Source organism: Aegilops tauschii, chromosome 7 (assembly GCF_002575655.3).
Source record: "Aegilops tauschii subsp. strangulata cultivar AL8/78 chromosome 7, Aet v6.0, whole genome shotgun sequence".
NCBI lineage: Eukaryota > Viridiplantae > Streptophyta > Magnoliopsida > Poales > Poaceae > Aegilops > Aegilops tauschii.
In genome coordinates, this window is record NC_053041.3 from 66,095,408 (window position 1) to 66,167,496 (window position 72,089).

General features: G+C 45.7%; 1 protein-coding gene and 1 long non-coding RNA gene across 5 annotated transcripts; both read left to right on the forward strand.

The window, feature by feature from the left end:
* The first annotated feature begins 3,168 nt into the window (after positions 1-3,168).
* LOC109745873 (uncharacterized) lies at positions 3,169-7,619 on the forward strand. 4 transcript variants are annotated; one of them, XR_012189422.1, is made up of 11 exons: positions 3,169-3,908; positions 4,031-4,134; positions 4,221-4,410; positions 4,507-4,578; positions 4,795-4,967; positions 5,550-5,673; positions 5,755-5,859; positions 5,995-6,179; positions 6,913-7,001; positions 7,105-7,181; positions 7,317-7,619. It is a non-coding gene; the product is annotated as an uncharacterized lncRNA (long non-coding RNA). The 4 variants fall into 4 exon arrangements; XR_012189421.1 differs by having other exon boundaries at positions 6,913-7,181; XR_012189424.1 differs by lacking the exon at positions 5,995-6,179.
* Positions 7,620-8,598: 979 nt separating this feature from the next.
* On the forward strand, positions 8,599-14,731 carry LOC123494841 (uncharacterized). The gene is made up of 8 exons (XM_045231295.2): positions 8,599-11,215; positions 11,302-11,457; positions 11,536-11,571; positions 11,695-11,784; positions 11,866-11,930; positions 12,004-12,424; positions 12,765-13,041; positions 13,131-14,731. The coding sequence occupies exons 1-8, from the start codon at positions 10,313-10,315 to the stop codon at positions 13,772-13,774; spliced, it is 2,592 nt and encodes an 863-aa protein (XP_045087230.2). The 5' UTR covers positions 8,599-10,312; the 3' UTR covers positions 13,775-14,731.
* Positions 14,732-72,089: the final 57,358 nt, after the last annotated feature.

Below are 72,089 nucleotides of genomic sequence, written 5' to 3' on the forward strand. Positions count from 1 at the left end.
CTCGTCAAGTCAACCTAAGTGTATTGCGTGTGTTCCGAGGCCATGTCTGTACATGCTAGGCTCGTCAACACCCGTTGTATGCGAATGTTAGAATCTATCACACCCGATCATCACGTGGTGCTTCGAAACAACGAACCTTCGCAACGGTGCACAGTTAGGGGGAACACTTTCTTGAAATTATTATAAGGGATCATCTTACTTACTACCGTCGTTCTAAGAAAATAAGATGCAAAACATGATAAACATCACATGTAATCAAATAGTGACATGATATGGCCAATATCATTTTGCTCCTTTGATCTCCATCTTCGGGGCGCCATGATCATCTTCGTCACCGGCATGACACCATGATCTCCATCATCATGATCTCCATCATCGTGTCTTCATGAAGTTGTCACGCCAACGATTATTTCTACTTCTATGGCTAACGCGTTTAGCAATAAAGTAAAGTAATTTACATGGCGTTATTCAATGACACGCAGGTCATACAAAAAATAAAGACAACTCCTATGGCTCCTGCCGGTTGTCACACTCATCGACATGCAAGTCGTGATTCCTATTACAAGAATATGATCAATCTCATACATCACATATATCATTCATCACATCTTCTGGCCATATCACATCACAAGGCACATGCTGCAAAAACAAGTTAGACGTCCTCTAATTGTTGTTGCAAGTTTTTACGTGGCTTCTATAGGTTTCTAGCAAGAACGTTTCTTACCTACGTAAAACCACAACGTGATATGCCAATTTCTATTTACCCTTCATAAGGACCCTTTTCATCGAATCCGTTCTGACTAAAGTGGGAGAGACAGACACCCGCTAGCCACCTTATGCAACTAGTGCATGTCAGTCGGTGGAACCTGTCTCACGTAAGCGTACGTGTAAGGTCGGTCCGGGCCGCTTCATCCCACAATACCGCCGAAACAAGATAAGACTAGTAGTGGCAAGAAAAATTGACAACATCTACGCCCACAACTGCTTTGTGTTCTACTCGTGCATACTAACTACGCACAGGCCTGGCTCATGATGCCACTGTTGGGGATCGTAGCAGAATTTTAAAATTTCCTACGCATCACCAAGATTCATCTATGGAGTATACTAGTAACGAGGGGAAAGGAGTGCATCTACATACCCTTGTAGATCGCGAGCGGAAGCGTTCAAGTGAACGGGGTTGATGGAGTCGTATTCACCGATGACCGAGTGCCGAACGGACGGCACCTCCGCGTTCAACACACGTACGGAGCAGCGAAGTCTCCTCCTTCTTGATCCAGCAAGGGGGAAGGAGAGGTTGATGGAGATCCAGCAGCACGACGGCGTGGTGGTGGAAGTAGCGGGGATCCCCGCAGGGCTTCGCCAAGCGCAAGCGGGAGAGAGAAGTGTCACGGGAGGGAGAGGGAGGCGCCAGGGGCTAGGGTACAGCAGCCCTCCCTCCCCCCCTTTATATAGGCCCCCTTGGGGGGGCGCCGGCCCTGGGATCCCATCTATGGGGGGGGGGGGCGCAGGCCAAGGGGGGGAAACTTCCCCCCAAGCCAGGTGGGGTGCCCCCCACCCCCAGGGTTTCCAACCCTAGGCGCAGGGGAGGCCCATGGGGGGCGCCCCAGCCCACTAGGGGCTGGTTCCCCTCCCACTTCAGCCCATGGGGCCCTCCGGGACAGGTGGCCCCACCCGGTGGACCCCCGGGACCCTTCCGGTGGTCCCGGTACAATACCGATAACCCCCGAAACTTTCCCGGTGGCTGAAACTGGACTTCCTATATATAATTCTTCACCTCCGGACCATTCTGGAACTCCTCGTGACGTCCGGGATCTCATCCGGGACTCCGAACAACTTTCGGGTTTCCGCATACTAATATCTCTACAACCCTAGCGTCACCGAACCTTAAGTGTGTAGACCCTACGGGTTCGGGAGACATGCAGACATGACCGAGACGCCTCTCCGGTCAATAACCAACAGCGGGATCTGGATACCCATGTTGGCTCCCACATGTTCCACGATGATCTCATCGGATGAACCACGATGTCGAGGATTCAATCAATCCCGTATACAATTCCCTTTGTCAATCGGTACGTTACTTGCCCGAGATTCGATCGTCGGTATCCCAATACCTTGTTCAATCTCGTTACCGGCAAGTCACTTTACTCGTACCGTAATGCATGATCCCGTGACTAACTCCTTAGTCACATTGAGCTCATTATGATGATGCATTATCGAGTGGGCCCAGAGATACCTCTCCGTCATACGGAGTGACAAATCCCAGTCTCGATCCGTGCCAACCCAACAGGCACTTTCCGAGATACCTGTAGTGCACCTTTATAGTCACCCAGTTACGTTGTGACGTTTGGCACACCCAAAGCACTCCTACGGCATCCGGGAGTTGCACGATCTCATGGTCTAAGGAAATGATACTTGACATTGGAAAAGCTATAGCAAACGAACTACACGATCTTTGTGCTATGCTTAGGATTGGGTCTTGTCCATCACATCATTCTCCTAATGATGTGATTCCGTTATCAATGACATCCAATGTCCATAGTCAGGAAACCATGACTATCTGTTGATCAACGAGCTAGTCAACTAGAGGCTTACTAGGGACACGTTGTGGTCTATATATTCACACATGTATTACGATTTCCGGATAACACTATTATAGCATGAACAATAGACAATTATCATGAACAAAGAAATATAATAATAACCATTTATTATTGCCTCTAGGGCATATTTCCAACAATAATGCATTCATGTAACTTGAGTATGTTTTTCACGTGTATCATAAATTTCGAATTAGGTATAACATAATAATGACGTCGCAATAGAAGTCTAAAACCAAAGGCTCTATGGTTCATTACCCGGAGAAGAATATCATGAACCGGACAAAACACTTTTAATTAGGTCATTTGTACATATAAAAAATATATTAGAAAGAAGTAGGAGTTCTGTATCTAAATTGAACCCTTTACTAGTCGCGCAAAGGGCGCTCGCTCGCGACGTCCACGTCATCACATGGGCACTGTTCGTGGTAGCCAATGGCGAGAAAGATTCGTGCTGGCCAATTGAATGAGAGGGTCCTGAACGCGGTGGCCAACTGGAGGAACCTGAACGCTATAGAAAGGAAACCCGCACAGGCGACCTCTCTCTCGTTCCATCTTCTCCAGCCCCACGCCCCATCCCCTCCCTGCATCTCCGCCGCCGCCGCCGCCCCCCATATCCACCGCATGAGGGCTCGCCCGTCCGCGCCAGCGACGCGCCTCCACCATCCGGTCATCCCATCCTGGCTCCTCCGGCGTCGGACATCAGCCGCGTCTACTCCTCCACCGCTCCCTGCCCGCGGCCCGCCCCGCAAGAAGCCCCGCAGCTCTGCGTCCGCCGCCGCGGGCGGCAAGCCTCCCGTGATCGTCTACTACTGCCGTCGCTGCAAGAAGTCGCGGCTCGAGGAGCCACGGCCGTCCTCGCTGGCATCGCGGCAGCTGGTGGAGGAGGCGCTGGGCAGGGGCTCGTGGCGGAAGCGCCCGCTCACGAGCTGCTCAGCCTGGGGTCTGCCCCGCCTGCATTGGGCGCAGATAGAGACGGGGAGGAGCTGCTGGGGCGACGACAGCCGAGGCGCAGAGGGGGAGTGCAGAAGGAGAGCGCCGCTTCGATCCATCCTTCCCTGCCCTGAAGATCCAGTCTCAGCTAATGGCTGCGCTGCTCCCGCCCCACGACGAAGTCTGCGTCAAAATTGAAGAAGACGGCTTGGGGGCCATAGTCCCTGTGGACTTGTTCATCAATTCGTTCCCATTGGTGGAAGTTGACGGGTTCGAGGTGGCGCCCTGGTCAACAGGAAACGCGCACAACGCCGCCATAGCCGAGTTGTATGGAACGCCTCAAGTCTCTGCTCCACCAACGTCGCCTATTTGAGCTCTGTAGGTGCCAACACCCCTCCAGTCCCTCCTGAATAGCATCCTACCTCTCTCTTCCACTCCTATTTTTTTATTTAAGGGATGCCATGATTTAATGCCCAGAACCATCATCTTTGTTTGTGCAGATTCGTTTTTATATTTGCCTACAAGATGTTCCATGAAAATCACAAAAGCACCGGCTGCACCGCACCGGGTTTAGGCTCGTCAAGAAGGTGGCTGGAAGATAGTGGTAATCGACTTTATATACTACCCCTCCTGCAAGTTTACCCATGTCTTTTATTTTTGTTTATGTGATTAATTATTCATTCCTCTTAGTTGTTCATATATTCTGATGACGACTCATGTCGATATGTGCTTGCTTCGCAATGAAACTCTGCTCACGGCTTTAGCAACAAGGAACAGCCAACTAGAATACTTGTTCTCCGTGTAATTTTGACGCTGGCTTTGTCGCCAGTTGGAAATTCAGGGTGCCGATCCGTAGGCGTTTGTCGGTTTAGTGTGCAAGGTAAGTTCTTGACGACGTCTGTTCTGAGCATGTGTTTGTTTCATCACTATATGGAATGCAGCAAAACTGGGGCCTAAATTTTGATGGTGAATGCAGGTTTTCTGGCCCAAAGATGATGATTGGTACAAGGGTTCCATCACGGCCTACACGGAACTAACCAAGAATTCTGTATGCTTTCTATATACCTGGTTCTTATTTTTCTTATTCATGAAAAATTGTTGTGGCTGAGAGGATTGTCCTCAGTTAGATTTTAATTTTTTTTTCTGCATTTTCCTTACTAAAAGGCCTGTTATCTACCACTCTGTTTTCCATGTAATGTCTGCACTATGAAGAGTGCCATGTAAAATGTCGTGTAGTTGATATCTAAAGCTAAACGAACTGCAGGTGAAGTATGAAGACCTTACCCTAGCTAATGCAATGATAAATTTTTCATTTCATCTGAGGAAATGAAGTGCCTGAACCTGAAATTTGGATCATCTAACCTGGATATAAGAAGGGATACGATGAGCTACTTGCACTTGCTGTCAGATTTCATGACTACCAAGGTCTTGATCCAGGTAATATAGTGTGGGCTAAAATAACAGGTACAACTATGTCTTTTCCTTATGAGTGCCGATGCTTCTAGTTGTTAACTGCGATTAGATGCCAATGGTCCTTTCCATTTATTCTTTCTGCCATCACAAGTTTTATTGCATTGTTTATAGTCATTGTCCAGATTACTTTGAACTTTTACCGTGTGATACTTTATTTATTCTAGTGTTTATGGTAGTTTTGCATCAACTTACAACTTTATTAGATTTCTCGTGCACATCACATGTGTTAGATGGTTAACTGTCTCTTTTTACAGAAAATGCTTTCTAATGTTAAGCCCAGTATTGATTTATTATTTGACATTTTCGTATTCATCTCCTCAATTACCCGACATTAACTTGTTATTTGATCATTTAGTCCTATTTTCTCCACATTCCTACATTCCTAAAGTAAACAAGTGACATGGATTTCCCTTTTTGTTAAATTGTTTCATTCAGTTATGTGGTTGATTTGCCATCTTTCAGTGCACCCTTTTACCTGTAGGATTCTCGCTTTTCTCAGTGACTTGGAATTTGTTCTCGTGTAAAGAGCCTTGTGTGCCTCAACAGGTCATGCAATGTGGCCAGTTGTCATAGTGGACGAGTCAAATGCTCATGCTAGCCGGGCCCTGAAGTCAATTCGGTTTGATCAATCAATACTTGTTCAATTCTTTGGCACCCATGATTTTGCAAGGTTTGGTTTTGTGAAAAGATAATAGCATATATTTTTCTTTTTCTTTCGAAGCAGTACACTAAAGTTGTGTTTATACCTCAGGATTAAGTAGAAGCAGCCGGTGCCCTTTCTGAATGGCCTTCTTTCTTCCTTGCATCTCAAATGCAAGCAAACACGCTTCTCCGGAGGCTTAGAAAAAGCCAAGGAGTATGAGTCCAGAACCTCTTATATATTTTTAAGCAATAATTGTTTTTTTCCTGAATACACATCAGACTTGAGAGATTTTCTGTTATCTTGCATGATGCCCTATTGGTATGATACTAAAAAATATCGATTGTATAGGTTTCTCCTCGCACAAAAGCTTCCAGAAAATATGTTGCAACTTCGGAAATCCATTGAAAATGATGGTTCTGATGATAATGGCCAAGATGACACGATAGGCTCTTGTAATAATTTATCAGAAGAAAATGGAGAGGATGCTGAAATGACTCAGATAGAACTAGGAAATCTTCGTGTGAGCAACCTAGGTATGTTTGAGCAAATAGCACAGTAGCTCCCCCCCTCTAAATAGAGTAACCAGCGTTTAAAGATGAAAAAAATGATCTGGAAGCATGTCCATCCTACCCATTTCAAGGATGCCCTGTTTCTCACTTGAATCTTGGACTGCCCTTTTGAGCTACGATGCTGCCGCTTTATGCAAGTTTTCCTTGGTGGGAGACACAAGCAGACTTGGCACTTCTGGATAGTGGAATTATATCTGTTCCAGAGATATGGACATATGTTATACGTTCAATGATGATGCAGTTCATATTGCACTAGTGCCAATAATCCAAAACACTGATCTGTTTTAGTTTGTTCTTCCTACCCATAACCCTTTACAAGAAATAATTGATTTCCATTTACTCCCTCCATTCCAATTTATGTTGTGTCTTCATATTTTGTCATTTAACTTTATGTGCCATAAAATTATACCATTGAAACTCCATTTTGATTGTGTTTAATGTAGGCATAGAAGGTTTCCATCAGAGAAATCATTCTGAACATTACTTAAGATGACAGTCTATGCCTTAGAGCATATATGGAGCTCTTATTTGGCACATACATCTTCTGTTCATGTTGTTGTATATCTTCTGCTCACCCCTTTTCTTGGTGCTGGCTGAACTTTGCATGTTTATGTTTATATATGCATCTGCATTTCCTCCTTTGTTCGTTCTTCTTAGTGTATAACAAACCTGATTGTGCGAGTTTCTTTCCTGGCAGGATAGTATCTGATTCAGACCATTTCCATAACAAAATGCACATATGGCCTGAAGGGTATACTGCTTTCAGGAAGTTCGCATCGGTAAAAGGTATTTATTCAGCTCCAAACTGTCATCAAGCCTGCATGAAATTTGGTGTTCCATTTTGGAACAGTTTACTCTCATGAGTGGGTTTGTGCTGCTGTTACTGCAGTCCCTTGTCCCGATGGAAGACTTGGCTTCTTCAGTGAGCATGCTCCAATACTACACTACCATTCAACCTAGTGTGAGGTAATCTCGTTCTTCCTTGACGTGGGTGCATCTATGTAAGATATTCTTTTTGGTGCTTCCATGTTAGCTGATCTTCTGCCTGTGTAGTTGTTTTTGCCTTATGTCTTTATGTGTTGTGATTGTCCACATTGGCAGAGAGTTATGTCATTTGTGATTTGGATTGTGAGAGGTTAAAGTTGCATTGTTTTACAAGCTGAAGCTGGGGAATTTCGGGCTTTGTTTGATGGCGTTGCTCCTCTTCCGAGGAAGATACATTTAGAGACTCGGGAAGACATGAAAGCTGCGGCCAAATTGCAATGGTAATTGATTAACATTAAATGTCCAAAGCGCAATATCATCAGTAGTCAATAAGAGTAATTTGCTATCAGCATTAATTCATCCATGACTATGAGATATATTAACTCTTGAAAATGTTGAACTGGGTAGCATTTTTTGTGACTTATCAGTTTTGAAGGACAGCTAGAGACTATTGATTTTAAATCGTCGACACATGATTTGCTTTATAGAAACGATGTTTGGGTGCATTTCGCTTGGAGAGTTGTTGCCAGTTTTTGAATATGAATATTCTCACTAGCTAGCACATATTATAACACATCAAGTTGATTCCTATCAGTCAAATATAATCTTGTAGAGAAGTATGATAATATTCTAGAGCAATCTGGGTGCATGAACTAATACATGTTCTTGCGAAATGTTTACTTGTTTCTGTCTGGGAAAGAAAAAATTAATACATTATATATTCAGATGATTTTAGAAGAAGTACCACCTTGGTGAAATATCATATAACATTCTCTAGAAACATTTTCCTAATCCTACAATCAAAGCATGCTAATGGTTTATATTTTGTGTTGCTGCATGCTTAGTATCCTTTACTTTTGACCACATATTGCTCAATGATGGTACCCGAACAAAATCACATGTTATGAAAATGGTCGAGGGATACGAAACTGTACCGTTCAAGTCAAAATTTAATGAGTGGCCACCAACTCCTGATTTGAAATTGTCGTCTGAGGATGGAAGAGGCAAAGTTGCAGGTTGCTATCTACAAATTATAATGCTTAGTACTATGGATTGCTAGAAGGTTCATATCACACTAGTAGAAAAAGGGCCTATTGTCCCGGTTGGTAAGGGCCTTTTGTCCCGGTTTTTGAACCGGGACTAAAGGGTCGTTACTAATGCCCTAACCCTTTAGTCCTGGTTCTTACACGAACCGGGACAGATGGGCCTCCACGTGGCCGGTGCGGCGAGCCCAGGCAGGAGGGCCTTTGGTCCCGGTTGGTGGCACTAACCGGGACCAATAGGCATCCACGCGTCAGCATTTCAGGGGCTGGCGTTTTTGTTTTTTTTTTGAAGGGGGGGGGGGGTTGGGGGTTTTGGGGGGTTAATTTAGGTGTTTCATATATTGTGTTAGCTAGCTAATTAATAGAGAGAAGTGTCCTTTCTTGTCTCCGTGCTTGGTCGACGCTACGTATTATATACGTATGGAGAGGACTAGACACGCTAGCTAGTAAGCAAATGAAGGAAACTGTCGTGGAATTGTCACGGCAGATGTCCTCGAGCTAGGACTTAGTCATGGAGTCATCGCTACTAGGAAGCTTGAAGGGGTTAAGCGGGACAAGGAACACGAGGGTTTATACTGGTTCGGCCCCTTACGGTGAAGGTAAAAGCCTACGTCCAGTTTGCGGTGGTATTGATTAGGGTTTCGATGACCAGGGAGCTTAACTCCTATGCCTCGCTCTCGATGAGATTGTTCTTGTCCCTAAACCGCTGCCGGGTCCTCCCTTTATATAGGGAGGCTGACGACCAGCAGCTCTTAGAGTCCCGGCCGGCTCATAAGAGTGTCCGACTCGGACTCTCAACTATTCTTGCCTTACACTACAAGTTCTACCATAATAATGATTGTAACTACGGGCTTTTAAACCATATCCGGGTCTTAAGCCCATCTTCGGCCCACTGTCTTTAAGCCTGGCGTCGGGCTTCTGTCAATGACCATTAGAGTAACCCGGCCCCTCCTGGCAGGTGACTCCAAGGTCTATATCCTCAACATTAGGCCCCAGATTGATTTGAGCCGGCTCATATCAATCTTCAATTCCTTCGACAGAAAATCGCCGGCTTACAATTGTGTGAAGACCGTAACCCGGCGTGACGTCATCCTCTGGACTCCGGATAATCCGCCGTGACGTCATCTTCCATTAAGCCCGTTCTTTACTCCGCCAGATCCGCAACGGATCTTTACATTTACTGTCATCCCGAAAATCGAGGCGTTTCGTGAGGAGATAACCACGCCGTGGACTCCTTGATCCTCGCGCCCACTTATGAGCTCGCCCTTATAAATAGGCCGGCCCGACGGGCTTCTCTGCCACCCTTCTTCCTCCTCGCGCCACTGCTCCTCTACCCGAGCTCGAACTCTGCCGCCGTCGCCTCGCCCCCCGTCTTCGTCAACCTCGGCCGCTGCATCACCCTGACTTGGTCCAGACAAACGGCGGCAACCTCCGCTCCTCTTCAACATCAGTGAGTCCTTGCTACTCCATGGGGCAGATCCGCACTAGGGTTTCATCGTTATCCCTCTGTTCTTCGTAGTTCTTCGCGGGCCTCAGTAGATTTGATTTTTACTGCCTCCTTTTGATCTTAGATCTGCATAGAACTATTGCGGTGACTGTTTAGCACCCATTTTACATGCAAGCAGCTCTCTTTTTACTGCATAAGAACTTTGTTCGAGCCCAAGAACTCCCTCGCTTCTGTTTCTAGGTCTATAAACTTTTCTTTTGCCCGACCATTTTGATCCGAAATAGTTACTGCAATATGCGAAACCTATTTTACCACACTTAGTAAAAAAACGGCAACCATTGAATCACGGCGGTTTACATTTCCGGTTTAAAGAAACCACACGCCATAGAACTTTCCGGGTTAAAGAAAATCATGCTTCGTAGAATCCTCCGGCTTAGCTGTGATAAGGCCGTAGATAATCAATTTATTCTGAATGCCCCTGCGGCTTAAATAACCCGCTGTACTTAGGTATATACCATTAGTCTCCTTCATAAGCCGCCACCTTGACTTTGAGCTGTAGATTTCCTCCGGCTTATAATTAATCCGGACGTTTTCCTTTTTGTCATAGACTGCCGACTTTCACCATGCCTCCCAAAGCTCCCAAAGCCTCCATCACTTGCAACTGGATGAGGTCCAATGTCACCAGTGAGACACTAGCAGATTTTGTTAAGTCCGGATACCTGCCCAAGAAGGACGTCATGTCCTACCGTGCCCCCGAACCGTCAGAAGAGAGACCACAGCCAAAGGACGGGGAGGTAGTGATTTTTGCGGATCATATGAGCCGGGGCTTCGCACCGCCTGACTCAAAGTTTTTTAGAGACGTTCTAAACTTCTTCGACTTGCGGCCTCAGGACATAGGACCCAACTCAGTGTCCAACATCTGCAACTTCCAAGTATTCTGCGAAGTTTACCTTGGAGAAGAACCTAGTCTGCTGCTCTTCAGAGAGCTTTTTTACTTGAACCGTCAGAATGAGTGCGCCAATGGGCCAAGTCTGGAGTTAGGTGGCATCTCCATCGAGCGGCGTAGGGACTGCCTTTTCCCTTACGCAGAGCCGCCCAGCCACCCCAAGGACTGGAATCTGACGTGGTTTTACTGCCAAGACACGTCGCCGGCTAACGAGAGTCCGTTGCCCGGCTTTCGCCCCTCGCGTCTGGAGCCGACTCACCCACTATCAGACAAGCTGACTCAAGTGGAGCGCCAACCTCTGCTCCCCACCATCAACAAGATCAAGGCTCTCCTGGGCAATGGTCTGAATGGAATTAATCTGGTCCGGGTCTGGATATCGTGGCGGGTGATCCCATTGAGCCGCCGCCCCGGCTTAATGTGCGAGTACACAAGACGAAAGGATGACCCCCAGAGACACAGCCGCAATGATCTTCCAGAAGACGTTGCAGAAGATATGACCAAGGCTCTTCTGAACGAGAGCCTGGCAGACTGCGGGAGGACCGGGTTAGCCCCCTTCTGCAAGACCAACCCAGCCCCAGCGGTAAGCCACTGACTTTAACATTTTATCTTCTTCTCCATATAACCTTCATCTGAACCGTTTTAAGGATTCATCATTGTATTTTTCAGGCTGATGACAAGTTCTGGCGGGTCAAGTATGACCATGACGCCGCCAAAAAGGCCAGAAAGGCAAAGGAAGCCGCCAAGAAAGCCGCTCCCCGTAAGAAGGGAAGTAGGCCCACTGCTTCGGAGCTGTTGCAGCTGAGTGACAGCTACGAGTCTGAGGTAATTCCTAAACCTGTAAGCTCTTGTTATACTTGTTGCTTTAGTTCTGTCCGCCTTATCAATGTTGTTTATCAACAGGAGGACACCGGAGCCAGTAACCCGGTGGTTGAAGAGGTAACAATACTTTCCTCCGACTCGGAGCCCTTGCCACGGCTGAAAACCCGAAGAGTAACCCGGAAAGTAAGCTTTTCCCATCCTTTAGCTTACCAAGATCCTCAATTTATTTTGAAGCGACAGGTTCATGAAAGCCGGCGGCATACCCGGACCAACAAGGACGCTGACCTCTCCTCCGGGTTACCTGATGCATCAAGGAAACGTCGGACCGAGGTGACCACAAAATTGTACCCTTTTCATCCTTTTGCGGGTGTTATACGCCAACCGCTTAATTCCTCTGATTCAAATTATCAGGAGACTTCCCCTTCTTCCGGCGACTCTATGCAGTCGAATTTGCCAACTTTCAAGACCGTGCCCGGGTAATGATAACCCTCTTATATTTGTTCTGGTCTTTGCTCATACTTTTTATACTAACCTTTGTTGTTCTTTCAGTGCCCAGGCAAAGCTCACCAAGAGGGCGAAGAAAACCAAGTCGGCCGGAGAGCCCGATTTGCTTGAGCCAGAGGTGACGGTACAAGAACCGCCAGCTGCCTCCGCCCCCGAAGCCACCACTCCAATGGACACGGCACCTGTAGAAGCTTCTGCTGACCCGGAGGCCTCCGGCTCGGCTCAACCAACAAATGACCCGGACGTGGAAATCACCCGGACCGAATTTGTTGAGCCGGGGAGGCCTACGGCACTGGCCAAGTGCTCTGCCAAGGGGGAAGTACTGCAGCCCCACCGGGTCAGTCTGGATCTAACTGACTACGCCAATCTGAGCATCGGAGAGCTCGTCTCCGGCTACGTCAACCAAGTGCACAAGAGCCGGGACGCAGAGGTTGCCATGGTGACCCAGATCCAGCAGAAATCTGAGGTATTATCCTTCTGTCCTCTTAGTTACTTTTTCCATGCTAGCCCTCAAGCCAACGACTTAGGATTGAATATGCTGTAGACTGAAGTTCCAGCTTAGCCAATTAAACCGGTAATTTGTAGATAAGAACCTTCTATACACATTAGCCCCCAAGTGCCAAGTGTCTTTGCTTGGAAAATACTTGGGACTTATCTTCCGGCTTACTCGCATGAACCGGAAAGTTGTAAATAGAAACATTGAACATGCATTAGCCCCCAAGTGCCAAGAGTCTTTGCTTGGAAAACACTTGGGACTTGAAATTTGTATAGCAATTGTTCATGCTATAACCCAGACATTTATACAGGCTGTTGGCAAGAAGCTTGAGGCTGACCTTGCCGATCTTAAGAACCGGCTGAAGATGCAAGAGATGGAGACCCGGAAGGCAAATGCCAAGTTCGTGCCCAGCATCGCCTCACAAGAGAAGCTGAAGACAGAGTTTGACGCTGAACGAAAAGCGTGGGCCGAAGGAAAGGCCGCATTGGTGAACCGGGCTGATCAGGCGGAGAGGGCCCTGTCAGAGAAGACGGCCAAACTCTCTGGCTTAAAGCGCCAAGTGTCTCAAATGGTTGCTGCAATCTTCGGTAAGTCACCCGCCGGCTTTCATCCAGTTTAAAATTTTAACGCCTCATATCTCACCCTGGTCGGCGGCTTGTCCTGCTCTATGAATCAGGTTCCAGAAGTGCCAACCTCAACCAAAGCGTGGTAACCAAGCTAAAGGCCGTGTACACCCTGGTGGAGCAACTCTACACCGGGTCACAACGTGCCTTAGCTGTGGTAGCCTTATCCAACGAGGTGCCGACTCACTTGGCGGAGGTTCTTCGTCGACTCGCCGTCCTGCCGCAACGTATCCAAGAGCTGCGACGGGCCTCTGCGAGATCCGGAGCGATCGCCGCTCTGAGCCGGGCCAAGGCTTTCCTACCGGAGCTAGACCCGGCAGACATCGCCCTCGGCTATCCAAGTCTGAAGGAAGATGGCACGGCTTTCGACCAAAAGGACTTCGCCTCCTGCGTGAAGATCGTGCGCCCGGTGGCGACTCTTATTGGCAACGATACGGATCTGACCAAGTACCAGCCGGGTTATAACGCAGAAAATCAGTGGATTCCAACCCCTCGCTATGAAGCTCTGAGTTTAATTCCGCCGGCTCGTCAGCACACCTTTGCCCCAGAGATTGACCTGGCCGGGTTAATTGACGAGGAAGCCCAATTCGGGGCGCTGAGCGGCATCAACTGGAAGTCGTCGACTTTCCAGACCTTGGGGACAGCCGGAGGAGAAGAAAGGAATGAGCCGGAGACTTCCACCCAGCAAGTGTCTTAGCTTCTGCAGCCGGCTTACCAAACAATGTTCCACCCTTTTGGACTCAATGAGTCTTTGTAATAGAGTAGGACCAATACTTTTATCCTTGCCGTGCCATCGTGCACGCCTTGAATGTTAAAGTCTGATGAAGTTGTCTCCTTTATGTTTCTCCGGGTCATAATCAATCCTTTGTTTTCCTTAATCTCAAAGTAGCTGTCTTTAATTATCCTGCATAGAAGGGCAAATCACAAGTTTCGAGGCGGCTTACCGCCCTGAGAATCATAAGTCTTAGATATATAACCCGGAATATGAATCAAAAAGGACTGAGCTCCAATTATATCCTTAATGCAGCCGTAATATCATACTTAGCGGCCTGCAAGCATACTTCTGGTTTCGATAACCCGAGTAATAAGGTTGGCACCTCAATTCCGGTTTACCTGTCTTAATAACACCCATTGTGTCCAACTATCGCTGGAAATCAAAGTTTAAACCGGCCAAGTAAGACCCGGCCATACACACCTTGAAATGATCAGAAGAACCCTATAATGAAACAAAAGAACTTAGGAGCTTCCGGTTCGAATACGACCAGAGACCCGGCCCAAAGGGGTTATGCTAAGATTCGAATACGATCATACAGCCCCCAGTGGGTGTGGCGATGCCAATCAAGAGGGTATCGACAACTATGTTCTCTTTGGTTCGAATACGACCCATGTTTGAACAGGAAGCCCCCAAGTGATTTTAAGAATTGTTTAACGACGCTGATTCGAATACGATCCACGTCGGTTCCCAAAGGGGTGAAACCATGATTCAAATATGATCAAGGAAAACTCCCCAATGAGCTCGGCACTTTGCCAATCAAATGGGTATCGACAGCTATGTTCTCTTTGGTTCGAATACGACCCATGTTTGAACAGGAAGCCCCCAAGTGACCTTATTGCTTACGGCTAGATTCGAATACGATCATAAGCCGGATCCTCCTTTAAGTCAGCATGTAACCTTGCAATGAAAACAACACGTGCATATTTGGAGGAAAAAAAGGGACAGATGTCCTGCTTTATCGCTTATCATAATATATACATGGCTGAGAGAAATATGTGCATCACGAGAGCTGGTGGCTCAAGTGTAGTAAGGCCGAAGCTGAGCTATGTTCCACGGACGACGGGTCTCTTCCTCCGACTTACGTGAATCCTTATGCTCCCGGATGTCAATGAGGTAATATGACCCGTTGTGCAAGTTCTTGCTGACCACAAAGGGTCCTTCCCAAGGCGGGGAGAGCTTGTGCGCCTCTGTTTGATCCTGGATGAGCCGGAGCACGAGATCGCCTTCCTGGAAGACCCGAGTTTTAACCCGGCGACTATGATAACGGCGCAGGTCTTGTTGGTAAATCGCGGAGCGAGCTGCGGCCACATCACGCTGTTCGTCCAACAAGTCAAGAGCATCTTGGCGCGCCTGTTCATTGTCCGCCTCGACATAAGCCACCACTCGAGGTGAGTCATGACGGATGTCACTGGGGAGGACGGCCTCTGCCCCATAAACCATGAAGAAAGGCGTGAAGCCTGTAGACCTGTTAGGAGTAGTGTTGATGCTCCATAACACGGAGGGCAGCTCCTCCACCCAACAACCCGGCGTCCGTTGCAAAGGGACCAAAAGCCGGGGCTTGATGCCCTTCAGAATCTCCTGATTAGCTCTCTCAGCTTGGCCATTGTATTGAGGATGAGCAACTGAGGAAACATCAAGCCGGATATGCTCTCGTTGACAAAACTCTTCCATGACGCCCTTGGATAGATTGGTGCCATTGTCAGTTATAATGCTGTGCGGAAAGCCAAAGCGAAAAATCACCTTTTTCATAAATTGAACCGCCGTGGCTGCATCGCACTTGCTAACTGGCTCAGCTTCCACCCACTTTGTGAATTTGTCAACTGCCACCAAGAGGTGGGTCTTCTTATCCTTGGACCTTTTAAAAGGCCCAACCATATCAAGCCCCCAGACCGCAAAGGGCCAAGTGATTGGGATCATCCTCAGCTCCTGAGCCGGCACATGAGCCCGTCGTGAGAACCTCTGGCAACCATCACATTTATTGACCAAGTCCTCCGCATCAGCATGAGCCGTCAGCCAATAAAAACCATGGCGAAAAGCCTTGGCCACAAGAGAATTTGAGCCGGCGTGATGGCCACAATCCCCTTCATGGATCTCACGCAAGATTTCTTGACCTTCCTCAGGGGAGACACAACGCTGAAACGCCCCTGTAACACTGCGATGATGCAACTCGCCATCGATAACGATCATTGACTTAGCCCGCCGGGTTATTTGCCTAGCCAAAGTTTCATCCTCCGGCAACTCGCCCCGGGTCATGTAAGCCAGATACGGCATTGTCCAGTCTGGTATGATATGGAGAGCCGCCACCAGTCGTGCCTCCGGGTCAGGGACAGCCAAATCTTCCTCTGTAGGCAACTTAACAGAAGGGCTATACAGGACGTCCAGGAAAGTGTTAGGCGGCACCGGTTTTCGCTGAGAGCCCAGCCGGCTTAAAGCATCCGCCGCCTCGTTCTTCCTGCGATCGATGTGTTCCACTTGGTAACCCTGAAAGTGCCCAGCAATGGCATCAACCTCGCGGCGATAAGCCGCCATGAGAGGGTCCTTGGAATCCCACGTTCCTGATACCTGTTGAGCCACCAAGTTTGAGTCACCGAAGCACCTTACCCGGCTTAAGCTCATCTCTTTAGCCATCCGAAGACCATGGAGCAAGGCCTCGTACTCAGCCGCGTTGTTAGTGCAAGGAAAAAGCAACTGTAGCACATAATGGAACTTGTCACCTTTAGGGGAAGCCAACACGACTCCAGCCCCCGAGCCCTCCAACTGCCTGGACCCATCAAAGTAAATAGTCCAATATGTGTTATCCGGCTTCTGCTCGGGCACCTGTGACTCTGTCCAATCATTGATGAAATCCACCAAGGCCTGAGATTTAACAGCAGTGCGTGGCACGTATTTGAGACCATGAGGTCCAAGTTCTATAGCCCACTTAGCAATTCTCCCTGTGGCCTCTCTATTCTGAATGATATCACCAAGAGGGGCAGAACTGACGACAGTGATGGGATGACCCTGAAAATAATGCTTAAGTTTCCGGCTCGCCATGAACACACCATACACAAGCTTCTGCCAATGCGGGTATCGCTGCTTGGACTCAATGAGCACCTCGCTGACATAATAATCGGCCGCTGAACCGGATACTCCTTACCCTCCTCCTTGCGCTCCACCACAATAGCCACACTGACGGCTCGTGTGTTCGCCACTACATATAATAATAAGGGCTCCTTATCAACCCGAGCAGCAAGGACTGGAGGCTCTGCCAGCTGCTTCTTCAAATCCTCGAAGGCAGTATTAGCTGCATCATTCCAGACAAAGTTATCAGTCTTTTTCATCAACTGATATAATGGCATGGCCTTCTCACCCAGACGGCTTATAAACCGGCTTAATGTAGCGATGCGACCCGCCAAGCGCTGAACGTCATTTATACACGTCGGCTTAGCCAGGGAGGTGATGGCCTTGATCTTCTCTGGGTTAGCTTCAATGCCTCTGTCAGAAACCAAAAAACCCAAGAGTTTGCCTGCAGGAACACCAAAGACACACTTGGCCGGGTTAAGCATCATCTTGTAGACCCGGAGATTATCGAAGGTTTCTCTCAAATCATCTATCAGGGTTTCCTCCTTTATGGACTTAACCACAATATCATCCACATAAGCATGAACATTGCGCCCAATCTGTTTATGAAGACAGTTCTGCACACAACGCTGATAAGTCGCCTGTGCACACTTGAGTCCAAAAGGCATGGACACATAGTAGAAGGCTCCAAAGGGAGTGATGAACGCCGTCTTCTCCTGGTCCTTAACCGCCATTTTAATCTGATGATATCCGGAGTAAGCGTCCAGGAAACTTAAACGCGCACAACCGGCCGTAGCATCAATAATTTGATCAATACGGGGAAGGGCGAAAGGATCAGCCGGACACGCTTTGTTCAAGTCCGTGTAGTCCACACACATCCGCCAAGTGCCGTTCTTCTTGAGTACGAGCACCAGGTTAGCTAACCACTCTGGGTGAAAGACTTCAACAATAAACCCGGCCGCCAAGAGCCGGGCCACCTCTTCACCAATAGCTTTCCGCCTCTCTTCATTAAACCACCGAAGGAACTGCCTGACCGGCTTAAATTTCGGATCAACATTGAGAGTGTGCTCAGCGAGTTCTCTAGGTACACCTGGCATGTCAGAAGGTTTCCATGCGAAGATGTCCCTATTCGCACGGATGAACTCGATGAGCGCGCTTTCATATTTCGGATCCAGATTGGCACTGATACTAAACTGTTGAGATGAATCTCCTGGAACAAAATCGACAAGCTTAGTTTCATCAGCCGACTTAAATTTCATCGCCGGCTCATTCTCCGTAGTTGGCTTTTTCAGAGAGGTCATATCTGTTGGGTCAACATTGTCTTTGTAAAACTTCAACTCCTCTGTTGCACCAACAGATTCTGCATAAGCCGCATCGCCTTCCTCACACTCCAGAGCCACTTTCCGGCTGCCGTGAACCGTAATGGTCCCATTGTGACCCGGCATCTTGAGCTGTAAGTACACATAACACGGCCGTGCCATGAACTTGGCGTAAGCCGGCCGTCCAAATATAGCATGGTATGGGCTTCTTATCTTGACCACCTCAAAGGTTAATTTCTCCACCCTGTAGTTGTTCTCATCTCCAAAGGCCACTTCCAATTCAATCTTGCCGACTAGATAAGCCGACTTACCAGGTACCACCCCGTGGAAAATAGTGTTGGACTGGCTGAGGTTTTTATCAATCAATCCCATACGACGAAAAGTCTCATAATAGAGGATGTTGATGCTACTGCCTCCGTCCATGAGCACCTTAGTGAACTTATATCCTCCCACCTGAGGGGCCACCACTAGGGCCAAGTGACCCGGATTATCCACCCGTGGAGGGTGATCCTCCCTACTCCACACTATAGGCTGCTCAAACCACCGCAAGTAGCGTGGAACCGCCGGCTCAACAGCATTCACAGCCCTCTTATGAAGCTTCTGATCTCGCTTACACAAACTGGTGGTAAACACATGATATTGTCCACCGCTAAGCTGCTTTGGATTGGTCTGATAACCCCCCTGCCGCTGTTGATGGCCCTGACCAGACTGTTGACTAAAGCCCCCTTGACCGTTCGGAGGACCACAATTTGAGCCGCCGCCCGGACCATGAAAGCCGCCGGCGCCTGAGCCGCCGCCCGGGCCGTTGTAATTCTTAAAGGCCTTCATTATTGCACAATCCTTCCATAGATGAGTCACTGGCTTCTCTCTAGAGCCATGCCTTGGACAAGGCTCATTCAACAGTTGCTCCAGCGTCGGTCCTGACCCGCCGCCTCGGGGAGGGGGCCTCCCCTTGCGTCGCTGGTTATTACCTTGTGAGCTGGCGTTGGCTACAAACTCGAGGCTGCCATCGGCCTTGCGCTTGCCTCCTCCTTGGTTCCCCGGGTTATGCTGAGGACCCTTGCCATTGCCGTTCTTCTTTCCCTTCCCTGCCCTTTCATCATCTGAAGGGGGATCCTTGGTACCATCAGAATCGGCGTACTTGACAAGAGCCGCCATTAGTGTACCCATGTCACTGCAGTCACGCTTAAGCCGCCCGAGTTTCATCTTCAGGGGCACAAAACGACAATTCTGCTCCAGCATTAAAACTACTGAGCCGGCATCCATCTTGTCTGACGAGTGTATGATCTCTTTAACCCGGCGAACCCAATGTGTCGTAGACTCACCCTCCTGCTGCTTACAGTTAGTCAAATCCACAATTGACATGGACTGCCTACAGGTATCTTTGAAATTTTGGATGAACCGGGCTTTCAGCTCAGCCCAAGACCCGATGGAGTTCGGTGGTAGCCCTTTCAACCAAGTGCGGGCAGTCCCATCCAACATCATGGTGAAGTACTTGGCCATTGCCGCCTCACTGACCTCCAGTAGTTCCATGGCCATCTCGTAACTCTCGATCCAGGCTGCGGGTTGTAAGTCAGCCGTGTAGTTGGGCACCTTCCTAGGGCCTTTGAAGTCCTTGGGTAAACGCTCATTGCGGATAGCTGGTACTAAGCAAGGGACACCCCCAGTCCTGGTAGGGATGCCCACATCGACGGGCGTCGTCGGATAAGCCGGAGGAGTCTGGTAGGCCGTCAACTGTGGCACCTGCTCCGCCTCTTGCCGCGCTCTGTCTTGGTCTGCTGCGTGAAAGACTCCGTTATGAGCCGGGCCATGGCCAGGGGGCGGGTCATGGCGTCGGACGTTACTTGAGCCGGTCGCTGAGACCATGTGCCGGCTGTAACTCGGGCTCCGGCCTGGACGAGGGGTCGAGTGAATCCTGTCCCGGCTGTAGGAGTACGCCTCTTGCTGTGCCAGTGCTGTCTGAAGGAGTTCCCTGACCCGGCGGGTTTCAATAGCCGTCGGAGAGTCGCCGTCGACCGGAAGAGCCGCCAGCCGTGCTGCCGCAGCGACCATGTTCTCCAGCGGGTTGTTATAATGACCCGGTGGTATTGGTACGTACTGAGGCGGGGCAGGGGGCATCTGGGGAGGCCCCATTACTTGTGGCTGAATAGGGGTCCCCGACCTGGGCACTATGACCCCAGGCGGGTTACTAGACCCTGCACCTGGCGTGTTGAAGAGGTTGCGTGGATCGTAAACCGGAGGGAGTCGAGATTGGGCCTTTTGATGCATCCTTCTCAGGACCTCATTGGACGCGTTTTGATCCATCGTGAGCCGGAAGGATTGCGCTTGAATCAACTAGGTTTGGGCATCGAGAGCCGCCCTCTCCGCAGCCATCCTGATCCTTTCCGCTGCGAGGTCCTCCTTAGCTTTCAATAGATCCAATTTTAACCGTGCCACCTCTGCATCATGCTGAGCTTGATCCGCCGGGTCAACCGTGGCGGTTAACAGGGCCGTTATCTTGTCCGTGAGATCCATTAGCACCTGAGCCGGCGAGGGCACCGGGTTCCCCGCTCCAGCAGCAAGGTCCTGAACAGGCTGTGCACCGGTCATAAAGACCCCAACCTGACTTGGCGGCTCAAACGGGTCCGGCACACTGTCACCATCGGAATAACCCATGAGCCGGCCATCTTGAAGTTGATACAACGAGTTTGACTCATCGGTGGACGACTTGCCGTCAGAGCCGGCGGCCGTCTCATCACCAGACACAGATCGATCAGAGATCCCTCCATGGATGCATCCCACAAAAGCATGCCTTACGGCAGGCCGGGCCCGGGCGGGTTGTGCACGTTGAGCCGTCTCGATGAGATCGGCGCAGAGATCCGGCTCAGGGCCCGGCTCACCAATCTTGCCGATGAACACGTGAATTCCGCCGAAGGGGACCCGGTACCCGTACTCAATTGAGCCGGCGTCGGTGCCCCAGTTTGTATCGTTGATGTAGAGCGTGCCACGATGACTCTTGGTCATCCGGCCCACAGCTTATCCCTTGAGCCCTTCGAAGCTGCCCTTCAAGAACTCAAATCCACCGTGCGCTGGACCCACGGTGGGCGCCAACTGTCGTGGAATTGTCACGGCAGATGTCCTCGAGCTAGGACTTAGTCGTGGAGCCATCGCTACTAGGAAGCTTGAATGGGTTAAGCGGGACAAGGAACACGAGGGTTTATACTGGTTCGGCCCCTTACGGTGAAGGTAAAAGCCTACGTCCAGTTTGCGGTGGTATTGATTAGGGTTTCGATGACCAGGGAGCTTAACTCCTATGCCTGGCTCTCGATGAGATTGTTCTTGTCCCTAAACCGCTGCCGGGTCCTCCCTTTATATAGGGAGGCTGACGCCCAGCAGCTCTCAGAGTCCCGGCCGGCTCATAAGAGTGTCCGGCTCGGACTCTCAACTATTCTTGCCTTACACTACAAGTTCTACCATAATAATGATTGTAACTACGGGCTTTTAAACCATATCCGGGTCTTAAGCCCATCTTCGGCCCACTCTCTTTAAGCCTGGCATCCGGCTTCTGGCAATGACCATTAGAGTAACCCGGCCCCTCCTGGCGGGTGACTCCAAGGTCTATATCCTCAACAAAAACAGAAGATCGATATGAACATATGCATACAGAGAGAAGTGATATTGACCACCTCTCCTTCTCCGAGAGATTGGTCGAACAACAAGTTCTCGTATATCTATCCGACACTACCGGCGACATATATACAATAATTATCTCTTACAATATAATCTCCGTTTTCAGCGATCACGTGGTCAAGGAAGAATGCCGCCAATTCCTCTTGAATTGCTCGCATACGATCTGGTGCTAGGAGTTCATCCCGCATCCGAAAGATCTAATTTGAAGAAGGGGGTCAATACATATATATATATATATATATATATATATATGAATAAATGAAACTCAACACAAATGATGGTAATAAAATAAAATTGTGAATATTATTGCTTACGCACTTCATATTGTTCGTCACAGTAGCCCCGCTCACAGGTCGTGTAGCGGATGGACTCGCAAACGTAGTATCCACAGTACTTATTCCCGGGTTCCTGCCACAACCACTTTACAAGAAATAGAGGTCAATCAAACTGATAAGCAAGCATGCTAAATGGTATTGATGAAACTAGCGCTTGAATCACTAGGAGATGCGCGGAACATGCTACTATAGTACTTACTTTCGGGTGTCTAAATTGCAGCTTCTTCGGCAGTCCCGGAGCTTTTTTGGTGAATTTTCTCCAAACCCTGCCAGACAAAGAAAACAATTACTTGATATCAGGAAATGAACAAAGTTGCTGATATGGTGGATAATGATCGATTTAACTTACTTCTCGAGCATTTGAGTCATGTCCGCATAGTCCTGGGGTTCTTTTCGTCTCGAGTCTAAGACGGTTACTACTCCATGCTCAAGCTTAATCTCTAGGAGAATATAGTGGAAGTTGCGCACGCATGCATAAGTCATCAATTACATTACTATAACCTGGACTAATAAGGGAAACCGAATATGCACAAGACAGTAACACTCACTTGAAGTTAGGAAAGAGTATTATATCTTTGTTTTCATTTATTACCAACGATCGTAGCAAGTTGGCCTCGGTATTTTCGGCATGATATTTAACCTCAGTTGCATCTATGAGATTTGTGTTAATGAACCCAATATCACCGATTTGTCTTTTCTTCAATTCCGCAATCTTCAATCTGCATAATATAGTGAGGATAATTATAAATACATGCAATGAAAGAGCTGACCTATATAGAGAGACTTAATGACACAAGTAGTACTACTTACAGACAGTAGCAAGTGATCGTTGATTTATCGAGGGCTTTTAATTGAAAAACTAGAAGAACTCCTCAAATGGAACATTCAACGGTTCAATTCCAACGAGGTCATGCTCCTGTTTAACTCTCAGCGTCAAAGTATTCCTCCCCCCAGACTCTCTGCAGGTTTTCATGTACCAATCATGTAATCTTCGCATCATCGTTGTTAGAGATCTTTCATCTTTGACGAGAGGCTTCCCGTAATGGTATTTGTGTTCGTCCACCTCCAAGAAATCATAATGTACATCGTCGGGCAGGTAATCTCCAAGATTGTTATAACCGGGCACCATCCTCGGATCATTAGCGACGATGTCGCTAGACACCTTGAGCGGGGGGCACGATTGGTTCGCTTGTTCGCCGAGCTGGGCAATTTTTTTCCCAGCTCGTCATTCTTTTAAACTTTGATCACTGACAGTACTTCCCGACCGCTTCGCGTCGGCAAATGTCTTTACAATAATGCGCTCATAGTTGCCTCTCGGCGGAGACTTTCGTGGTTTTGTCAGGGCAGCCAGAGTGCGCTTCACTTTCACCGGATCTACCTTCTCCTCCAGAGGTGGATGTTTCTTTGCTTTCACCCTTTCAAAGAAGTTCGTCACTTCTGCTTGCACGATCTACGTGGTTTCCTCCTCGGTCCTCTCGTATGGTAACTTCTCTGGAGTCTTCAAAGAAGAACCGAATTTGTATTGCCTCCCGCCTCTGGCTGTACTACTAGACGCCGGCAGAGAAGACGGAGCGGCTGTGGCTGTCTTCTTTCCTTGCTTACGAGGCGGAGGAGAAGGACTACGACGCGTCGGAGCAGCCGGAGCGGCGGCGGGTCTCTTCAGCCCTTGCTGACGAGGTGGAGAAGGAGGAGGCTAGCTGCTCTGGCATGCCGGCGCAGGCGGAGAAGGAGGCGGAGTGCCGCCACGCGCCGGAGAAGGAGGCTGAGTGCCCTGATCACTCGCCGGAGGAGGAGGCGGAGTGCCGCCACGCGCCGGAGAAGGGGGCTGAGTGCCCTGATCACTCGCCGGAGGAGGAGGCGGAGTGCCCTTACTCGCCGGAGGCATCCAGTTCGGAAGGTTGATGAGCTCCTTCCGCCATAGGCATGGAGTCTTCAGAGCAGAACCCAGCCGAGTCTCCCCTTCACCGGTCGGGTGGTCAAGCTCGAGGTCCTCAAATCCGTCCGTTATTTCATCCACCATCACCCTAGCATATCCTTCTGGAATCCGCCGGCAGTGGTAGGTTGCGCCAGGTTCAGTAGGTAAAACAAAGCCAACAGCCGCCTTGACTTTGAATTTCATCCATTGGGTCATAAGGTGGCAATGTTGAGACTCCGTGATAGCATCCACAGGGTAGCTAGCAGGAGCCGTCAAGACATGCTCCGGCTGAAGCAGCTCGATGGAAGCCACGCTGCTTCTCCGCTGAGATGGCGGGGTAGCTTCGGGCGTAGTTTCGGCATGTCGATTGCCGTCTCGTTCCTCTCGCGCTTGAACCCTTTCGTGCAGCTTCTGAATTTGGGTCTGCTCCACTTTTTTCCTCCTCTCCTGGCTTTTGTAACCGCATGCGTCCGGAAAACCAGCCTTCCACGGAACGGAGCCTGGCGTGCCTCGTGTCCGTCCAGGGTGATCAGGATTCCCGAGGGCCATTGTGAGCTCGTCGTTCTCTTTGTCTGGAACGAACGTCCATTCCCGCGCTGCATCGATATAGTGCTGAAGCCTCTTGACTGGTATTCTCAAAAGCTCGTCCGTCCAAACGCACCTCCCTAATAGATGGTCCAATTTTCCGTTAGCCCCGAAGAACCAAGTCCGGCAACGGTCTGGCCAGTTCATTGTCTGTGGTTCGATCCCTTTATCAAGCAGATCATTCTCAGCCTTGGCCCACTTAGGTCGGGCTTTGAGGAAGCCACCTGACCCCGTGCGATGGTGAAGCTTCTTCTTCGCAGCATTCTTCTTGTTTGTTGCTGACATCTTCTTACTCTTTTCTGATGTCTTGTGGGCACAAATGCGGGCCAGTGATCTCTGATCTTCTCATACCGGCCGATGAATTCTGGTGTCTCTTCTTTGTCGACAAACATTTTTAGCTCATTCTTCCACCTCGTGAATAGGTCTGCCATCTTCTTAAGAGCATGAGACTTGATTAATTGCTCTTTAACTGGCTTCTCCGGATCCTCCTCTGGCGGTAGGGTGAAATTTGCCTTCAACTCAGTCCAAAGATCATCTTTCTGCATATCATTGACATAAGACACCTCAGGGTCTTCCTTCTTAGGCTTATACCATTGGTGGATGCTGATCGGGATCTTGTCCCTAACAAGAACCCCGCACCGAGCAACAAATGCTTCCTTTGTCCGGATGGGTTCAATCGGTTGGCCGTCGCGCGCGATTGCTGTGATCTCAAACCTTTCATCCGAGCGCAACTTTCTCTTTGGGCCTCGTCTCTTTACCGAAGTTGTGCTCGATCTGGAGGGCTAGAAAAAAGAAGAAAGACGAGAGTTAATTAATATGTGTACATGCCAAAACAATGAATGCATCAATTAGCTAGTCAGCACAGGCTTAACTAATATATTTACCTGGCCGGACTCTGTTCGGTCACCGGAGCCGTCACCACGGGCTCCTTCTTGCACCAGCATTGGGTCACCGGAGCCATCATAATCATGTCTTTCCTCCTCCACTCTTCGATCACCGTAGCCTGCTTCTTCACCCTGTTCTTCCAGATCATCATTGTCGTTAAGATACGACAAGACATCACCTCCGGCTAAGATTATGTCCCCCAACACCTCTTCTGCTACCTCGTCTCGTCCGTGCTCCATTGTTTCTGCAAATATTACAACATGGCAATTATTACACAAACATGACAGCAGGTGGATATATTAGTGCAAACGTAGACTAGCTTATTCCGGGTTTGGGGTGGCCTCGGCAACGCTTCAAGGGTAGGGGCGCGGCGGGAGGGGGTAGGAGACCGACATCGTTTTTTTCTAGGGTTTGGGTGTCCTCGAGAGTTTTGGTCGAGCGAGAGGGCCGGGGGGGGGGGTGCTCCCGTGGTATAAGTTATCACGGTCGAGAGGGGGTGCTCACTTTTCTAAAAATCTAACTTTTGCATATATTAAGAAGATGAAGTAGAAGATAAAAAAAGAGGAGAAGAAGAAAAAAAATGAGAAGAAGAAGGAATAGAGGAGAAGAAGAAAAAATAGACTCTATTTTTTTCTTCTTCTCCTCTATTCCTTCTTCTTCTCCTCTTATTTTTCTTCTTAATCTTCTTCTTAGTTCATTCCTTCTTCCTTTCTTCCTAGCTAGATATATAAAACTTTTCTAAAAAATGTTATCGGGGAGGGGGTATCGACCTCCCCTCATGTTGAAATTATCGGGGAGGGGGTATATCGACCCCCACCCCCCTCATCATGCATATATAGGTACCACATACATATATACATTGAAAAAAATTACATATATACTACAAAAACATTAATACACATATGAACAAAAAAATACATATATGAACAAAAACATGTTGTGAACAAAAAAATTAATGTAATAAATCTTATAAGAAATTAATCTAATAAAAAACATGCTCTGAACTTACATATAGCCACATACATAGAAATATACATTATATATATATGAACAAAAAATTAATCTAATACAAAATAAAAACAGAGCGGGATCGGCGCGGCGGCTCACAGCGGGGGCGTCTGGCGATGGCGACGACGGGGGAGGCGAGGGCGCCGCCGCGCGGGGGCAGGCCGCGGGAAGGGGCTCGGGCGCGGGGCAGGGCCGGCGCGGCGACGGCGTGGTCGGGGACAGGGGCGGCGCTGCGACGGAGTCGGAGGCAGGGACGGCGCGGCGACGGCGTCGAAGGCAGGGCGGCGCGGCGACGGCGTCGGAGGCAGGGCGGCGCGGGGACGGCGTCGGAGGCAGGGGCGATGACGGCGACGGCGACGAGGAGCAGCGCTGGGGCGTCGGGCACGAACTGACGGTGATGTTGTGAAATTTCACAAGTCCAGCTTATATACAAAGAGCATTGGTATCGGTTGGTGGCACCAATCGGGAGCAATGCTACCTTTAGTCCCGGTTGGTGCCACCAACCGGGGACCAAAGGCCTCTTTTCAGCAGCCCAAAGGGCGGGAAGCGGCGGCCTTTGGTCCCGGTTGGTGGCACCAACCGGGACTAAAGGGGGGGCATTGGTCCCGGTTGGTGGCACCAACCGGGACGGAAAGCCTTGCACAACGGCGTGATGGTGGGAGTTTAGTCCCACCTTGCTAGCTGAGAGAGAGCCGCACCTGTTTATAAGGTGCGGTGCGCCTAAGTTGTTGAGCTCCTCTCTAAAGCAGGCTTACAGGCCTAACCTCTCTGTACATGCCTGTGGGCCTACTGGGCCTTCTGCGGGCCTGAATCCTAGCCCATGGATGGGTTTCTAGTCGTATTCAGGCCGTGGTGGCCCAGTAGGTGGCATAATTTTTATTTTTAGCCTTTTTTGTTTGCTTTTTTGCTTTATTTATTTTGTTTTGTTTCTACTTACAACAAAAAACTTATTTATTTTATTTTATTTTGTTTCTAATTACTTATTTATTTTACTTTATGATAATTCTTTTTGCTATTAAAGTTTCTAACAAAAAAAGTTCTTTATGAAAATTCTTTTTGCTTTCAATGATTTTGAACAGAAAATACTTCGATAATTTTAGTTGCATCAATTTTATATAATTTTAGTTTCAATAATACTAGAGGTTGCTTATAATGTTTTGAACAGAAAATACTTTGATAATTTTAGTTTCATAAATTTTATTTATGTTATTAAAGTTTATTTTATTTTGTTTCTACTTATATATTTTATTAAAGTTTTTATATTATTTTGTTTCTAATTACTTATTTATTTTATTTGTTATTTTTCATGCATTTACTGATTATTTTGAGCTATAAGACCCTAAAATTGAAAAGCATTTCAAATGTACTCTGAAAAGGTTGAAAGTTGGCATGGTATCATCATTTCATCCACATAGCATGTGCAAGAAAGTTAAGAGGGTTACGGCAAAAACTGGATGCACTTCGTGTACAAAATGGACAATCTCTTTCGAAGTATCAGGATTTCATACGGAAACTCGTCTGTTACAAAGGGATTTCACTTTTTTAAACTTATTTGAACTCCTGACTTTTTGTGTGTTCAAAATGCACCATTCAAAGCCACATCATCAATTTTCAACCCTTTCTGACTTGATTTATTATTTTTCATACATTTATTGATTATTTTGAGCTATAAGACCCTGAAATTGAAAAGCATTTCAAATGAACTCTGAAAAGGTTGAAAGTTGGCATGGTATCATCATTTCATCCACATAGCATGTGCAAGAAAGGTGAGAGGGTTACGGCAAAAACTGGATGCACTTCGTGTACAAAACGGACAATGGTACCATACTCGTCTGTTACAAAGTTGGCATGGTATCATCATAATAGTTGCGGGAGAAAGTCTTTACTTTTTCTTCGCTTGTGTCATTTGCTTATTGCGCCGTAACCATGGATAATCTTCATCGTTTATCAGGATGCTTGGGTCAGCCTTGACTTTGAAGGGAGGAATTTCATGAAAATTTTCATAATCTTCAAACATGTGTCTTGCCCTCCACTCCCACAATGTCCCTTTTTCCTGAAATAACTATGTGGCCCTTTGGCTCATCGTATGATGTATTCGCTTCCTTCTTTTTTATTTGTCTCGGTCTGGTAGACAGGTCCTTCACATAGATAACCTGTGCCACATCATTGGCTAGGACGAACGGTTCGTCAGTGTACCCAAGATTGTTCAGATCCACTATTGTCATTCCATACTGTGGGTCTACCTGTACCCCGCCTCCTGACAGATTGACCCATTTGCACTTAAACAAAGGGACCTTAAAATCATGTCCGTAGTCAAGTTCTCATATGTCCATTATGTAACCATAATATGTGTCCTTTCCCCTCTCGTTTGCTGCATCAAAGCGGACACCGCTGTTTTGGTTGGTGCTCTTTTGATCTTGGGTGATCGTGTAAAATGTATTCCCATTTATCTTGTATCCTTTGTAAGTCAATACAGTCGAAGATGGTCCCCTGGACAACGAGTACAACTCATCACAAACAGTGGTGTCACCTCTGAGACATGTTTCCAACCAACTGCTGAAAGTCCTGATGTGTTCACATGTAATCCAGTCGTCACACTGCTCCGGGTGTTTGGAGCGCAGACTGTTCTTGTGTTCATCGACATACGGGGTCACCAAGGTAGAGTTCTGTAGAACTTTGTAGTGTGCTTGAGACCAAGAATGCGCGTCCCTGCATATTATTGAGTCCGCTCCTAGCGTGCCTTTTCCAGTCAGTGTCCCCTCATACCGCGATTTAGGGAGACCTATCTTCTTAAGGCCACGAATGAAGTCAACACAAAACCCAATGACATCCTCTGTTTGATGGCCCATGGAGATGCTTCCTTCTAGCCTAGCGCGGTTACGGACATATTTCTTTAGGACTCCCATGAACCTCTCAAAGGGGAACATATTGTGTAGAAATACGGGCCCCAGAATGACAATCTCGTCGACTAGATGAACTAGGACGTGCGTCATGATATTGAAGAAGGATGGTGGGAACACCAGCTCGAAACTGACAAGACATTGCGCCACATCACTCCTTAGCCTTGCTATGATTTCTGAGAGATTAAGGAATGCACATAACTTCACAATGGCTAATTGGACGTTTTCCGGTAGAAGCCCCCTCAATGCAACCGGAAGTAGTTGCATCATAATCATGTGGCAGTCATGAGACTTTAGGTTCTGGAACTTTTTCTCTGGCATATTTTGTTGGGGAACGTAGTAATTTCAAAAAAATTCCTACGCACACGCAAGATCATGGTGATGCATAGCAACGAGAGAGGAGAGTGTTGTCCACGTACCCTCGTAGACCGACAGCGGAAGCGTTATCACGACGCGGTTGATGTAGTCGTACGTCTTCACGATCCGACCGATCAAGTACCGAACGCACGGCACCTCCGAGTTCTACACACGTTCAGCTCGATGACGTCCCTCGAACTCCGATCCAGCCGAGTGTTGAGGGAGAGTTTCTTCAGCACGACGGCGTGGTGACGATGATGATGTTCCACCGACGCAGGGCTTCGCCTAAGCTCTGCAACGGTATTATCGAGGTGTAATATGGTGGAGGGGGGCACCGCACACGTCTAAGAGATCTCAAGGATCAATTGTTGTGTCTCTGGGGTGCCCCCCTGCCCCCGTATATAAAGGAGCAAGGGGGAGGCAGCCGGCCAAGGGGAGAGGCACGCCATAGGGGGGAGTCCTACTCCCACCGGGAGTAGGACTCCTCCTTTCCTTGTGGGAGTAGGAGAAGGGAAGGGGGAAGGAGAAAGAAGGAAGGGTGCGCCCCCCTTCCCTAGTCCAATTCGGACCAGACCATGGGGAGGGGTGCGGCCACCTTTTGAGGCCTTTCTCTCCTTTCCCGTATGGCCCATTAAGGCCCAATACGAATTCCCGTAACTCTCTACTCCAAAAAATACCCGAATCACTCGGAACGTTTCCGAAGTCTGAATATAGTCGTCCAATATATCGATTTTTACGTCTCGACCATTTCGAGACTCCTCGTCATATCCCCGATCTCATCCGAGACTCCGAACTCCTTCGGTACATAAAAACTCAATAAAACTGTCATCGTAACGTTAAGCGTGCGGACCCTACGGGCTCGAGAACTATGTAGACATGACCGAGACACGTCTCCGGTCAATAACCAATAGCGGGACCTGGATGCCCATATTGGCTCCCACATATTCTACGAAGATATTTATCGGTCAGACCGCATAACAACATACGTTGTTCCCTTTGTCACCGGTATGTTACTTGCCCGAGATTTGATCGTCGGTATCTCAATACCTAGTTCAATCTCGTTACCGGCAAGTCTCTTTACTCGTTCCGTAATACATCATCCCGCAACTAACTCATTAGTCACAATGCTTGCAAGGCTTATAGTGATGTGCATTACCTAGTGGGCCCAGAGATACCTCTCCGACAATTGGAGTGACAAATCCTAATCTCGAAATACGCCAACCCAACAAGTACCTTTGGAGACACCTATAGAGCACCTTTATAATCACCCATTTACGTTGTGACGTTTGGTAGCACACAAAGTCTTCCTCCGGTAAACGGGAGTTGCATAATCTCATAGTCATAGGAACATGTATAAGTCATGAAGAAAGCAATAGCAACATACTAAACGATCGAGTGCTAAGCTAACGGAATGGGTCAAGTCAATCACGTCATTCTCCTAATGAGGTGATCTCGTTAATCAACTGACAACTTATGTCTATGGCTAGGAAACATAACCATCTTTGATTAACGAGCTAGTCAAGTAGAGGCATACTAGTGACACTCTGTTTGTCTATGTATTCACACATGTATTATGTTTTTGGTTAATACAATTCTAGCATGAATAATAAACATTTATCATGATATAAAGAAATAAATAATACTTTATTATTGCCTCTAGGGCATATTTCCTTCAGTCTCCCACTTGCACTAGAGTCAATAATCTAGTTCACATCGCCATGTGATTTAACATCAATAGTTCACATCACCATGTGATTAACACCCATAGTTCACATCGTCATGTGACCATCACCCAAAGGGTTTACTAGAGTCAGTAATCTAGTTCACATCGCTATGTGATTAACACCCAAAGAGTACTAAGGTGTGATCATGTTTTGTTTGTGAGATAATTTTAGTCAACAGGTTTGTCACATTCAGATCCGTAAGTATTTTGCAAATTTCTATGTCTACAATGCTCTTCACGGAGCTACTCTAGCTAATTGCTCCCACTTTCAATATGTATCTAGACCGAGACTTAGAGTCATCTAGATTAGTGTCAAAACTTGCATCGACGTAACCCTTTACGACGAACCTTTTGTCACTTCCATAATCGAGAAACATATCCTTATTCCACTAAGGATAATTTTGACCGCTGTCCAGTGATCTACTCCTAGATCACTATTGTTCTCCCTTGCCAAAATCAATGTTGGGTATACAATAGATCTGGTACACAACATGGCATACTTTATAGAACCTATGGCCAAGGCATAGGGAATGACTTTCATTCTCTTTCTATCTTCTGCCGTGGTCGGGCTTTGAGTCTTACTCAATTTCACACCTTGTAACACAGGCAAGAACTCTTTCTTTGACTGTTCTATTTTGAACTACTTCAAAATCTTGTTAAGGTATCTACTCATTGAAAAAACTTATCAAGCATCTTCATCTATCTCTATAGATCTTGATGCTCAATATGTAAGCAGCTTCACCGAGGTCTTTCTTTGAAAAACTCCTTTATGCTTTGCAGAATAATTCTACATTATTTCCGATCAACAATATGTCATTCACATATACTTATCAGAAATGCTGTAGTACTCCCACTCACTTTCTTGTAAATACAGGCTTCACCGCAAGTCTGTATACAACTATATGCTTTGATCAACTTATCAAAGCGTATATTCCAACTCCGAGATGCTTGCACCAGTCCATTGATGGATCGCTGGAGCTTGCATATTTTGTTAGCACCTTTAGGATTGACAAAACCTTCTGGTTGCATCATATACAACTCTTCTTTAATAAATCCATTAAGGAATGCAGTTTTGTTTATCCCTTTGCCAGATTTCATAAAATGCGGCAATTGCTAACATGATTCGGACAGACTTAAGCATAGATACGAGTGAGAAACTCTCATCGTAGTCAACATCTTGAACTTGTCGAAAACCTTTTTGCGACAATTCTAGCTTTGTAGATAGTGACACTACTATCAGCGTCCGTCTTCCTCTTGAAGATCCATTTAATCTCAATGGCTAGCCGATCATTGGGCAAGTCAATCAAAGTCCATACTTTGTTCTCATATATGGATCTTATCTCAGATTTCATGGCCTCAAGCCATTTCGTGGAATCTGGGCTCACCATCGCTTCTTCATAGTTCGTAGGTTCATCATGGTCTAGTAACATAACCTCCAGAACAGGATTACCGTACCACTCTGGTGCGGATCCTTCTCTGGTTGACCTACGAGGTTCAGTAATAACTTGATCTGAAGTTCCATGATCATCATCATTAACTTCCTCACTAATTGGTGTAGGAGTCACAGGAACAGATTTATGTGATGAACTACTTTCCAATAAGGGAGCAGGTATAGTTACCTCATCAAGTTCTACTTTCCTCCCACTCACTTCTTTCGAGAGAAACTCCTTCTCTAGAAAGGATCCATACTAAGCAACGAATGTCTTGCCTTCGGATCTGTGATAGAAGGTGTACCCAAATGTCTCCTTTGGGTATTCTATGAAGACACATTTCTCCGATTTGGGTTTGAGCTTATCAGGATGAAACTTTTTCACATAAGCATCGCAACCCCAAAATTTTAAGAAACGACAACTTTGGTTTCTTGCCAAACCACAGTTCATAAGGCGTCGTCTCAACGGATTTTGATGGTGCCCTATTTAACGTGAATGCAGCTGTCTCTAATGCATAACCCCCAGAACGATTAGTGGTAAATTGATAAGAGACATCATAGATTGCACTATATCCAATAAAGTACGGTTATGACGTTCGGACACACCATTATGCTGTGGTGTTCCAGGTGGCATGAATTTGTGAAACTATTCCACATTGTTTTAACTGAAGTCCAAACTCGTAACTTAAATACTCTTCTCCACGATCAGATCATAGAAACTTTATTTTCTTGTTACGATGAGTTTCTGCTTCACTCTGAAATTATATGAATTTTTCAAATGTTTCAGACTCTTGTTTCATTAAGTAGATATACCCATATCTGCTCAAATCATCTGTGAAGGTCAGAAAATAATGATACCTGCTACGAGCCTCAATATTCATCGGACCACATACATCTGTATGTATGATTTCCAACAAATCTGTTGCTCTCTCCATAGTTCCGAAGAACGGCGTTTTAGTCATCTTGCCCATGAGGCACGGTTCGCAAGCATCAAGTGATTCATAATCAAGTGATTCCAAAATCCCATCAGTATGGAGTTTCTTCATGCGCTTTACACCAATATGACCTAAACGGCAGTGCCACAAATAAGTTGCACTATCATTATTAACTTTGCATCTTTTGGCTTCAATATTATGAATATGTGTATCACTACGATCGAGATCCAACAAACCATTTTCGTTGGTGTGTATGACCATAGAAGGTTTTATTCATGTAAACAGAACAACAATTGTTCTCTAATTTAAATGAATAACCGTATTGCAATAAACATGATCAAATCATATTCATGCTCAACGCAAACACCAAATAACACTTATTTAGTTTCAACACTAATCCCGAAAGTACAGGGAGTGTGCGATGATGATCATATCAATCTTGGAACTACTTCCAACACACATCGTCACCTCGCCTTTTACTAGTCTCTGTTTATTCTGCAACTCCTGTTTTCGAGTTACTACTCTTTAGCAACTGAACCAGTATCAATTACCAAGGGGTTGCTATAAACACTAGTAAAGTACACATCAATAATCTGTATATCAAATATACCTTTGTTCACTTTTACTAGTCTCTGTTTATTCTGCAACTCCCGTTTCGAGTTACTACTCTTAGTAACTGAACCAGTATCAATTACCGAGGGGTTGCTATAAACACTAGTAAAGTACACATCAATAATCTGTATATCAAATATACCTTTGTTCACTTTGCCATCCTTCTTATCCACCAAATAGTTGGGGTAGTTCCGCTTCTAGTGACCAGTCCCTTTGCAGTAGAAGCACTTAGTCTCAGGCTTAGGACCAGACTTAGGCTTCTTCACTTGAGCAGCAACTTGCTTGCCGTTCTTCTTGAAGTTCCCCTTCTTCCCTTTGCCCTTTTCTTGAAACTAGTGGTCTCGTCAACCATCAACACTTGATGTTTGTCTTGATTTCTACCTTCGTCGATTTCAGCATCACGAAGAGCTCGGGAATTACTTTCGTCATCCCTTGCATACTATAGTTCATCACGAAGTTCTACTAACTTGGTGATGGTGACTAGAGAATTCTGTCAATCACTATTTTATCTGGAAGATTAACTCCCACTTGATTCAAGCGATTGTAGTACCCAGACAATCTGAGCACATGCTCACTAGTTGAGCGATTCTCCTCCATCTTTTAGCTATAGAACTTGTTGGAGACTTCATATCTCTCAACTCGGGTATTTGCTTGAAATATTAACTTCAACTCCTGGAACATCTCATATGGTCCATGACGTTCAAAACGTCTTTGAAGTCCCGATTTTAAGCCGTTAAGCATGGTGCACTAAAGTATCAAGTAGTCATCATATTGAGCTAGCCAAACGTTGATAACGTCTGCATCTGCTCCTGCAATAGGTCTGTCACCTAGCGGTGCATCAAGGACATAATTTTTCTGTGCAGCAATGAGGATAATCCTCAGATCACGGATCCAATCCGCATCTTTGCTACTAACATTTTTCAACATAATATTTCTCTAGGAGCATATCAAAAATAAACAGGGAAGCAACAACGCGAGCTATTGATCTACAACATAATTTGCAAAATACTATCAGGACTAAGTTCATGATAAATTTAAGTTCAATTAATCATATTACTTAAGAACTCCCACTTAGATAGACATCCCTCTAATCTTCTAAGTGATCACATGATCCATATCAACTAAACCATGTCCGATCATCACGTGAGATGGAGTAGTTTCAACGGTGAACATCACTATGTTGATCATATCTACTATATGATTCACGCTCGACCTTTCGGTCTCCGTGTTCCGAGGCCATATCTGTTATATGCTAGGCTCGTCAAGTTTAACCTGAGTATTCCACGTGTGCAACTGTTTTGCACCCGTTGTATTTGAACGTAGAGCCTATCACACCCGATCATCACGTGGTGTCTCAGCATGAAGAACTTTCGCAACGGTGCATACTCAGGGAGAACACTTATCTTTGATAATTTAGTGAAGGATCATCTTATAATGCTACCGTCAAACAAAGCAAGATAAGATGCATAAAGGATTAACATCACATGCAATCAATATAAGTGATATGATATGGCCATCATCATCTTGTGCTTGTGATCTCCATCTCCGAAGCACCGTGCTTGTGATTTTCATCTCCGAAGCACCGTCATGATCACCATCGTCACCGGCGCGACACCTTGATCTCCATCGTAGCATCGTTGTCGTCTCGCCAACTTATTGCTTTTACGACTATCGCTACCGCTTAGTGATAAAGTAAAACTATTACATGGCAATTGCATCTCATACAATAAAGTGACAACCATATGGCTCCTGCCAGTTGCCGATAACTCGGTTACAAAACATGATCATCATATACAACACATTATATCACATCATGTCTTGACCATATCACATCACAGCATGCCCTGCAAAAACAAGTTAGACGTCCTCTACTTTGTTGTTGCATGTTTTACGTGGCTGCTACGGGCTTAGCAAGAACCGTTCTTACCTACGCATCAAAACCACAATGATAGTTTGTCAAGTTGGTGCTGTTTTAACCTTCGCAAGGACCGGGCGTAGCCACACTCGGTTCAACTAAAGTGAGAGAGACAGACACCCGCCGGTCACCTTTAAGCAACGAGTGCTCGCAACGGTGAAACCAGTCTCGCGTAAGCGTACGCGTAATGTCGGTCCGGACCGCTTCATCTCACAATACCGCTGAACCAAAGTATGACATGCTGGTAAGCAGTATGACTTATATCGCCCACAACTCACTTGTGTTCTACTCGTGCATAGCATCAACGCATAAAACCAGGCTCGGATGCCACTGTTGGGGAACGTAGAAATTTCAAAAAAATTCCTACGCACACGCAAGATCATGGTGATGCATAGCAACGAGAGGGGAGAGTGTTGTCCACGTACCCTCGTAGACCGACAGCGGAAGCGTTATCACAAGGCGGTTGATGTAGTCGTACGTCTTCACGATCCGACCGATCAAGTACCGAACGCACGGCACCTCCGAGTTCTACACACGTTCAGCTCGATGACGTCCCTCGAACTCCGATCCAGCCGAGTGTTGAGGGATAGTTTCGTCAGCACGATGGCGTGGTGATGATGATGATGTTCCACCGACGCAGGGCTTCGCCTAAGCTCCGCAACGGTATTATCGAGGTGTAATATGGTGGAGGGGGCACCGCACACGGCTAAGAGATCTCAAGGATCAATTGTTGTGTCTCTGGGGTGCCCCCAGCCCCCGTATGTAAAGAAGCAAGGGGGAGGCAGCCGGCCAAGGGAGAGGCGCGCCATAGGGGGGAGTCCTACTCCCACCGGGAGTAGGACTCCTCCTTTCCTTGTGAGAGTAGGAGAAGGGAAGGGGGAAGGAGAAAGCAGGAAGGGTGCGCCCCCTTCCCTAGTCCAATTCGGACCAGACCATGGGGAGGGGTGCGGCCACCTTTTGAGGCCTTTCTCTCCTTTCTCGTATGGCCCAATACGAATTCTCGTAACTCTCCGGTACTCCGAAAAATACCCGAATCACTCGGAACCTTTCCGAAGTCCGAATATAGTCGTCCAATATATCGATTTTTACGTCTCGACCATTTCGAGACTCCTCGTCATATCACCGATCTCATCCGGGACTCCGAACTCCTTCGGTACATCAAAACTCAATAAAACTGTCATCGTAACGTTAAGCGTGCGGACCCTACGGGTTCGAGAACTATGTAGACATGACCGAGACACGTCTCCGGTCAATAACCAATAGCGGGACCTGGATGCCCATATTGGCTCCCACATATTCTACGAAGATATTTATCGGTCAAACCGCATAACAACATACGTTGTTCCCTTTGTCACAAGTATGTTACTTGCCCGAGATTTGATCGTCGGTATCTCGATACCTAGTTCAATCTCGTTACCGGCAAGTCTCTTTACTCGTTCCGTAATACATCATCCCGCAACTAACTCATTAGTCACAATGCTTGCAAGGCTTATAGTGATGTGCATTACCTAGTGGGCCCAGAGATACCTCTCCGACAATTGGAGTGACAAATCCTAATCTCGAAATACGCCAACCCAACAAGTACCTTTGGAGACACCTGTAGAGCACCTTTATAATCACCCATTTACGTTGTGATCGACGTTTGGTAGCACACAAAGTCTTCCTCCGGTAAACGGGAGTTGCATAATCTCATAGTCATAGGAACATGTATAAGTCATGAAGAAAGCAATAGCAACATACTAAACGATCGAGTGCTAAGCTAACGGAATGGGTCAAGTCAATCACGTCATTCTCCTAATGAGGTGATCTCGTTAATCAACTGACAACTTATGTCTATGGCTAGGAAACATAACCATCTTTGATTAACGAGCTAGTCAAGTAGAGGCATACTAGTGACACTCTGTTTGTCTATGTATTCACACATGTATTATGTTTCCGGTTAATACAATTCTAGCATGAATAATAAACATTTATCATGATATAAAGAAATAAATAATACTTTATTATTGCCTCTAGGGCATATTTCCTTCATATTTATTATTCCCTTTATATTCGACAAGAAGTCAGTCGGGAACTTCATACTGAGCAGGCATTCAAAAAAGATTTCTTTCTCTTCTTTCGTAAGAGCGTAGCTGGCAGGACCTTCATACTGCTTCGGAGGCATGCCGTCTTTTTCGTGCAAACGTTGCAGGTCCTCCCGTGCCTCAGGTGTATCTTTTGTCTTCCCATACACATTCTTCCTGCATTTGTCCAGGTATATACTTTCAGTGTCATCTAAACAGTGTGTGCATGCGTGGTATCCCTTGTTTGTCTGTCCTGAAAGGTTACTGAGAGCGGGCCAATCATTGATGGTTACAAACAGCAACGCGTGCAGGTTAAATTCCTCCTGGTTGTGCTCATCCCACGTACGTACACCGTTTCCATTCCACAGCTGTAAAAGTTCTTCAACCAATGGCCTTAGGTACACATCAATGTCATTGCCGGGTTGCTTAGGGCCTTGGATGAGAACTGGCATCATAATGAACTTCCGCTTCATGCACATCCAAGGAGGAAGATATACATACATAGTCATGGGCCAGGTGCTGTGATTGCTGCTCTGCTCCCCGAAAAGATTAATGCCATCCGCGCTTAAACCAAACCATACGTTCCTTGGGTCAGCTGCAAACTCAGCCCAGTACTTTCTCTCGATTTTTCTCCACTGCGACCCGTCAGCGGGTGCTCTCAACTTCCCGTCTTTCTTACGGTCCTCACTGTGCCATCGCATCAACTTGGCATGCTCTTCGTTTTTGAACAGACGTTTCAACCATGGTATTATAGGAGCATACCACATCACCTTCGCAGGAACCCTCTTCCTGGGGGGCTCGCCGTCAACATCACCAGGGTCATCTCGTCTGATCTTATACCGCAATGCACCGCATACCGAGCATGCGTTCAGATCCTTGTACGCACCGCAGTAGAGGATGCAGTCATTAGGGCATGCATGTATCTTTTGCACCTCCAATCCTAGAGGGCATACGACCTTCTTTGCTGCGTATGTACTGTCGGGCAATTCATTATCCTTTGGAAGCTTCTTCTTCAATATTTTCAATAGCTTCTCAAATCCTTTGTCAGGCACAGCATTCTCTGCCTTCCACTGCAGCAATTTCAGTACGGTACCGAGCTTTGTGTTGCCATCTTCGCAATTGGGGACAACCCTTTTTTGTGATCCTCTATCATGCGATCGAACTTCAGCTTCTCCTTTTGACTTTTGCATTGCGTCCTTGCATCGACAATGACCTGGCGGAGATCATCATCATCGGGCACTGGTTCCTCTTGATCTTCAGCAGCTTCCCCCGTTGCAGCATCATTGGGCACATCGTCTGGTTCCTCTTGATCTTTAGCAGCTTCCCCCGTTGCAGCATCACCGTATTCAGGGGGCACATAGTTGTCATCGTCCTCTTCTTCTTCGCCGTCTTCCATCATAACCCCTATTTCTCTGTGCCTCGTCCAAACATTATAGTGTGGCATGAAACCCTTGTATAGCAGGTGGGTGTGAAGGATTTTCCGGTCAGAGTAAGACTTCGTATTCCCACATTTAGGGCATGGACAACACATAAAACCATTCTGCTTGTTTGCCTCAGCCACTTCGAGAAAATCATGCACGCCCTTAGTGACTCGGAGGTGTGTCTGTCACCGTACATCCATTGTCGGTTCATCTGCGTGCATTATATATAATTAAGTGTGTCAAAAACAATTACAGAACATCATGAATAGATAATTAAGTGACCAAATTAATAGAAGTTCATCATCACATTAAAACTAAAGTACATACATAGTTCTCATCTAACAACATATAGCTCTCCAGAGCATCTAATTAATTAAACCATACATTGAAACTATGTAAAATATTTCAGTGCGAAAACAAATGCGATCATAATCGCAACCAAGGTAACAATTGATCCAACGGCATAATGATACCAAGCCTCGGTATGAATGGCATATTTTCTAACGTTTCTAATCTTCAAGCGCATTGCATCCATCTTGATCTTGTGATCATCAACGACATCCGCAACATGCAACTCCAATATCATCTTCTCCTCCTCAATTTTTTTATTTTTTTCTTCAAGAAATAGTTTTCTTCTTCAACTAAATTTAACCTCTCGACAATAGGGTCGGTTGGAATTTCCGGTTCACATACCTCCTAGATAAATAAAATCTATGTCACGTTGGTCGGCATAATTTTCATAAACAATAAATGAACCAATAGTTATAAAGATAATATATACCACATCCGAATCATAGACAGGACGAGGGCCGACGGGGGCGGATACCAAAACCATCGCACTATATAATAACAAGCAATACAATAGTAAGAAAATTAGACAAGTATCTATCTAAAGTAAGAATTTTTTTCTTTCAGAAAGAAGATAAGAACAAGAGGCTCACCACGGTGGTGCCGGCGACGAGATCGGCGCGGGCAATCGACGATGGTGAAGACGGGAATGGGACGTGACGGGCCGCTAAACCTAGACAAATCTCGAGGAAAATGGAGCTTTGAGGTCGAGCTTCGAGAGGAGAAAGCTTAACTACTGTGGCTCGGGCATTTGATCGAACACCTCATGTGCATAGGAGGTGAGCTAGAGCACCACAAAGCCCTCCCCTCGCCGGCCAGAGAAAAACAGTGCTCTGCTCGCGGGCGAGGGGTATATATAGGCACCTCATTGGTCCCGGTTCGTGGCATGAACCGGGACTAAAGGGCAGCCTGTGGTCCCGGTTCAAGCCACCAACCGGGACCAATGGTGGTGGGCCAGGAGCGAGGCCCATTGGTCCCGGTTCGTCCCCCCAACCGGGACCAAAGGGGCCAGACGAACCGGGACCAATGCCCCCACGAGGCCCGGCAGGCCCCTAGCCTCACGAACCGGGACCAGTGGCCCCATTGGTCCCGGTTCTGGACTGAACCGGGACTAATGGGCTGACCCGGCCTGAACCAAAGCCCTCTTTTCTACTAGTGTCACATATATTTACATTTTCTGACACTAGCATTTTTCATCACAGTATTAGGATGAAATGGACTTTCCATTCGCCAAAAAAGAAAAGAGAACAAATGAAATTGGCTTGCAGATTCAGTTTTCATTTGCACGTTATCAAAGTTAATACTTGTTAAGGTCAGCTTTGGAATTATATGTGTTTCTAGTCTCTCTATTGCTTATGGTTTTGAAGTACATATCTAGCTATTTTTGAACATACATGAGTGACAATAAGGTACTCCCTCCGTTCCTAAATATAAGTATTTGTAGAGATTTCACCATGAACCACATACTGATGTATATAGATGCATTTTAGAGTGTAGATTCACTCATTTTGCTCCGTATGTGGTCCATAGTGAAATCTCTACAAAGACTTATACTTAGGAACAGAGGGAGTATATAGCTTTCCTTGGTCATCATGGAGCATAACCGTTGTACACTTATCAATGTATGAAAAAAAAGGGCAGCCCGGTGCATGTAGCTCCCGCTTCTGCAGGGTCCGGGGAAGAGTATGACCACTTTGGGTCTATAGTACGCAGCCTTTCCCTACATTTCTGTAAGAGGCTGTTTTGAGGACTTGAACTCGTGACCTCATGGTCACAAGGAAGCAGCTTTACCACTGCGTCAAGGCTCCCCTTCACAGTTATCAATGTATGAATAATATAAAATTTGGTGAACTGTAGAGTTGGTTTCATGCTTTCATAAGACACTAAAATTAGAGCTTCAGCTTATATTTGGTGAGCAGACACTTTTTGAAAATAGACAGCTGAAGGTATAAATGCCCTTGGTCCACGGTTGTGATTTTCTTCAAGCTCAGTACAGAAGTTTCTTATGTGTTTTTGGTTCACCTTCGCCCATCCTGACATTCATCACAATAAAATATTTTACATACAGTTGTATACATTGTTAGTCTGTTTTTTTTGTTCGTTTCAGAAGCTTCAAATATTATGGTTAGCGGTGTACTGGTGTAGAATCCTCGAAGTTTTCAAGTATTTTAGTCTCCCTTTTTTGCAGTATTAGAATGTCTCATGGTGCATTTTCTTCTGCAATCTAATATATGGAACTGATCTATTGCTCTTTTGGACTGACTGCCTTAACGCTGAAGTAAGAATCTTATCATACAAAGACGTTTTCTTTATTTAAGATAAGGATACACTCTTGCATGTAAAATCTGGATAGATTCCCTGCCCTGAGTATGTTGTTTCGTATCCTTTAATTAAGACTTTCACTGTTAATAAATATATGATGCTTGACTATGATCTCTTGTCATCAGGCAATTTTTTTGTGCACAATAATAATCATATCAGTAAATGGTACTCCCTCTGATCCAATAAAAGCATTGTGGCTTTAGTTCAAATTTGAACTAATGCTGAACTAAAGCCATGACACTTTCATTGGGTCGGAGGTAGAATGTTATTTTATTCTTACTCTCACCTTCCATGTGCATGCTAGGTATCTTTCCATTCAGGTCCAGTGAATCACTAGGTAATTATACGTTGTTCTGGGTTAGATCAACTTGCTCCTGGGTGTCTGAAAGGGAAAGGGCAGAAGTGGCGGGGAGTACAGCCGACTAAAATCCATGTAGAATTTGTGTTGGGTACATCAAGATGAAGATCAAGAGAATTCCGGTGAAAGGCATCATGCTGATTCTGATGTGGAAATGGATGATGCCAAGCCTCTAGAGGACTCTGAAAGTTTTCTTTTTTGTTTGGTTCCTTATTTGTGGCCTCATGAGGCCCCTTTCTTCATCCAAACTGAATCACTTCATGTTAGCTTGGCTTCACTTTTGGATTAACTATAATGCATCGTCTCACTCGTTTATGCTCCATGGGTGAGTGGTACATATCATCCTTTAGGTGTACACAAACTAAAATAACAGGTGTACCCCTGAACTCAAATAATATTGTACCTGTAAGTTTGATCAATGTAGTACTAATAGATCCTAATGTCATAGAATACACCCATATTGAGAGCAACTCCAGCAGACCCCGCAAAACCCCGGCCCGCAAAACGCGCTTGCAGTTCGCGCAAAACAGCTTTTGTGGGCCGGCGCGGGCAGGCACAGATACAGACCCCCCAAACAGATCCGTAAAAAAGTATATTCGCGGAATATGCTTTTTTACTGGTCAGCTATGCGGGTTCTGCTCTTTGCGCCGCTGCATCCCCGCATATCATCAGCCCGCAAATATCAAATCCAACATAATTCAACAATCGAAAACAAACTGAATTATTCAAATCAAGCATAAAACAATAATCATCCGCATTACAAATAATTATTCAAATAACCGTAGCAAACTTAAAATAATGCAATACAAAACTTGTCATGAATACAAATACAAATGAATACAAAAATTAGTCAATGTCCAGCACTTTGCCAATGGTGCTCAATGAGATCTTCCTGAAGCTGAAAGTGTGTGTCTGCATTTTCAATCTCCTTGTATGTCTGAAGAAAAGCTCTAATGCGGTTTGGGTCTCTAGCTGGTTTGACACGGCTACCCACATTGTCGTAAAAGAATTCTAAGTCCATTCCTCTCTCATCTTCAAGAATCATATTGTGCAGGATAATACAGCAAGTCATTATGTTCTTCAGGGTTTTCTTATCCCAAAAACGAGCAGGACCACAGACAATGGCAAACCTAGATTGCAAAACACCGAATGCTCTTTCAATGTCTTTTCGGGCTGCCTCTTGCACCCTTGCAAATTCACATTGTTTTTTTTGTTTTGGGTTCTTTGATGCTCTTGACAAATGTGCACCAAGGAGGATATATACCATCTGCAAGATAGTACCCCTTTGTGTATTCATGCCCATTGATAGTGTAGTTGCAAGCAGGAGCATCACCACTAGCAAGCCTAGCAAACAAATGAGAGCGTTGCAACACATTGATATCATTGAGTGTGCCGGGCATACCAAAAAAACAATGCCAAATCCATAAATCCTCGGATGCTACGGCCTCTAGCACAATTGTTGCATCACGAGACTTGCCACAATACATTCCTTGCCAAGCCTTGGGGCAATTTTTCCAATTCCAATGCATACAATCAATGCTACCTAGCATCCCAAGCCAACCTCTCCTCTCATTAGCTGCCATCAATTTCTTTGTGTCATCTTCATTTGGTGCCCGAAGATACTCGGGACCAAAGACACGGACGATCACTTTCGCAAATCTACGCACAGACTCAATTGTGCTATCTTCACCAATGCAAAGATACTCATCGGCATAGTCAGCCGGAACACCATATGCAATCACCCGCATAGCTGCGGAGATTTTTTGATATGCACTAAATCCCTTTAAGCCCGCGACATTCCTTCTTTGAGTGAAATACCCGCAATTTGCCTCGCAAGCTTCAACAATTTTCACAAAAAGGGATCGGCGCATTCGGTACCTTCTGCGGAAGAGGTGTGCAGGATACGTAGGATTCTCCGAAAAATAATCTTGCATCAACATCTCGTTTCCAAGATGGCGATTCTGCATAATGCACAGACGCCCGGCAGTAGATCCACGCCTCCTCTTTCGGTACTCGTCTTCATGCTCCTTCACGGGAAGCGCCATGACCAATGTTTGCTGCCGAAAGGTCGCAAGCATGGTCTCCACATCCGAGTCGTCCGAATCGGACGAATCAGATAGCAAGAACTTCTCGCACGGGGTCAACTCCATCTACACGCACACCGGCGCGTCAATCTACTACACAGCTCGCAAAAATCACAAAAAAGGGACTAACCGGTGGCGAGTGATCCCGGGCGGCGACGAGGGTGGTGCGCTTGGCGGTGGTCCATCCCAGCGGCGGCGGTGACTGGGGGCGGCTCTTCTCGCCGGCTCCGAAGGGGCGGTGCAGCGGCTCGGCGCGGGAGGGTGTGGGGCGGCCCCGCGGAGCGATTCTGCCCGCAGATATGGCCGGAATCGCCGGCGGTGGGAGGGCGGAAGCAAGGGCGGGCGGCGGCGGAAGGAGGGCGAAAAGAGCACGGGCTGAAATGTCCCTCCCGCCAACTGCTTCTCTGTGATGCAGGGACTGCAGCCGCGAGGGGGAAACCCGCGTTTTTCCGGGTTGGGGTCGGGAATTTGCCGCGCCCCCTAAAATTTTTTACGGGCCGGGGCGGCATGCGGGGTCTGGTCGGGCAGGCTTTCCGGCCCGTACCCGCATTTTAGCGGTTATTTTACGGGTCGGGGGAGGATGCGGGGTCTGCTAGAGTTGCTCTGATGCACATGAGTGAAACTGAGGACCAAACATGACAGTTGAATGCGTTGAGACAAGATAAGTGCGCACACGCTCGTAATAAGTGGCGCCACCAGGTGGCGCCCATACCACTAGTATTCATATGTAGCGGGCCTTGTACCCCTATGTGACTTTCTTCCAAGAAAGTCACCCACCCTTCTGTTACTACTACCATGGATATAATTTTTCTCAAGTGGTAGTCCTCTAGACATATCTCAATGATTTTATGCATGTTTAGGCCTTCTCAAAGGAGGCATGATGACGAGTACATTTCCCTGGGAAACGTTCTGATGGTTATTTTTGTTCTTTTTTTTGGGGGGAGGGGGGGGGGGGGGGGGGGGGCTGAGTTGGCAACATTGGCAGGGTAAGTGAAAGTGGTGGAGGTGAAGATGTGCGAGTAGGATAACTCTGAGAGAGGACGAGGTATGCCATGTGAAGCATTATAGAGAAGAGGCACGGACGTCCGTCGACTAACAGGATGCCGAGGAGGACGGGGCATCAGAACGAGCTTAACCACAATATAAAACAAATGCCAATGTCTGAAAAATGGAAACGACTGGAAAGTTTCCCTCTCATCTTTGTCAATGTTTCATCGATGTTGTTGCACGAGGTTTCACATTTTTGGGTTGTCCCTCATTATCATCTTGCAGATTAAGAAAACAAATGCAGATTTTGTATCTGTGTAAGTACACTAACTCTATTATTTCCTGTCCTTTGCAAGAAATTATTTAGGCAAGATCACTGCACAAATATGAATTACTGAGACTTCATGCGCAATATTAGTTTTTATCCCTGACGGCAATTACTCATACCACACTGGTAGAAAATGGGCCTTTAGTCCCGGTTCGCAAAGGTCTTTAGTCCCGGCTGTGCAACCGGGACTAAATATGCGCGACTAAAGACCCCCCCTTTAGTCGCGCCTCTTACGAACCGCGACTAAAGGCCCGTCCACGTGGGCGCCAGGGGTCCGTCGGGGCGGAGGACCTTTAGTCCCGGTTCTCGTGGCTAACCGGGACTAAAGGCCTCCTCCGCAGGTTTAGGGTTTTAGCCCCCCTAAACCTGGTTTCTTTTTAATTTATAGTGTTTTATTTCTTTTATATTTTATTTTGTGTTTTATTTTAATTTTGATGAAGTTTCAGTACACATATTCTATGCTACTATATACATGCATATGAAATTTCAAACAAGAAGAATTCAAGAGGAATATATAATATATATTCAATCTCAGGTGACCATATACAACTTCGAACAAGTTTCCATACACAATTAGGATGGATGACCATATACAACTTCGAACAAGTTTCAATCTCGGGTATGCATATAAATTTCTTCGTCCTCGGTATAGTGTTCTCCTTTAGGATCGATGACTTCCCTCATTAAAAATCTTGCTAATTCATCTTGAATTGGTCGGAAGCGAGCTTCTGGACTAAGCCTCCTCCGCAAGTTATCCGTCGCCTTCCGCACGCTATCCGATGCCTTCCGCTCAGAGGTGTGTCTCCGGATGTTCTCACAAACATAGTATCCACATAGATTGGTCCCCGGTGGCTGCTTATCCACATTAACTAACCTTCTAAAATCTAGCTCATGTTTGAATTCACCGACAATTTCTTCTGAGAACCGTCTCCAAACCCTACAGGGCAAAGAAAATTAAATGAACAAGGGAGTTATTAGTTACTTGATATTAGGAAATGAACGAAAGAGACCGATCGATATAGAGCTCAAATGATTGAAAATAATTACTTTTGCAGCATTTTTCTCATGTCGGCCCAACGCTTTGGATCCGAATCCATAGAGTCCATGATTAGAACTCTGGAGGTGTGAAGTTCAATATTTAGCAGAATCCAGTGGAACCTGCGGACACGTTACATGCACAGTCATGCATAACTCATCGATTAGCCATACCATGCATGGAGTAAACAAAAGAGAATGGGCACAAGAGAGAAACACTCACCCAAAATGGTAAGGAAATAGAATATGACTTTTGAGTTGATGCTTTCTAAGAAACTTGTACAAGTCTTTCTCCATGTCTTCCGGGTGATTTTGTAACACATGTCCATTAACGATATGTGGGTCAATGAACCCAACATCATGGATGTTTCTTATTTTGCATTCCCAAATCTTCAATCTGCATAATAGCGTACGCAACAATATAGTTAGGACAATATATATATATATATATATATATATATATATATATATATATATATATATATATATATATATATATAGTGCAGACAATGAAGAACGAGATGAGGTAGAAATAAATCACTCACAGAACGTAGCAACTCAGCATAGATTTGTCGAGGTCGCGCAGATTGAACAGCTGGAACAATTCACTCATATGAACTTGTACAGAGTACCGTTTGGTGTGATGCTCCTCTGTAACATCCGCATAAACATATTCTTTGTCGGCCCATGTACCGTTACTAAAGGAATTAAAAATAAGATTAAGGGGACATAGAGGAGGAGTTATTAAAAAATAAGATTATTGAGCACTAATTTGCATAGAAGTTTTTGTTTAGCACTGCCAAGTATTTTGTTTTTCCTTTTCTTTTTTCTTTTCTTTTTCCTTTTCTTATTTTGTTTTTCCTTTTCTTCTTCCTTTTCTTTTTCCTTTTCTTCTTCCTTTTCTTCTTCCTTTTCTTTTTCCTTTTCTTCTTCCTTTTCTTATTTTGTTTTTTCCTTTTCTTCTTCCTTTTCTTCTTCCTTTTCTTATTTTGTTTTTCCTTTTCTTCTTCCTCTTCTTCTTCCTTTTCTTTTTCCTTTTCTTTTTCCTTTTCTTATTTTGTTTTTCCTTTTCTTTTTCCTTTCTTCTTCCTTTTCTTCTTCCTTTTTCTTCTTTTGTTTTTCCTTTTCTTCTTCCTTTTCTTCTTCCTTTTCTTTTTTCCTTTTCTTATTTTGTTTTTCCTTTTCTTCTTCCTTTTCTTTTTCCTTTTCTTAATTTCTTTTTCCTTTTCTTATTCTGTTTTTCCTTTTCTTATTTTCTTTTTCCTTTTCTTATTTTCTTTTTCCTTTTCTTCTTCCTTTTCTTATTTTGTTTTTCCTTTTCTTCTTCTTTTTCTTTTTCCTTTTCTTATTCTGTTTTTCCTTTTCTTATTTTCTTTTTCCTTTTCTTATTTTCTTTTTCCTTTTCTTCTTCCTTTTCTTTTTCCTTTTCTTCTTCCTTTTGTTCTTCCTTTTCTTTGTTTGAGGAGGACGGCGGCGGGCGGGCGGCGGGAGGCAGGCAGCGGCAGGGGCAGGGGCAGCGGCGGGAGGCAGGCGGCGGCGGCTGCAGGGGCAGCGGCGGGCGTTGGCGACGGCGAGGAGGAGCGGGCGGCGACGGGGCAGGGCGCGGCAACGGCGACAGTGCAGGGCGTCGGAGCTCACTGGGGGCAGGGCGAGGTCGGGGAGGCGTTGACGACGGCGAGGTCGGGGAGGCGTTGGCGACGGCGAGGAGGAGCGGCCGGCGACGGGGTAGGGCGCGGCAACGGCGACAGCGACGAGGAGCAGCCTGGCGGCGTCGAAGCGCAGGGGCGTTGGCGTCGGGGGAGAATGTGGAAAAATCGTAAGTGCCACTTATATAGGAAAAGCATTAGTCCCGGTTGGGGAGACCAACCGCGACTAAAGGTATCCTTTAGTCGCGGTTGGTGTCCCCAACCGGGACTAAAGGTACTTTCGCGCCGCTTTCGTTCCCGCGCGGAAAGAGCCTTTAGTCGCGTTTCGTGTCACGAACCGCGACTAAAGGTCCTTTTTCATATAAAATAAAACTAATTCATTTTAAAATCTTAAAAATACAAATAATATATCAAAAAAATCAGAAAAATAAAACTAATTCATTTTAAAATCTTAAAAATACAATTATATATCAAAAAAATCAGAAAAATAAAACTAATTCATTTTAAAATCTTAAAAATACAAATAATATATCAAAAAATTCAGAAAAATAAAACTAATTTATTTTAAAATCTTGAAAATACAAATAATATATCAAAAAAATCAGAAAAATAAAACTAATTCATTTTAAAATCTTGAAAATACAATTATATATCAAAAAAACCAGAAAAATAAAACTAATTCATTTTAAAATCTTAAAAATACAAATAATATATCAAAAAAATCAGAAAAATAAAACTAATTCATTTTAAAATCTAAAAAATACAAATAATATATCAAAAAATTCAGTTCATCGATCCCTTGAAGGTTTGACAAAAGGTTTGATACATCATTCAGTTCATCGACCAAATACAAATCATCCGGATTCGCCATCGTACGTTTTAATTCACATGATCCATTCAACAAAGTTTGGTACAATAAATTATTACACATCAATTCTTCCCTTGTGTCCCTGCTTGCTTACGATTGTGCCGTATCCATGGAGCATCCTCATCATTTAACTTAATGCTTGGGTCAGTGTTCACTTTGAAGGGCGGAATTTCACCAAACATATTATAGTCTTCTGACATGTCTGTCTTGTCCTCCACTCCCACGATGTTTCTTTTCCCTGAAAGAACAATGTGGTGCTTTGGATCATCGCATGATGTACTGATCGTTTTCTTATGTTTCCGTTTCCTCGGTTTGCTACGCATGTCCTTCAAATAAAAAACCTGAGCGACATCTTTGGCAAGGACGAATGGTTCGTCAAGGTAACCAAGATTGTTGAAATCCACCATTGTCATTCCGTATTGCTCGTCCACCTTTACCCCACCTCCTGTTAGCTTGAACCATTTGCACCGGAACAAAGGGACCTTAAAGGAGGGTCCATAGTCAAGTTCCCATATCTCCTCTATGTAACCATAATATGTGACCTTTTGCCCATTCTCGGTTGTTGCATCAAAGCGGGCACCACTGTTTTGGTTGGTGCTCTTTTTATCTTGGGCGATGGTGTAAAATGTATTCCCATTTATCTCGTACCCTTGGAAAATCGTTATAGTCGAAGATGGTTTCTTGGCCAACATGTACAGCTGATCTCCAACATCATTGTCATTCATTAAATGTTTTCGCAACCAACTGCCGAAAGTCTCCATGTGGGCCTTTCTAATTCAGGATTCAGGCTTCCCCGGGTTGTCCGAGCGTAAAATATTCTTGTGTTGCTCGAAGAACGGAGCCACCAAGCTGGAATTTTGCAGAACTGTGTGGTGTGCTTCAGTCATAGAATGACCGTCCATACATATCGTTGATTTCCTTCCGATCCTGCCTTTTCCACTTAGTCTCCCCTCGTGCCGCGATTGAGGAATACCAATCGGCTTAAGGTCAGGAACATAGTCAATACAGAACTCAATTACCTCCTCATTTCCATAGCCCTTGATGATGCTTCCTTCTGGCCTAGCACGGTTACGAACATATTTCTTTAATACTCCCATGAACCTCTCAAAGGGGAACATATTGTGTAGAAATACAGGACCGAGAATGGAAACTCTTCGACTAGGTGGAGCAGGAGGTGCGTCATAATATCAAAGAAGGATGGTGGGAACACCAACTCGAAACTGACAAGGCATTGGACCACATCGTTTTGTAACCGTGGTAGATCTTCTGGATTGATTACCTTCTGAGAGATTGCATTGAGGAATGCACATAGCTTCACAATGGCTACTCGAACATTTTCCGGTAGGAGCCCCCTCAAAGCAATCGGAAGCAATTGCGTCATAATCACGTGGCAGTCGTGAGACTTCAGGTTTTGGAACTTTTTCTCCGCCATGTTTATTATTCCCTTTATATTCGACGAGAAGCCAGACGGGACCTTCATACTGCTCAGGCATTCAAAAAAAATGACCTTCTCTTCTTTGGTAAGAGCGTAGCTGGCACGACCTTGAAACCATTCCGGATGCCGGTCATCTGGGTCTTTCAAAAGTTGTTGGTCCTGCCGTGCTTCCTTTGTATCATTTGTCTTCCCATACACGCCCAAGAAGCTTAGCAGGTTCACGCAAATATTCTTCGTAACATGCATCACGTCGATTGCAGAGCGGACATCTAGGACTTTCCAATATTCTAGCTCCCAAAATATAGATTTCTTCTTCCACATGGGTGCGTGCCCGTCAACTCCCCGCGGAACTGATTCTCCGCCAAGACCCTTTCCAAAGATGACTTTCAAATCCTTGACCATATCAAATATCTCAGCACCAGTACGTTCCGCAGGCTTCGGCCGGTGATCTGCCTTGCCGTTGAAATGCTTGCCTTTCTTTCTTACGTTATGATTTCAGGGAAGAAATCGACGATGACCCAGGTACACGTTCTTCTTACAATTAACCAAACGTACACTTTCAGTCTCATGTAAGCAGTGCGTGCATGCATTGTATCCCTTATTTGTCTGTCCCGAAAGGTTACTGAGAGCAGGCCAATCGTTGATGGTTACAAAAAGCAACGCTCGTAGGTCAAATTCCTCTCCTTTGTGCTCATCCCAGACACGTACACCAGGTCTGGCCCACAACTGTAAAAGTTCATCAACTAATGGCCTTAGGTACACATCGATGTCGTTCCCGGGTTGCTTTGGACCTTGGATGAGCACTGGCATCATAATGAACTTCCGCTTCATGCACAACCAAGGAGGAAGGTTGTAGATGCATAGAGTCACGGGCCAGGTGCTATGGCTGGAGCTCTGCTCGCCAAAAGGATTCATGCCATCAATACTTAGACCAAATCTTATGTTCCTTGCGTCAACTGCAAAATCTTTGAACACTCTGTCGATCTTTCTCCATTGCGTTCCATCAGCGGTGTGTCTCAACTCCCCGTCGGACTTACGGTCCTCTTTGTGCCATCGCAACGACTTGGCATGCTTTTTGTTCCTGAACAGACGTTTCAACCGTGGTATTATAGGAGCATACCACATCACCTTGGCGGGAACCCTCTTCCTGGGTTTCTCACCCTCACCATCGTCACCAGGGTCATCGCCTCTGATCTTATAACGCAATGCAGTGCATACAGGGCATTCATTCAAATTCTCGTATTCACCGCGGTAGAGGATGCAGTCGTTAATGCATGCATGTATCTTCAGAACCTCTAAACCTAGAGGGCAGACAAGCTTCTTTGCTTCGTACGTACTGGCGGGCAACTCGTTATTCTTCGGAAACATATTCTTCAACATTTTCAGCAAATGATGAGTCACCTACACCTTCCTGTGCCTTCCATTTTAGCAAATCCAGTGTGCAGCCTAGCTTTTTCAGACTATTATCGCATCCTGGATACAACGACTTTTTGTGATCCTCTAACATGCGATCCAAATTCTCCCTATCCTTGTCAGTTTCGCAGCGTCTCCGTGCATCAGCAATGGTCCGACCAAGATCATCAGCGGGCTCATCATGTGCCTCTTCTTCACCTTCACCTAACCCTTCCCCACCTTCAGCATCATCCTCCATGAAAGTATCACCGAAATGATCATGATAGTTGTCATCGATATCATCCCCTTCTTCATCTTCTTCCATTCTAACCCCTCTTTCTCCATGCTTGGTCCAACAATTATAGCTTCACATGAAACCGTGCCGAAGCAGGTGCATGTGAACGTCTCTTGAGGAGGAGTAACCCTTCTGATTCTTACAGACAGCACATGGACAGATAATAAAACCTTGCTGCTTGTTCGCATTTGCCACTACGAGGAAATCTTTCAAACCCGTAGTGAACTCGCCGGAGAGTCGGGGACCGTACATCCATTGCCGATTCATCTGCATTATTATTATATAAAGTATATAATTAACCATCATGCATTTGTTAAACTAACTAGCTAGAAATAATACAAATTAAACAATGAACTACACACATGCATATTTTATCAATGACACATGAAAGGTTCAAGTTGCTAACCGCAATTGCGGAGGAAAAATAAATGAGAAAGCTCAAGTGTGGCTCGGACACTTCATATCATGTTTGTTTCAGGCTCTCGGGCATTTCATCGAACACCTTGTGTGTATAGGAGGAACCAAAAGCAAACCCACCACCCCCTTCTGAATATTGTGAAGTGAGCTGAGTGAAGTGAAGTGAGCTGAGTCCTATATATAGGGATGGGCCTTTAGTCCCGGTTGGCCTGGCCAACTGCGACTAAACGCCTTCGGGGACCTTTAGTCCCGGTTGGCCAAGCCAACCGGGACTAAAGCCCCTCCCGTCCGCCAGCTGTCGACCGAGCGCGCTGGGCCCAGATAGTTGGTCGCGGGTCTCCTCCCGAACCGCGACTAAAGACCCCTTTTGTCGCGGTTCGATTATTTTGGGGACTAATGGAGGCGTATGGAGGCCTCTTTTTCTACTAGTGCCAGTCTTCTCAGTGGCTTCCCCTATTGTTCTGGATTAGATTTAATACATACTTGATGCCAGAATGCTATAAATTCTATGTCCCGTTGTATCGGATTTGCCAGACATTTGAAAAGAATCTCCAAAAATGTAATTTTAGTTTCTTAAATTATAATCATTATTGTTATAAACTTTTAGTTCTGCATTGTGGTATGCACACGTGTTGTTTGATGGAGCATACTTCTATCATCTATGAATAAATGTTTGCTAATAGTATGACGAACTCTGGCATGGCTGCTCTGGATATTACTTCATGACTTCATGTAGAATGCTGATCATTAAAAATTCACTTATTACTTAATCTTTCTCAAATTATCAAGTTCCTCGGATATCTTGAGATGTACAGCGAGACGAATTACTTCAGATTGCCGCCCCCCCCCCCCCCCCCCCCCCCCCGCCCCCCCAGTCTACTAGAAAGCAGAGGACATTATTTGACTGAAGATTCATTTGCTTAAATAAAGAACTTACATATGGTGACATTGTTTTTATACTAGCTATCTTGACATATTTTGTAACATGGTTAGATTCCCATGTTAAATTCTACACCATATTGTCCATTCAGATTGTTAACGAGCATTATTGTTTTGTCAAACAAGCAATTTTGATGTCTAAATATAATAGTTACTTCCCCAAAAGTAAACTATGGTTTAGTTAAGGAACACATATTATTAGGGATCCCGATGGGAGAGATTCCATTAGGAATTTAAGTGACTTTGGCATTGCATGTGCACGTGTGATTTCTTACGTATATACTCCATGTGCTAAAATCCAAGATAGAGTTGTTGTCCACCATTTTTCTATGTGCTCTCGGTTTATTTATCCAAAGCATGACAAATTAAATAATTGTGCAAATCATAGAACGAATAATAATTTTATAGAAACAGTACAGTCTTCTATCATAGCCCGTGCGAATGCACGGGTTAGCGACTAGTAGTATTAATCTTGGACGTTTTATATGCAATTATATGTTATTTTATATCATTTTCTGAGACTAACCTATTAACCGAGTGCCTAGTGCAGTTGCTGTTTTTTGCCTGTTTTTTGGTTTTCCTGGAAATCAGTACAAAACGGAGTCCAAATGCTACGAAATTTTTTGACGTTTTTTTCTGCCCAAAAGAGACCCTAAAAGCTTCGGGAGGAGACCAAAAGAAAACCGAGGAGACGACAAAGCAACAGGGCGCGCCCTGGGGGCGCCCTGTTACCTTGTGGGCCCATCAAGACTCCGTCTGACCTAATTCCACCTTTATAAATACTCTAAAATCGGGAAACCAAAAGAGAGCCACCCAAAACACTTTTTCTGTCACCGCAAGTTTCTATTCTCCCATGATCCCATATGGAGGCCTTTCTCGATACTCTGCCGGAGGGGGGATCGATCACGGAGGGCTTCTACATATCCTTGCTGCCCTTGTGATGATGCGTGAGTAGTTCACCACAGATCTACGGGTCCATAGCTAGTAGCTAGATGGCTTCTTCTCTCTCTTTGATGTTCTTGGAGTTCTATACTCCTCGATGTTCTTGGAGTTCTATCCGATGTAATCTTTTTTTGTAGTTTGTTTGTTGCGATCTGATGAATTCTGGGTTTATGATCTGAATATTTATGAGAAGTAATGGAGTCTTTTCTGAACTTTATTATTCATGATTGTTATAGCTATGTATTTCTCTCCAATCTATCTGTTTTGTTTGGACAACTATATTGATTTATCTTCAGTGGAAGAGGTGCTTTGTAATGGGTTCAATCTTCGGTGCTCTATATCCCAGTGACGGAATGGGACAAGACACATATTTGTATTGTTGCCATTAAGGATAATACGACGGGTTTTATTCATATTGATTAGGTTTACTTTGTCTACATCATGTCATCTTGCTTAAGGCGTTACTCTGTTTTATACTTAATACCATCGATGCATGCTGCATATCAGTCGATTGGTGGAGTAATAGTAGTAGATGCAGGCAAGAGTCAGTCTCCTTGTCTCGGACGTGATGCCTATATACATTATCATTCTCTTGAATATCGTCATAACTATTTTTCTTCTATCAATTGCCCAACAGTAATTTGTTCGCCCATCATATGCTATGTGCTCGAGAGAGAAATCTAGTGAAAACTATGGCCCATGGGTCTACATTTATCATATATAAAAATTCAAAATTTCTTTGCTGCAATTTTCTATTTTCTTTATTTTATCTTTGCAATTTATCTATCTACCACTACAAGATTTAATCATCCCAAGTAACAGCCAAGGGGATTGATGATAACCCACAAGTATAGTGGATCGCAATAGTTTTCGAGGGTAGAGTATTCAAGCCAAATTTATTGATTCGACAGAAGGGGAGCCAAAGAATATTTGTAAGTATTAGCATTTGAGTTGTCAATTCAACCACACTTGGAGAATGAATATCTATAGTAGAGTGATCAGTAGCACAGTAATATGATAGTTTGATAGTAGTAGTAACAGCAGTGGTAACGGTAACATCAGTAACAGGTTTGTAGCAGTTGTAACAGTAGCAATAGCAATAGTAACTTAGCAAGAACAATATGTGAAAAACTCGTAGGCATTGGACCGGTGATTACATTGGATAATATTCATCATATAAGAGTCATAACCTAGGGCGACACAGAACTAGCTCCAGTTCATAAATATAATGTAGGCATGTATTCCATAAATAGTCGTGCATGCTTATGGAAAAGAACTTGAATGACATCTTTTGTCACCCTCCCATGGCAGCGGGATCCATAAGGAAACTAAGGTATATTAAGGCCTCCTTTTAATAGAGAACCGGAACAAAGCATTAAAACATAGTGAATGCATGAACTCCTCAAACTACGGTCATCACCGGAAAGTATCTCAATTACTGTCACCCTCGGGTTTACGGATCATAACACATAGCAGGTGCATATGACTTGCAAGATCAGATCAAGAACATAGATATAATGGTGGAAACATAAACGGATCAGATTTGAAATCATGGCACTCGTGCCCTAGTGACAAGTATTAAGCATAGCAAAGTCATAGCAACATCAATCTCAAAAACATAATGGATACTAGGGATCAAGCCCTAACAAAACTAACTCGATTACATGATGAATCTCATCCAACCCCTCACCGTCCAGCAACCTAACGGAGGAATTACTCACTCCCGGTGGGGAGCATCATGGAATTGGTGATGAATGAGGATTGGTGATGAAGAAGACTGAAGATTCCCCTCTCCGGAGCCCCAAACAGGCTCCAGATCTGGCCTCCCAACGAACAACATGAGGTGGCATCGGCTCCGTATCATGAAACATGATGAAACTTCCTCTTATTTTTTTCTCCGAAAATATGAATTTATAGAGTTGGAATTATGGTCAGCGGAGCCTCGTGGGCCCACTACCAACCAGGGCACGCCAGAGGGGGGTGGCGTGCCCTGGTGCCTTGTGGGCAGCTGAGGCCCCCCTCCAGTGGGTCTTGGTTTAAATCTTTATTTATTCCGAATAATTCTCCAAAAAATCATCCAATTCTGAGAACTTTTATTTCTGCATAAAAACAAACCATGGTAGTTCTGCTGAAAACAACATTAGTCCGGGTTAGTTTCATTCTAACCATGCAAATTAGAATCCAAAACAAGAGCAAAAGCTTTAGGAAAAGTAGATACGATGGAGACGTATCAATTGACAACCCTCTGATCGCGTTGGGTGCAAATATTTGCTTTTGTGTGTGCAGGTGTTGTTGACAATGCTTTGTGTGATTCTCCTACTGGATTGATAACCTTGATTCTTAACTGATGGAAATACTTATCTCTACTGTACTGCATCTCCTATCCTCTTCGAGGAAATCCCAACGCAGCTCGCAATTAGCAACGGCCATGCCTCTCGAAAACGAAAAAAACACGGTTTTTTCTTCCACGATAGGCAGAGCTTTGCTTTCGCGAGAGACACGATCGTGCCTCTTTCGTAAAGAGGAAAAAAAACAAGCCCTTGGTTCTGTTTTTTCGTGAAGAAAAAAGTTTATCAAAACCTATCAATATGGGATCTAGTTTTGAAGATCTCGACGCGAGGAATCCAATGATGAAAACGGTTCGAAATTTGGACGGGCGGTTAAAGAGATAAAATGTTTTGAATAAATGGATATATGAAGAAAGGGCAAACTCTCAGATTACGACAAGTGGCACGTATGCAGGGGATCTTTGAATGGAGTGTACCTCAATTAGTTATTCCAGGAGGAGAACCTAGCAGATTAGGTTTGCATCTTTAGTGGGCCTAGTGGGATGTTCCTTTGCTACATGCAGATTAGGTGTATAATATATATACCTGGCCCACCTGTGTACATGTTTCTAACAAAACAACCTAGTGTGTACATTTTCATAAATAGAAAAATATGTTGTATATACGGTGAATCGTAGTTGCCCGATTCGCCGACCCATTATCCGATTCGCGAACCGACGATGTGTACCCCATCGAATCCGATTCATTGCTTGGAGTGAATTCCGACTCGCGAATTTGAACCACAAACCAAGCGAATTGCAAATCGGATAACTATAGTGTACTCAAAATTAAACTACAGTGCAGATTAGTGCATAAATAAATTGTTAAGGAGTGTTCCCTGAAAAAGCTGCTAGGTACTGTAGGTACAGTTGCATTCTTTTGAGAAAATGGCATAGGTGACTAAATGCTTAAGTGTAATTATAAAAATATGAACAAAGCTAGTATTCTATAACTTAATTAACCTCTTGGTCCAGCATCAAAGAAAACAAACCGTCAGGCCAAAATATTGGTCCTCCCAAATGCGGTAGGCTCACAAAATGCTATGGGACTTATTTTATTAGAGAAATAACCAGCATATACTATTCACCTTTTATCTACATCTAAAAAATCAAAAGGCAGGCAAAAGTTTTGCCTCATCCATTAATTAAGCAGAAGAGAATTGCTCAGTTAATTACTAGAAAGCCGGGCAAAAACCATCACAATCCACTGAGCGACATATATAAGATACCCCACACACGCCTCTACAAGAGAGACTCGTCGAGATAGCACATTAATGTCATCGTCATCACCTCTCCTCAAACAGGCATCGCCGTCGTCCCTTCTCCATGAGCAGGTGACTCCGACTTCACCGCAGATGACCGTGAACTTAGCTCACATCACAGAGGTTGTGTGAAGTCACTTGAAGATCCATGCCAAAGCTCAACCACCAGCGTCGAGGACAACGCAGCTCCGATTCTGAGGAAGGGCAATGAAGGAGAACTATGCAAGGCTAGTGGCGTGAGAACCACCGAACAGACCACCTCATGCCGGTCATCATTGCCAACGAGACCCCGTCGCCGCAGCTCCGACTTCACAACAACAAACAATCTGAGGCAGTCCCACGGACACGCCGAAGAAAAGCCGACTACCGCAACCATTGTTGTGCCTCCTCCATCACTCACCACAGAAGACACGACGCCATCACCATCGTCTTCCACCGGTCCCACTTGTCGATGTCAGGTCAAAAGACAATGCCCCTAAGAGGGGGTACCATGCTAAAGTGCCGCCATCGTACGGTCCTATGGATCTATGGTTTCGCCCGAAGCTGAAAAGTATTGGACTGAGAGTATCACCTCGATGATGCCAACAAGAAGGAAAACAACGCTCGAGAGTGTCGCCATCGCCGGCTCCGGCCATGGTGAGAGACAAGACTTTCATTCGGGTCAATCTCCCAAGCCCCACACGAATGTATCAGCATGTAGCAAGCTCCCGCTAGATTCGGCCTGCCACCACCGCCACCTGCACATCTCCATAGCGCCTATTGGAGACCATGACCGTTGCACGCCGGAACCAGCTAGCACCACACCGGCCAACGAGCACCACCACAACCGAGCGAGCACCGCGCGATGCCTCCCTGACAGACCCTACCTCCGCACCAAGGCCCGCCCAGAAGGCGCATGCCCTTTCGCATCGCCCACACCACCACCAGATCTGCACCCATGCCGGCCCGCCATCGCCAAAGCCCGCTGCCCTGAGCACCACCATACTCACCGGCTCGTGCAGGACCACCACCGACCACGCGCGCGTGCATCCATGCCGCCCCTAGCCGACGCCCTAGTTATAGTAGAAGGCCCTCGCAGCCATGGTCACCCCGCCAGATCTGTGGCAACCATGCACCAAGCCAGATCCGTGGCCGCCATGCACCGCGCGCGACCACGTCGCGCCCCAGTCATCTCGGGCCCGAGGGTGCCGCGCCGAGCTCCACACCTCCGCTTAGCCGAGCTGCCCCATGCCGCCCGTGCTCCTCGCCAGAGGGAAGGAAAGATCCCTCCGCCGCCGACACCACGGGGGCTTTGCCCGGCGGCGCAAACCGGCGGCGGTGAGGGTGGTCGGGGGTAGTGAGGGTGGGCGGCAGCGATGGTTAGGGTTGCTCCGGTGCGCTCGTGGGGGAGCGACACGGGAGAAGGTGGAGTCTTTTTACTTCGTACATCGCAAAATTAATGCACAGACACACGTTGCAACGGGCCACATGTAGAATGAAGCGGAAAGCATGAGCTAGTACAAATTTCCAAGCGAGATAACAGTTGAACTATAACTCTCAACTATCAAAAACGTAAAACGCAGATCATAACGAGGACATCTTACCTAACGAAATGCATTAGCCAGGACGATCATCTCATGTTGCCAAACAAAGGCATTGAAATCGCGTGCAAAACTTTCATTGCAACTATTGGGTCCCAAAACTTGTCTTTTTGCTAGTTAACTCCCAAAAGCAACATATTGCTCTATTATTAGTGGTTAGGCATGCGGTTGTGCATGCTAACCATTCAGATTCAATTTCTATAATTGACAGGTAATGCACACAGTAGCGGAGCCAGGATCTAGTTGATGCAGAGGCCAAGGGAAGTGAAATTCTCTCGCTATTTGTTGATTCAGACAACCTCTAGTGTCCAGACCTAGTGTTGTGAGGATTGAACGAACCTAGCACCGCTGCCTCGAATCTATCCGATCACATCCACGACTGAGTAATCCCTAGCACGAATTCTCCCCCGGCCCCCCTCTCATCTGCCCTTCTAGCCGCTTGCGGAGGCCACCGACGGCTAAGTCATGCGGCTGCCAAGCATAGGGGCGGCGGGGCGGTTCTGCATGAGGCCGACAACCTCGAGAAGCTAAATTGGGGCTCAGTACCAGCGTTCTTGATGTTCCTGGCCGTATGGGCGACAAAGGTGTCGACTACACCCGGAGGAAATGATATCGCCTAGATCGGTTTGTGGCGCGCCCTCAGGTGGAGGCGGACGCTGGTGAGGGCTGCTTCCCATCGGATCACATCCATCTTCAATTTGGGGATACTGCTCCTACGATTCATTGGGATAGAGCTCAACGTTCGCAATGCCACCACGCGTCCCTGACCGTAGTAGTAGCATCTCAAAGTGGATATACGGCAATGAAGGGTCCAGGCTGGTGTGAAGCATGGTGGCGCGGATGCTTGCCGGATCACGCGGATCTAGCAAGACACATCGAGTGGCGTCTCGGTCTTATGAGGAACCTGCATGTGTCACTCCTCCTGTTCATCGGTGTCGGCGAAAGCCGCCGTGGTCGATTTCTGCTCGGTATTGTGTCGGATGGAGCCCTTACTCACATCGCCATCCAAGCGATGCATCAGGTGGTTGTGGCTGCTAGACGTTGTAGTGTTGCACTCGTCAACCATCGGCAGAATGTTGGTGCAACAATGTTTAGAAATGGTGCAACGGTGTCATGCCTTCCTACGATTTCTCCTATGGTTGGCTAGTTCCGTGTGATCAGGTTGATTGAGTTGTGGATGTCGAGTATGGTGGTAGACATCACAGATGTATTCGGTCAGGTGAAAACTCATGATCTAGACTCTTGGCTTGATCAGGCAGCGTCAACGTCCGTGCGTTGTTACCTTGTTGAAGTTGTTGATTTGAAGATTTTCTTCGTTGATGATACCTCTTGGTATGACATGCTTGGACCAACCAACGTCGGCGTACAAGCGATGATTCCTTCTTGATGATGATGTCTTGAAGCATTGCACTCTTTGTCTGTCGATGTAGCGCTTGTATGTTTTGTGGTAGGAGTTGGAGATGTTGTCACGAGGCTTGTCATATATGTTGATGGCGTCGGAATTTTTGTTTCTTTTTGTTAGCTGATTAGTTCGGCACCAATACTTGGCAATGTTTCCTAATAATCAATAATTTATGGTTGTGTGCATCATGTTCCTGATCCACCGATAAACTTTGAAAATGTGTCATAGGCAACATTCCTTTGTCTCACGACATTTGTTGTCAAGCTCAATGGGACTACTTGTCACCCTTGTTTGTAGTTCGACCCCTCTTCTCGAAACCATAATACAGATTTCCAAACCGGGTTAACACATAAAAAACCAGTGCACTATTGCAGAGTATGATTCCCGAAACCATGTTTCGACCCTTTTGCGTATGGGGCAATGAGATTTTCCGGAACCAACAATGGTGAGGTAACTAAAAAAGATTATTAGCAAAAGAGACGGGAGGCAACGAAAACAAAAGTATTTTGACCCAAACTACCATGATGATGATCTACAAGTTTTCCTAAAGGTGGTGAAGGGTGGGCGGTCATCACATGGGGTTGGACTAAAGTTCTGCGTGGCTTCAGCATGGAGGGCACAATATGGACATTCCACTTATTCACCTTCACAGACTACCAGAATATCTTCTGCACCTCTCTTTACCGTCTTTAATGCTACTGTGGTACATCATTGTTAATTTGTTCCTTCTGTGATTGTTGAACATATGCTACTATGATTTGAATTATCCATTGGATGTTGGACCTTTGTAAGTACGGTATGTATGATGGATATGAAATATGTGATTGCCTTACTTTTTAATTCAAAATTTGAAGAATTTCAAATGCAAATCCTGGAGAATTTGAAATTGCAGGGGTTAAATTATGAGAAAATAGCTATGCGGGCCATTACCATGCACACGATTACAAAATGAAAAACATGTGCGATGAAGGACAACGAACATACATGTTTCACATGAGGAAAACATGTGCAGTGGAGACCTACATCTCACACGTTTTACTGATAATTAAGGTGTGTGATTATCCACAATAGCGCACCTATTTAGGCATCGTCAAATGTGAGCGATTAATCCACATCACACGCATGTTTTTCTGTCAGAAACGTGTGTGCTGATGGACGCAAACATTGCACTATTGAAGAGCGTGTGTGATAGAGGTTCCCCTATCGTATAAATCATGTTTGACAACAGTGGCACCACACACATTTTTCAATTCTTGAACGTGTGTGATATGGGATGCATCGTGAACAGTGATGTAGATTAAATGTTTGTGATATACATCTTTTTGCACACTCTCCAAGTGGAGTAAGCATATCTGATGTCGGTTACGTTGCAAACATTGTGTCACAGTACAGCGTGTGCGATAGATCTGTCCTCACACACAATTTTGATGGACGAAATGGAACGTTTATGTATCGCAAAACGCTTACTTCAGGAGTCGTGTGTGGAATACGACGGGGCATCACTGCCAAAACATCTGCATCCTCGAGCTCTATTGCATGCAGTTATCTTGTGAGATAGACCCCCCCCCCCCCCCCCCCCCCCCCCGCGCACACCTTCGCAAGGGGGTGGTTCAAAATTATGTCAGCGAAAACAGGTTTAAACCATTTTGTTTGGACTTAACGGCACTAGTGCTTGCTTGGTGCACCTTTTTTACCTCAAAAAAGCCTTGGTGCACCTCTGTTGTGGACGCCAGCTACGAGTGTATTGTGGTGACTGCGATTGTATAGCAATATGAAGCGCTTGAGATTGGACTCTGAACTCATGTTCTTGGGTGGTTTATGTGCATGCGGAAGTGACCTATGAGGCCATCAGGACATATAGGAGGGTGGGAGGCATAAGCTGTACTGTGCAATTTTCTGTAGTACTTCTAAAGACCACCCAACTGTCCAAGTGTCAACTGCCTTGTCCTTGGACCTTATCTCAACGAACGTTTCTTTGCACATATTCTTGTAACAACATATGGGAGAAATACCTAACGCAATAGGCTGATGGGACATCTAGATGAACGAACTTCCCAGTGGTACATGGGCGATGATAGTGTGCTGTACTCCTGTACGTATGAGACCTTACATGCTGACTTCTCAACTATTTCACAGAATATTATTCATCTGCACATTAATGTACCCCATGTTTTTCACATCACGCTGCAGGAGCACTCTACCAAGGATATTAAAGAGGACAAGAAGTTTTTAATGCACCCAACTTCTGGCCTATTTGTTTCATTTTTGAGCCATGCAGAACTGCATGTGATCATATTATTGCAAATATTATAGTGGCCAAGCTAGCCTCAACGACATGCATTTCAAGTGTTGAGCGTGAGTGCTCTCCTTGATGGACACGTGTCTCTGCTTTTTTAATGATTCACGCCCATTTTGTGATGTTTTTTTACCTGCGTGGACGTCTTTCTATTAAGGACTGGTCCACCATTTCCATGTATGCTACGTACGCTCATACATACGCACATATACTTATCTCTATAAACGCACGCACACGAACCCTACTTCCATGAGTACCTGCGAGAGACTAAGGGGGCAAATATTTTGAGCTTGAGTCATCACAGACGTCTTCATAGTCGACGGAAACGTCTCCTCCAAATAAACGCACATCGCAAGAAGATCTGAAATAAATCCAGGACAATGTGGCTGGAAATATTACTATCCTCCTAACCATTCAACCACAGGTTGATTCGCGTGTATTCTGCATATTTTGGTTTTGTTTTGCGGCCTGCTTTCTCACCACGTCTCGCATAGGTCCGTTCGTGGGTGTAGTTACCTATTACCACGTATATTTTTGGTTTTGACTGGTCTAGGCTTTTCTCATTGCTTAATGGAAAGAGTCGCAAGGTCGTCATAACTTCCGCGTCCTACTTATTCTGCCTCTCTCTGTGTGTGTGTGTGTTATCAGTGACAAAACATACACAATACGCCAATGTAGTAGAACCATCCAACAGCGCATCTGCCCTGACGTCTCCCGGCAACACATAGCCACGCCTTAGCCCAGTGGCCATGGCAGCCAGTTGTGACTTGCAAGTTGCACCTTCCTGGACTATGAACTTCAGGTGGCATTAGACGAAGTAATAGCCCTAGTGCGTCCCGGTCTTTCGCCTCTACGTTCTACCACGTCGCCCTTGGGTTGGCTGGGCTCCGTCCTCCCCTCGAACAAATCTTCACCCATACTAACTTCAAACTCTTTCAGTCGTTGGCTGAGAGTTGCAACTCACCGCATCACCCTTAGTAGAACCATCCAACAGCGCATCTGCCCTGACGTCTCCCGGCAACAGATAGCCACGCCTTAGCCTAGCGGCCATGGCAGTCGGTTGTGACTTGCAAGCTGCACCTTCCTGGACTACGAACTTCAGGTGGCATTAGACGAAGTAATAGCCCTGGTGTGTCCCGGTCTTTCGCCTCTGCGTTCTACCGCATCGCCCTTGGTTGGCTGGGCTCCGCCCTCCCCTCGAACAAATCTTCACCCAGACTAACTTCAAACACTTTCAGTCGTTGGTTGAGAGTTGCAACTCACCGCATCACCCTCAGTTGGTGGGCATCGTTTATGTCGCTTCTGCTCTTCATGCTACTTGACTTGTTATCTGGGTGGGAGGCCACCCCATTGGTGTTCGTGAATGAAACGCTATGCCCGAGGTTGTTGGAGCGCGGCATCGGAGCCTGTGGAAGAAAGCAGCGCACCGTGTGTGTTATTCGGCTAGGTACGTAATTTATTCTTTGAGGTCCCAGTGTCGTTCTTCTGATTCATTTTGTATGCCTTGGGTACCTAGAGAGCAAGCATGAATTGCTTTGTGCTCATGGGATCACGTTGTTCCAATTCGTAATAGACGGCTAGAAGGTGAAAAAATTGAATGGGAATTCCTTATCCTTATGGTATGGACATCCTTGGCAAAGTTTACTCCAAGCTATTTACATATGCCTAATTATTGTTGTCTATTTTCTTCACTTGATATTCATTGCTCTAGAGTTTTACTTGCTTCTATAGGTTCATACTATATCAAAGATTTTTATTATATATCCATTCTTGGTTTTTTGGAGGTTCTATAGCTGTTCTTCACCTGATATTCATTCATCCACGTTTTACTTGCTTCTATAGGTTCATATTATATCTGAGATTCATATTATTTACACATTCTTGGTTTTTTGGACATTCTACAATTGCTAGCAGTTGACTTTCGCTTCGGAAAATTTCATTGTTGATGTAGGTCCCCGCCCGAATTCTGTGCTCGGTGATGTTTTACCTCTCTTTGCCTCTCTCGTGTTTTTAGATTTTTTCTACAATGGGGGCTAAATGGCTGTTTGATTGTATGAAAAGGTATGTGAGTTCCTTAGGAAAAGCATTGGTGCTTGTAATATATATAGGTGGAGCTATTATCTTATTTGGCTATAAGACATTTGATTATGTCACTCCTAAATTTGTGTGTATGAAGATTGAACATGTGGATTGGCAGTAAAGTTTTCCAGGATCTCTTGCTAATGAAACTCTACCCTTGCATTTACAAATGTACATGGTCCTATTATGTGCATAAACAAATAGAAAAAAAATCAGTGGCCAATATCAATTATCAAACAGGTGATTGACTGGAAATGACAAATCTATCTATAAATATATGTACACCAGTGGCCAAGATCTAAAACACGCGCCTCTAGCAGTATTTCACTTTGCACACTACCAGACTTCCAATGGCACAACCAACCTTTTTCTTGTTCCAACTTCTCCCTGTTGGCGGTAGCAATGTTTTCCGGACCCTTGGCATAGTTAGCGATGAAACCACACTCTTTCATGTGGAAAATAACTTCACTGCATGTTGCTATGACCTCCCTGGCTTCTACAAATAAGAAAGTACAAGGAACTGCATGAACTCGCTAAATACATAGATAGTTTCACGCCATCAGCTCGCTTTGAAACACCTTGTTTATGTTTCCCTCATTAAAAAGCAACATAGGTGCACACACAGGTTTTGATGGGTGTGCCGGCACGCCGCGCCTTTACCCGCTAGTAATAGTAAGGAGAGAAAAAACAAAATCTTAGGAGTACAAGCTGAGCCACGACCAAAACAAGAATAACACCCCACACCAGTACATGGAGAGGAAGAAGCACTCCAAAAGGACCATATACAAACGAGAAATTCGCATGGGCACGCAGGGGCCATGGCTTCTACTTCATGAGCCGCACATCTGGACTCAATTCGGAAACTTGGTTTCGTAAATCCCACACCAACTTTATATTCACCTTAAATTTTATACAGCGCAACATAATTTATTCAACTCAAGAATATAATGAACTATAATTGCCAATAGTTGCATGTTTGGATGTACAAAACTTGTGCTAGATGTGCGAAATCAATCACGGCGCTGATTTGTGGCCCTGAAGTGCGAGCCAGTGCGTTGTGTACTCAAAATGGCCTCTCCTATACAAAGAAGAATTCAAAACATTTAGCACCAACACTAAACCATCAACGAGCATCACATCTATTTTGATTAAGGTTGTCATCTATCGATGCAACTTTCTTCTCAAAACCTTTGTTATTTTGCTCCTTCCAAATAGTTCACGCCATCAAAGACAACCATGTTGTTATAGTTTTTCCACTCTGAAGGAGAAGCTTTGATCCTAGCAGTTATCCACCTGTCCACAAAGATGATATCAACAGAGGCGAGATAGAGGGGAGCCCGATCCAGCTTATAACACGGCTCCAAATTATGCTAGAAACGGAGCATCCCACCAAGAGATGATTAGCATCCTCTTGTACTGCATTGCATGCAAAGGACACACTGGTCATTGTGCAGTAGACACATTTGGCGAGTCATCCTCCATCCACATTGTTTTACGAACAACTTACACCACAAGGGTGCCCATGTCGGGTGAAAGCGCTACCTGCGGGGGGAGGCGGTGGCGACCTTGGCGTCGTTCAATGGTGGAGCTATATGCAGCACTGAGGGGGCCGTGCCCCCCCCCCCCCCCCCCAACCCAAATGCAAATATATTTTTACTAGGTAGCCATGCCCAGCAGCTTTTGGATGGTCCATCCATGTACACTTAGAAGGCCACAAGCCCACCGTTGGTATTATCACTTTCCCCTCCCCTGCGAACGAACCTTCCAGATGCACCGCTGCTTTGCTTCTTTTTTCCCCAACCACGCAGTGTTGCCTGTACGGTTCTACAAGTAAATTGGGGACAACCCTAAATTTTCAAAGATCTTGTTTCCCGGTAAGAGTTTGATTAGTAGTTTAGCAATTAGTATGCCTAGTCATTTGATCTAATTGGGGATTTCTTGTTGCACTACAGACTTGTTCTTCTGAGTAGTTTCTATCGGTTGCTTAACTTGGGTTCGAAAGGAGATTAGACTGATCAATGGACCATGGTTAAGAGCGGCAGCGGCAACATCCAGTCGTAGTTCAAAAGCCAAAGGACAGAGGAAGTAGCAGAAGATCCTCCACCAGCACAACATTTACCTCTGCGGCTCTGCTTCTTGAATTGGAATAGCATGAAAATCAAAATGAAGAGGCTCTAATGAATAATTCAGTTCCCCTTCCTTTTGTATTTCGAGATATGGAACGCCAAGCAGTGTTCAAGTACAACTTTGAGGATATTTTAACGAAATTCAAGAGCATCAAGGATCGGAAAGCTGATCTGTAGTTGTTCGTTGCCTCATAGAATGCCTTTGAAGTTTGAAGGCTGAGTAGCAACTTGTATATTTTGGTGTGCTTAATTCTCTTATGAAGCATATATTGCTAAATGCTAATCATACATGTATTTTGCGCCTAGTGTGGGTAATGTAACTATATAAGTAAAATTTCTTCGAGGGTACAAGTTCTGGTTTGTTGAAGTTGGTTCAGTTTTTTTTTGTCTTTGCCCCCCCCCCCACCCACCCCCGCCCCTTGATTCTTTCAAGGTTTGCCACTGGCATCGTTTACCTTCTTGAAGGTGCCGCCTTGGGAGCACTGAGGCTGGTGAACATTGTCGGGTTGGCGTTGGCGGCGATCTAGATCTAGAGGTGGTGCGGTGTAGCATCTGTCGCGTCGACGATGGCGGGTCTCAATGACAAGGCGCAGCGAAGCCCTAACAACAGACGTGTGTTGATGGATGCGTGCAGGTGGTGGAGCTTTCTAGTATTGTGGTGGCGTCGACAATAGTATGGCTTGGTAAGATGAATGCATTGATCGCTGTTGAAAATGGGATGGCGGAAGATGGTGGCAGTTGATTCTATAGCGTGTGCATGCAGTGCGCACAGAGGGTCTGCTAGACCGGTTGGTGCTCTCGACTTGTCGGCGTGCTACTTGATGAGGCCATCAGATTAGATGGTGTTTGTTCTTGTGAGGCCAGGGCACATCATCAAGTTTGTTGGTGTAGCAACACTGGTTGCCACGAAGGTGATTTTGAGTTGATCCATGTACTTGTTTTGTCCCATTTTCTTGAATAATTTAATAAAATAGTTGTGTGCATCATTTGATGCAAAGCCTGAGGATATCCTTCATTTCGAAAAACAAGGGTGCCCAGGTCTACCAGATGATTTTCGCTAAATTGCAAGAGGCAACCCCTCAAAGCAAAACTTGTATGCCTATCCGGAAGCAAAATGACCTGAGGATTCCAGTGATCAAGACCACACATCCTCCCTTTCTGGAGCAAGCTGATCCTCATGAATCACCTCCCAAAGTTTGTAGTTGAGTTTTGCGATCCTTTAAACATCGACAATTAGAGAGAGCAGCAGCGACTGAACCTTTGGATTTTATTTTTTCGAAAAAGAGGATGACCCTCGGCCTCTACTTCTAGGCGATGCATGCAACCATTTTATTAATTATTCACAAAGATCTTACAAAGTAATACATCAGTAGGTCTAAAGCCATCATATTGACAACATATGTCACTACTCCTAACCACTTGATGAAGGGGTGCCGATTGTCTGAGCCGAATACCAAACATACCTCGGACCAAAGCCTAATATCTAAAGCCGAAGCCCCCAACCAAGCCTCATGCCGGGTCTGGGCACACACCGGTCCGACGCACTCTCAGAGGTCGCCGCCGCCATCGTCCACCGATCCATCTTCAGGCAGGTACTGACGCATCAACCTTGCTAGGCCCGCCGTCGACGCCACCACGACACCAGACAGCGCCGCCACCCTGCGCTCGTCCATCACCACGCGTCCACCGCCATCGAAGACACGGCCAAAGATCAAGAGGACTGAACCTTTGGATTGATTTGGTCCAGGACCAAATTAAAAATATTAGGCGCTATGTCTGCAAGAGATGAACCATCTATGCAAGCATCATACTAGGAAAAAGTGGCCTCCCGCTGTTCATAGCCGATTTTGTCTTTTTTGGCCCAAGCTCCTCGAATGACATTTAGTCATGATTTTTTGCAAGCACCTCGCGCATTGAAGCATCTTGCATGCAAAAAAGTTTCAGATTTTTGTGAATTTATTTACTATTTATTTTGATTTTACTGTTCACCTGGTGTAGATGAGCGTGAGCTCCGAATCGAATTATTGCCTCCCCATTATCTACCTCCACTTTTGCAGCAGTAACAAATTTAGCTAAAGCTTCCTTGCACAAGAGCGCACCTAGATGCCTCCATGGTTTATTTGGGTCTGTGCAAGCAACCCACGCCCGCCATCTCCATGACCGAGCACATGTCTGGAAAACTAGTGATGTCGAGGCCACCAACCTCTTTGGGGGTACAAACGACCTTCCAATTGAGAGCACAGTGCCCTCCAGCCATTCTTGTAGAGCCCTCCAAAGGATAGCACGCCGAAGTTTATCAATGGCCTTAAGCATGCAAAAGGATGAGGATCCAGGGAAAGCAGACGGAAGATTCCTATGAATGTAATACCGACCTGGAAAATAATAACTCGGCCGCTCAGAGCCAATAAAGCACCACGACGCCATGAGGCTAACTTGACCCCGAAGGACGTCCAACAATCTCTGAAAATCCTTCTTTCTAGCATTCTTGCAATTTAGCTCAGGACATCTTTTTTATGCAACAAAAAAGGTTAAACACTACATAGTAGAAATGTCAACATTCAGTTCTAGCACATAGATGCATGCAAAACTTGTGTACCACTAGATACTCTAGAGTGGCTTTTCTACCATCCACGGGTTTTCCACACATAGATCGCACCACTGATTTGGGTTCGTGCTATATTTTGGTTTTGTGCAAAATTTGTCTTGTTTTGAAGTGTTACGTAATGTTTCATTGCACTTTTTTCTTGTTCCAAAGTGTAACATAAGGTTTCATGGCGTAACAACAAATAAGAGTGTACTTGCTTCGGGTTCAATTTACTCGTATACAATGTAACATTTTGATACATGTTGAAGCAAGAAAAAATACTAATGTAGCACTCTAAAATAAGAAGAAGAAAATTAACGCCTCGTACCTATTCTTCTGTGCCCTTGAGAGTCGGGCCACTAGGGCTTCTCACCTCCTGCCATCGGTGCCGCAGCTCTACCTCATCTCCTATGGCCTTAGGCCACGGATGCACGGCGGATCTTGGCCCTTGCCAGCGTAGGGCTCCTCCTTCGCTTTTGGGTGCCTTTTGTGTCTGTTTAGGGTTTGTGTCTTGCTTAGGAAGACAATGTGGCAGCTCCCTGAAGAAGGAAATTGAATAACATTCTCCCCGCCTAGCCCCCGTATGGGCGGTGCGACTAGGGTCGACGAGGGACGTGTGGAGGTATATCTCAGTCTTCGTCCGTCTACGTTTGGTGGATCTGCTCGGATTCAGTCTTCGTCCGTCTACGTTCATGTGTGTTCAGGTTGGATCCTTTCGACACATGCTTCTCTTCACCGGCGACGGTTGTTGTTCTCGTGCGCTGGTTATATGGGGCCTTAGCACGACGGCTTCTTGACTGTCAACTACAACAAATTTTGCCCGTCTCCGGCGAGAGAGGGGTGATGACGACGGCTCGCCTTCGGCTCACTTCAGTGCTTGCAGTCGTCGCTAGGTGGTCTATAAATTTGGAGATGTAATTTATTATTTCTGGTGTTCATTATACTGCCATGCTTAATGATAAATAGATTGTAAGTATTCCCGCAATTTTGTCTAATAACAAAAATTATAGCATGAATCTCAATGCAATGGTTGACCATGGACGTGATATCACGTG

Bases quoted from the DNA above. Each gene is read 5' to 3' on its own strand.
- LOC123494841 (XM_045231295.2), top strand. From the start codon at position 10,313: ATGCCTCCCAAAGCTCCCAAAGCCTCCATCACTTGCAACTGGATGAGG. The intron at 11,572-11,694 runs GTAACAATACTT...TTGAAGCGACAG, and splicing joins GTAACCCGGTGGTTGAAGAG to GTTCATGAAAGCCGGCGGCA. The intron at 12,425-12,764 runs GTATTATCCTTC...ACATTTATACAG, and splicing joins AGATCCAGCAGAAATCTGAG to GCTGTTGGCAAGAAGCTTGA.